The sequence below is a fragment of the Melanotaenia boesemani genome, chromosome 24, assembly GCF_017639745.1.
Source record: "Melanotaenia boesemani isolate fMelBoe1 chromosome 24, fMelBoe1.pri, whole genome shotgun sequence".
NCBI classification, from domain to species: Eukaryota; Metazoa; Chordata; class Actinopteri; order Atheriniformes; family Melanotaeniidae; genus Melanotaenia; species Melanotaenia boesemani.
In genome coordinates this window covers 13,032,516-13,104,604 of record NC_055705.1, presented here as the reverse complement: position 1 = coordinate 13,104,604, position 72,089 = coordinate 13,032,516, and the positions used below count along the sequence as shown (strand labels likewise).

General features: G+C 39.1%; 3 protein-coding genes across 3 annotated transcripts; all 3 read right to left on the bottom strand.

The window, feature by feature from the left end:
* Positions 1–8,732: 8,732 nt before the first annotated feature.
* On the bottom strand, positions 8,733–12,639 carry LOC121635908 (zinc finger BED domain-containing protein 4-like). The gene is made up of 2 exons (XM_041979321.1): positions 12,415–12,639; positions 8,733–11,213 (listed from the first exon to the last, which is right to left on the bottom strand). The coding sequence occupies exon 2, from the start codon at positions 11,207–11,209 to the stop codon at positions 9,356–9,358; it is 1,854 nt and encodes a 617-aa protein (XP_041835255.1). The 5' UTR covers positions 11,210–11,213; positions 12,415–12,639; the 3' UTR covers positions 8,733–9,355.
* Positions 12,640–34,479: 21,840 nt separating this feature from the next.
* On the bottom strand, positions 34,480–54,047 carry LOC121635693 (sodium/potassium-transporting ATPase subunit alpha-1). The gene is made up of 23 exons (XM_041978974.1): positions 53,786–54,047; positions 45,544–45,657; positions 44,945–45,004; positions 43,919–44,020; positions 43,713–43,814; positions 43,516–43,629; positions 42,997–43,131; positions 42,300–42,417; positions 41,940–42,208; positions 41,552–41,860; positions 40,191–40,325; positions 39,733–39,928; positions 39,480–39,655; positions 39,252–39,388; positions 38,964–39,114; positions 37,207–37,375; positions 36,871–37,025; positions 36,595–36,718; positions 35,779–35,924; positions 35,560–35,690; positions 35,221–35,322; positions 35,025–35,116; positions 34,480–34,831 (listed from the first exon to the last, which is right to left on the bottom strand). The coding sequence occupies exons 1-23, from the start codon at positions 53,795–53,797 to the stop codon at positions 34,803–34,805; spliced, it is 3,078 nt and encodes a 1,025-aa protein (XP_041834908.1). The 5' UTR covers positions 53,798–54,047; the 3' UTR covers positions 34,480–34,802.
* Positions 54,048–57,642: 3,595 nt separating this feature from the next.
* Positions 57,643–70,990, bottom strand: LOC121635694 (sodium/potassium-transporting ATPase subunit alpha-1). The gene is made up of 23 exons (XM_041978975.1): positions 70,830–70,990; positions 70,367–70,474; positions 67,005–67,064; positions 65,841–65,942; positions 65,593–65,694; positions 65,389–65,502; positions 65,113–65,247; positions 64,751–64,868; positions 64,107–64,375; positions 63,716–64,024; positions 63,075–63,209; positions 62,705–62,897; positions 62,447–62,622; positions 62,188–62,324; positions 61,818–61,968; positions 61,564–61,732; positions 61,325–61,479; positions 61,102–61,225; positions 60,803–60,948; positions 60,560–60,690; positions 60,267–60,368; positions 58,978–59,069; positions 57,643–57,842 (listed from the first exon to the last, which is right to left on the bottom strand). The coding sequence occupies exons 1-23, from the start codon at positions 70,839–70,841 to the stop codon at positions 57,814–57,816; spliced, it is 3,069 nt and encodes a 1,022-aa protein (XP_041834909.1). The 5' UTR covers positions 70,842–70,990; the 3' UTR covers positions 57,643–57,813.
* Between the last annotated feature and the right edge of the window lie 1,099 nt (positions 70,991–72,089).

Here is a 72,089-nt window from a genome sequence, read left to right as displayed (position 1 = left end):
ATGTTTTGGTGCTTTTAATCACAATGCCTTTTGCATTGTAATCCACTTCCTGTATTTGGTTCACTCAAAGTAAACCAAGAGCTACGCTTGTAGAAGCAAAGATGCATCAAAGTTTCTTTGTGCATCACACCGTCCCAAACAAACATGATTTTGAGCAAACAAAACCACCTATAGAGACCAAAATACTTCCACATGCTAGCTTTAAGAGCAAAGTGTGTTGGTCGGATTTCTCACTTTGTGTCCGTTATGTGCACACCACAGACTGGGTGCTGCACTTCCACAATTAGCCATGTTTAAATACACAGTGGATTTTTGGTGTTTAAAGCCAAATGCCAATAAAAAAAATAAATAAAAAAAAACAACTGAATATCCACCATTCTCATCCTTTGTTTTTGCATCACATTCTTCTTAGTTATAATTCAAGGAAGGCATTGACTACTATGACATCACACTATTATGTTGACATATTTTTCACTAAACACTTATACCCCACCAACTAGGCAAGGGTATGTTTGGCTGTGGAAAAGCAACAGAGATGATCCCAAACCAGCTTTAGAGTTACCGTTTTTGTTTTTCTAAAGGAAGTTACATCAAACTAAGAGACAGTGCATTGCATTCAACAACATGATGGTGGATGGGAATAACTGAAATATTGATGACTGTCAGATGGAGAGCAGACTTCTGTTTTTTTTAGTAGCTGAATACAAACCCAGTGTTGTAGATGATTTTAGATAAAACAGCATTTTCAACAGCTGATCTTAAGTAAATGTAGCCCTGTGATTTTGAGTAATCACAGCATCAGATCTATTCTGTTGTTCCACCAAAAAAAAAAAAAAAAACTACATCACATCTTTGTGGCAGCCTTTTTAAACTAGTAGGCTCAGCTAGGAACAGCTCATAAAACTTGAGATCAACTGCAGTTACTACAACACTAGTTGACTCATGTAAACATCTGTGTGCTTAAGATAACAAACGTTATTAAATCACACTTTGGCCTTAAGCCTTACAAAACTACATATCAGCTCTGTCCATGCATTTAAAGGATTGTGAACAAAGAAAAATTCTTAAATATGGTTCTATCCTTAAAAACAGAAACCCCATGTAAGCAAAACACAACCTCACCCTGAACTTATAATGTTCCCCACGTTCATGCCAGCTTAGTAAGAGCGAGTGACTGTTCGTTTTCTAATAGTGGGTATTTTGCTTTGGAAGGAAACATTAGTGCTCAGTAAATGGATTACATTTGGAAAACAACTTTCCCAACCAGACTGCTCCATTGGCCAGGGCTTCCCAATGCACCAGCACACCCACACATTCACACACACACACCCACACACTGCAGCAACTGAAGAAGCAGCAATCTGGGAGTTTTCCTGCTGATGAAGGAGTTTTCTTCTTTTTCCTCATCAACCAATCCACTCACACTTTGTTTCTCAACCATGCTGTTGCCAGTGACACACCCATATGGTACACACTGCAGCATAATTTTTTTTTATCATCCAGCACCCGCAGATATTCAAATGTGTGTTTAATAACTTCAAATATAACTTAACTTCAAACTATTAAATATTGAATATGGCCTTTTAAACAAGTAATTTAAGCACTCCCATATATCTCTTCACATCTATTGACTTAACTAAGATGATGCATGCCTTCATCAGGCAGGCATCTCACCTGCAATGAATCTGCAGTTTTCCATACAAATCTCAGCACATGCATTTGATTTAGCTTTAGTTGTTCAAACAATATTGCATTGAGGCAAATGTGCAATACATTTTTTAAGATAAACAGATATGTGAGCTCTGCTGCATCAAGTAACACTAGTGTTTATGTTCCCTTTAATTTAGTGAGAATATTGTGCACTTTTAACTTTGTAGAAGCAACACAAAATCCTGGATTTGTATAGAGGTGACTTTAATGTATATATATTAAGTCTGTCATTTATTTAGAGCATATGCAGTCCTACTGCAGCAACCGCCAATGCCTTTATAAAAGTAAAACATCTAAGGAAAAAGAATAATTGTACACTTATTTAGCTATTTATTATTCAAGAAGGAAAAATCTACATAATAAATATAAACTAAATATAAATAAATCTATTAAATTTTAAAGTTTTTTTTGTTTGTTTGTTTTTTCCAGAACTTGTTTGTGTGCCAAATAGGATTACTGAACGCTAAGCTTTTCTGGAACATTTTTGATATAAGTATGAGCATATTGGGAACATTCTTCATTTTAATGCCAATAGAAACTAATGGATCTTTGCCTTCCTGCTACTGCATCGCTTCAGTCTGTCTCAGCATCTGTGAGCCCCACGGGAGGTTTCCTCCACTGCAGACAAACTGAAATGAAGAAAAGACACACCCACACAGCATAAGATCCTGCAGTAAAGGGGGTTTTTGCATTACACACAGTACTCACATGTCATTATATATTTATCTCATTTAATCTGGAAAAAAAAATTATTTTGGAAGTAAAGAAGATCATACTCTTTCAGCTGCTGAGTACTTCTGTTCGACATTTCCTGGTTTAATGCTGTTTTATTGCCTATGATCAGAGTAATAGCTACATTTTGATAATTAGGGCTGTTAAATAATTAAAGTTTTTAAATTAAATAGATTAATCACAGATTACAAATGAATTATGATTAATCAGCATTCGCAACTTTGCCTGAAACTTGCCCATTTTTACTTCAAGAACGAGCCGATGCTACAAACCCTTATTAACTGACCTTCCCTTGGGTAAACGTCAGATGTCCCAGGGTAGGTAAATGCAGCATGTAATGTACTTCTATATGTTGTTCTAAATTATCTCTACCATGTTCTATGTATATGCTGTATCCTTTTCTCAGCAACTGTCTCTATGGTGATAATATCTGTCATAAAACTAGCAAATGTGACGACTGAAGTTAAACAGCCAGCATTGATGAAGAAATTGATAAAAGGGAAAATGTGTCAGTATTATCATTGAAGTGTGAGTGTTTGTGCAGCAGTGAGAAATGTCCTACGGTAGCATCATCCAAAGTAAACAACTGTTGATAATAAATAAATAAATCATTGGCTGTTTGTTTTACAAGTTTTTCTTCACTTTTTTTTTTTTTTTTTTACATTAGATGATCACTTTAGTTGTAATAATCAGTTCAATTTTTAATAATATCTACACCTAAAAAATGGTTTTATTTGTTGTCCCCTTTTCCTGGTCAGTGCTCCTGCTTGGCCCCCCCATCAGAACTTTTTAGATCCACCCCTGCATAGCTGAAGTACAAACCCTGTAGTTCAGTAGTAATCACCAACTACTATGTTCATTACTGATTTTTTCTGACAGCTTGTCTGTCTTTTTAAAGGTGCTTCTGATGGTTGTCAGTTTTGTGTTCTTGAAGATGTTGCAGGTGGTTTTTTGTTTCCTTACAAGTGTATTTTTTGTTTTTATATACATAATTCTCCACAAATATCTACATCCTATAGAAGAAAGTCTGTCTATCCTCTTTTTGCAAAAGTTTTGTGTTTTTCTTTATTTTAAAATTTAGAAATAGAAATAAAAATGTGGTTCTTCAAAAATTACAACAAATTCCCTTTAGTAGATATTCATAAAAAATAAGTTATCCTACCAACTAACAGACTAACCAGCTATGAATGAAGTTAGACCTGTACCAAGTGAAATAATCTACTTTGAGAAAAGGGTCCTAGTTTTCCATTTAAGTGGAAATGTTACACTTTTTTATAATCATACGGCCATGTTTAAAGCTGGTATTAAAATGTTATATCTGAACATGAAACCTGGATAAGAACAAATAAATGTATATACTGTGAAGACAGCTTGCATTGAAATGAAGACACTATAAGAACACCGTCTGCTACATAAACCAAGACATAAAGCTGGTGATCATTTTCCATTAACAGGCATGCCAGCTATATGCATGCTAACATTTGTATATGAGTGTGACAGTTTCAATGGAGGTGTAGTGTTTTTACAATGTGAGCGTGTGCATCTCTGAATGATCTATAAGTGCTTGGAGCTGCAGGGGCAGGTGATTTATCTGTCAGAAAATCAATCAACAGCATATCGATCAGTGCTAAGAATTCACATTCATAACCAAGCACACACACACAATCACTCCACAGGGTTCTTCTGGGCCAATAATTTTGCACACATCCTGTACGGTGTGGCACACATGGAGCCAGGCTTTCAGCATATGCAGTACTTGTAAATGAGTTGTTTTTAGATTGATTTGGTCTGGATGCATGCATTTGGGCAAAAAATATGCCACTGTTTGTCCAACCATGTGCAATGTGTAAGCACATGGGTTGTGTGTGCGCTTGTCTCAGCTGCATCCTTCACTTGTCATTAGATTTTTCATGCATCTATAATGCAGCCCACATGCGTCCAGATACTTCCTCAGCTGGGGGAGGGAAGCTTCTTGGCTCGTTCAGCTCTGCCAGTCTAACAGCAGGAATACAGATGAATGTGGAGGTACATAAACTAAATTGACATTTAGACTAAATTGTCTCTAATATGGCTTTATGTAGGTGTCAGGGAAAACTCTTGGCACATGTACCACTTAAACTGTTTAGTTTCTAGTGTGTAATCACATGCACCAAACAGTCCTGGCACATCAGAAAACACTTCTTATGCACTTTTACTGCAAAGGCTTTTTTCCACAGCAATTTTATTTATTTGTTTTTTTTTGTTGTTTTTTTTTTTATGTGTACCCGAGACTAAACAAACTGCTTTAGCACATGACCTGCTGACTCAAGGTGCGGCAAATATCTACCAGCCTCACCTTACAACTTTTCTCCACAGTTTATTGCCCAATTAGTGATAATTATGTCACACACTACCATTAAATTAACAAATTCAGCAAAATGTTAAAAATGATTAGAGTCATACAGAAAATATATTCAAAAACAGGTCAATGGACACATTAAAATTATATTATATTTTTTGTGTGTGTGTGCATGCTCTGCCTCACCTGCCTCCCCTGAACGCATGTCACTGTCACCGCCTTATGCTTCATTTCGGTCTGAGGAGGCTTGACACGCCTCTCTTCCAGATCCAGCATGCACAGTTACATGGAAGTACTCCCTTGTGATTGTTTGGTTTGTGATTACATGTTTCCGGATTTCTGGAGCTGGAATTTGTGCGGTAACCATGAAACAGAAACTGTTTTTGTCTGGTTGTTTTTGTATGCGACGATATATTGCTGCTGGTTAGGGATCCCTCCCATTCAATTCCAAAATTTCCTTCCACAATAGAGACTTTTTCAAATATCTCAGGCTATAAAATAAACTGGCAGAAATCAGAGGCTATGCTTGTGTCAAAGGGGTGTTTTCAGACTCTCATTTCTCCATTTCAATTCAGGTGGATCCCTGTTGGGATGAAATATTTGGGTATTAGGTTATGCTCTGATTTAGCAAACATTATTTCTATAAATTTAAACCCATTGTTACAAAAACTCAAGGTAAAACTAGATCAGTGGAAGGTGCTCAATCTCACATTGTGGGGGAAAATTAACACCATTAAGATGCTTGTTGTTTCGCAATTTAACTATATATCTATGATGGAATCTGCCCTTATAAACAAATCTATTCCTCAATCTGGAATAATCCGGCAATTCATGTAGGAAAATCTCCCTTCTTGTGGCGTAAATGGCTTGAGAAAGGTGTACAAAAAATAGAGAATCTATACAAGGATGATGTATTTTTGCCATTTAGTCTTTTAAAAGAAGCTTTTACTATGACAGATAAAGGGGATTTTTGGAAGTATTTACAACTCAGGACACCTAAAACTGGTGCAGAAAGAAAATATTATCAAGGACTGGTTAAACTCGCCTAATAATTTACATTCTGCTTCAGCATTTTATAAAAAACTTTTAGGACAACAAGAAGGGCTTTGTAACAGTCTGAGATTAATATGGCAGAGGGACCTGAATATAGTGATTAGTGAAGATGTATGGAGTGATATAATTTCAAACATAGGCTGGGCTACAAGAGATACCAGAAGTAAATTTATTCATTACAAGATTGGACACTGGTATTATTACACACCATCAAAAATTTTTAAAATGGGTCTACTGCAAGATAATAACTGTTGGAAATGCTGCAACAATGTTGGTACGTATCTTCATGTTTTCTGGGAATGTCCTTTGGTGTTTCCTTTTTGGACTGAAGTCATTATAAATTTGGAGAAGTGGACTGGGTTATCCATACCTAGTTCACCTCAACTGTGTCTGCTGGGAGATAGCTCTCTCATGCCCCCTGGATTTACAAAAGAAAAGTTAGGACTTGTGGTGGCTGGATTTATTGTGGCTGCAAGACTGGAAGTCTGCAAGTCCCCACAGGCCTCAGACTGAGGACTGGATTAAACTGATGACAGAGACTGCTTCATTTGAATCTCTAATTGCAAAGGTAAATAATGTCCAGGTTAAAACAAGCCAAATATGGTGTCGTTTTTTGTCATTTATCAGATCTCATGACAGTCTTTCCACTACCAAATGATTATATGCCAAAAGTATTTCACTTCCTGCTAGAGGCGGCACTGCATCAAAAATTACCCAAGGATAAGACGAGAAACACAACAAAAGAAAACTGGATCATCTATTGATTAAAGACAACATAAGAGAAAAATATGGAGCTGCATCAGATCTTAGGGGTCTTGGATTGACCATATTTCCATCAGAACTTTTACCACATTCTTCCACGTCTAACCGGGAGTCATTTCTCCCAGCCAGAGCCACTTATCATTCCACATGCATGTTTTGGTTCCGTTTACCCCTAATGTCCTGTCTTTGTAGTTCGCTTCCTGTATTTGGGTCACTTGAAGCAGGTAGAGACCTGCATTTGTAGGCAGGCTAGAGTTTGGTTCTTTGGTCTGAATCAGAGTTAATTTACAATTCTCCAAATGAAGCAGACTTTCCAAGCAAACAGATTCGAATCAGAAGGGCTCAGAGTAATTCTTGGTTTACTGTAATTACATATTTTTAATGAAAGAGACAAGCAAGAGGGCAGTAGCAACCCAATGAAACAATCAAAGAAGAAATTCAAGTAATCCTTGACTGAAGTTTGGCCGAAGTTAGCCCACCAGCTATGAAAAAAAAAGGTCCTTCTGACACATCACATGCTGAGCTGGTGGTGTTAAGTGAAATGATTCAAATATAAGAATGCAAATCATGTGAACGTGAGGAATTTAATTTTTTAGGGGTTTTAATTCAAGAGATTACAGTCTTGTCATAGACTTTCAATGGATGTATTAAGCTTGTTTGGTGTCGACACTTTGGCACATTTTGATGTTATCAAGGCAGGACTAATTACCACGGTAAAATCAAAAAGGTACTACACAACAGAAGAGTGTTTTCATTTTATTTTCATACTGTGGGGGAAAAAATATACCTTTATATAAGTATCAGCCACCCTTTCTTCTTAATTTCCTTGTTTAATTATGTTTTTCACCCTTTCTTATACAAAAATCTTCATTTCAGTGTATGAATATTAAAGGAATCCCATTAACTACCTTAAGTGTTAAAGGGACTTTGTCATTTAATGTTCCTTTTCCCTTTTCTTTATAGTAGATATGACATAAAGGGAATGAGGGTAAAAGCAGCTGAGAAATTTAAATAAAAGATCAATTTTTCAGCAGCTTTTCTTTTTCTATGTGAGGGTGATTATGAAGCCAAAATATGCTTTTCGTCAGGTCACTATTTCAGTCAAAAACCAGCCACCAGCTGACTGACTGCTCATTTCTACCGGCTTCCTGGCTCAGAAGTAGAGCTCAGTGATGCATCTTCTTCTCCTCCCCCTTTCCCCATTTTTCCCCTCCATCTCCCTGTCCACCTCCACTCCTCCAATGCACTCATTTCTCTTACTCCGCCACACTCCTTTGCTTTTCTCAAGCATATATTGGTGTTGTTTCCACAACCCACTACCTCTTCCTTTACTTTCAGCTTTATCTTAATTGTACCATCTTCTCTTTCCCAAGTGGTCCAGTTTTCCATAGTGCCACTGACAGCCTTATTCTCCATCTTGTTCTGTCCTCCTTTTTTCCCTGTGAACCCTCTTTCATCCTCTCTCTCTCTCTCTCTTCAGATCACATGCTATTTTTCCAACTCTCATCCATTGTCATTTATTATTCATGAATCCTTTTCACAGAGGAAAAAAGAATAAAGATGCATATCCAGCATCAAGAGGACCCTTTTTCAGTGTGTGTGTGTGTGTGTTTGGCTACCATCAGCTCTGTAATGGCGCAGTGAAGCTTTGGATTGATTTCACTGCTGTATACTTGGCTTGATTTTTCACTGCTCAAGCAAAAAAGTATGAGTCGGATGAAAATGTTCAGCTAATCTTGTGCTACAAAGATATGGAAATAGATTTCTAAAACAGAAAAGGTACGACTACTTGCAGAAAATCTGTTAAACTGTTAAACAGAATGATACAAAAGGAAGAAAAGCACAAAATGTTCCTACATAGCATAAAAATAAGTATTAAGCAACTCTGTTAATCTTTTTTCTCTCTATCTGACCAAACTGGTTGTGTTTCTGGTGGGTCTGGATTAGAGATCGACCGATATTGGTTTTTCTATAGCCGATGCCGATGCCGATGTTTAGAAGTTAGGGTCAGCCGATGGCCGATATGTGCTGCCGATTTTTTTGGCCGATTTTTAGTGCCGATATCTTGAAGTTTTACCCTTTATTTGCATGCTAAAATGTCACACTAATAAGTGGATGCACATTCCAAAACTTAACATTATCATTTATTGAACACAATTTCTTGAAAATGTATTTTGTGCACTGCAAGTATTAAAATAAAATATGTATCCAAACAAATCAATAAACTGACCAAATATAACATAAATAAAACAGATAACATAAAAAATGTATATGATTTACATATAAGTTTAAGGGCATTTATCAAAAAGAATTTTTAAAATTTGTTGGAACATAAATGTATACTTAAATATACATTTAAATTAAATCAAAATGACTTTCTATACAAAAATCAATTAAACAGAAAAATATAAATAAATAAAATATATAAAAAATAAATAATAGCAGTGCGGCAAACACACCCAGCCAACAATATTTGTGTTTGGTATAAATGACAGAACATCTAAAGTGCATTCTAATTTTCAGCTTTTTTGTAACTTTCAGCATTTTTATATGAAACAGTGAATAAACTTAAAGGTTTTTGTGCACTTGACTTAGCAGCGTCATACATTTTTTGTGCAAATAACAGCAGCAAACCCTTCATTTTTTAGTAAAGGAAATTATGTAAACATTGCAGAACAATATGAAAGGAATGTGCTTTAATTTTAACTCAGCTGCAGACCCCGAGTCTTCCTTACTCTACCCATCTTTCACTGAAAGTTCTCAGTACTCCCAGTTTAAGAACGACAGGTTGTCATGCAGGAAACACAAATGTTCTGCATGTTCTCCTGTGAGCCGGCTCCTCTTGTTGTCATAAATATTCCCAATCTCACTAAATACTCGCTCACTGGGAACAGAGGAGGGGGGTGGACAGAGAAATTTCCTTGCCAGTGGTGCAAGAAGGTGTAGGCGGGATGCATTCTGTTTCCACCATTCCAGTGGCTGACCACTCTGTCTGTCAATCAGTGGCTCACGGAGGTACTGATGCAGCTGCTCAGAGATGTGATGCTCTTCGTCACTTTCCTGAGTAGGAGATCCATGAGGCCTCAAGATGTTGGCATACATTTGTTGAAGAACACTGGGGGGACCGGGTAATTCTTCATTTTCGACCCTTATTTGTTTCGGATCTGGTCCTTGGTCTTCTGTTGTAGCAATTTTCAGTTGTTCAGACACAATGGCATGCTCCTCTTTTATCCATTGTTTTGCCTTGGTCAGTGTGTCCACTGCAAAAAAGACATGATCCTTGTAACGAGGGTCCAGTAGTGTTGCTACCACCAAACATTTTGTCTCCTCCATCCTTGCAAATCTTTTCTGCAAGCTTTGCAGCATGGTTTCTCTTAGTGTTTTAATCCCCCTCGTGTTAGGACCCTCTGCCTGAAGCATCATCTTCAGCACCACAATGCTTGGGATAACACTGGAGATGGAAGCCTCAGACCTGCTGATCTCAAGGGTGACTTCCTCAACAGGTTCCAATGAGTCAATCAAATTGGAAACTATGTCCCATTGCTCTGCCGCAGGCGTAGCAATTTTTCCATATTCCCCAGCATACACATTGAGTGCTCGTTTCTGCTCCAGCATCCTCTTCATCATGTGAAGTGTGGAGTTCCAGCGAGTGGGTTCGGACTGTATGATACTGTGCTGGGGGAGGCCAAGATCTTTTTGAATTTTTTTCAGATTCTGTTTTGCAAGAACAGAGTGGTTGAAATGTTTAGCTATATTCTTTAGCTTGGCATTAACGTCCTGCACCACACGCTGACTGTTGAGGCCATCGTTCACCACAAGCTGTATGGTGTGTGCGCTGCAGCTGAGATCAGGCATTTCTGCCAGTCTGAGTCCCTTAACCATATTAGCACCACTGTCACGGAGCACAAGTACAACCCTGTCGTGGCTGATGTCCCAGTACTTCAGCAGGCTAATGAACATGTTACTGATGTACTCCCCGGTGTGTGAGCCAGACATGGCCTTGGCATTTAGGACAACTTGTTTCCTTTTCCAGTTGTCGTCAATAAAATGACATGTTAGACTCATCAGGGCTTCAGTGTCCCCAGACCAACAGTCTGTTGTGAAAGACAGAAAAGGACCAGCATCCTCTGCAATCAGTACTTTTATTTTCTTCTCAACTTTGGCAACTATACCATCTAGGATGTCTGTGCGGTAGTGCTTCTCAGTTTTTATGTTGTATCTGGGCTCCATTGCAGCCACCAGCCTACGAAACCCAATACCCGAGACAAATGTAAATGGCTGATTGTCTGTAGCAATCATTTCAGTAACTAAAGTGTCAAGTTGTTTTGACCTTGGATCCGAATTCTGCCACTTGCGTTTGGCATCAAACATTTCTGTGAGAGTTGGCTGAGATACATTAGCTTTAGAGAAAGCTGCTTGTTCTTTTTCTTTTTGTGCCTCTTTGTAAGCCTGGAGGTGGTGACACTTCAGGTGACTCCACAAATTTGTTGTGTTTTTCTTGTTGGCTTTTTCAGCTCCCAGGCTCACAAGTCCATCACAGATGTTGCACCTGGCTTTCCCTTGAGTAGGCTCGGTAAAATGCTGCCACACTGGATTCGTTTTTTGTTCAGCCATAAGTCTAAACAGAAGAAATATTCATGGTTAGCATTTTAGTAGTATGTTCATATTCAGTTCAGTATATAATTCCAATATTTGATACACATTAAAACAATTACACTCTAATTGCATAAAAAGAAAAATCTACTAATGTGTTGTTTTTGTTCTTAACAGATTGCTTACAAGTTGCACCCCAAATTACCATCTAGTAATAACCAAAAAATAAATAAACTTGTTGCACAGCCTTGCATAAGGATAATAACTGTAGATAGATAGATAGATAGATAGGTCCTCATACAAGGCTGTGCAACATGATAAAGTTTATTTATTTTTTTGGTGATTACTAAATTGTAATTTGGTTTGCAACTTGTAACTACATATATGTAGTCATTGGTTGGAACACGTCACTTTATTATTATTATTATTAATAATGGATTAATTAATGAATTTATTTATTTATGTATTTATTACTTTACACATCACATTCTGATCAGACAGAAGTCATTTAAGGTTACATTTCCGATAGAACAGGTCTTTACCTCGTTCTTTTATTAAACAAACTAAATAGCCTTATGTTATTTGTCCTATTTGAACAACGGCATGTCATTTCTGTCTCTACATTCACATCTGCTGTCGGCGCACAGCAGCCCGATGCCAGTACACACACACAGACACGTGCGCACACAAACAGGTCCGCACACTAACACACACACAGATGCACATACAAGTGAGCACACGCTAACCAGCGGATAGAGAGAGCCTGTTGTTTTGCTCGCTGTTGCTGTTAATATCTGTGGCTTTTGCTCATGACATGCTAGTTCGATAGACTTAACTTCACTGCTAAGCTAGGCTAACGGTAGAGAATGCCTTTATGTTATGATACAAATAGTCCGCTTCCCAGAAACTCCCTCCTACACGAACGCATTTTAAAGCCACACGTTTTAAACATGAAAAATAGCAGGGTGTGGCTCGTAAATGTGCTTGTTTACAGAATTACCGTTAACATAGCTTAAAAAGCGAATGATGTGTGGGAGACATCGGCTTTAATAGAATTTGTTCGTGTAGGGGGACTTTGTGGCAAGCGGACGATTTGTGGCATAACACCATTTCTTTGCTACTCGTTCTTTCTTTCACAAAGTGAAGCAACACTTCATATAGTTCACTAGTAACATATACTGGTGTATATGTACATAGGACTTGAAATATCTGAATTTAAGCCTTACCTTTATCTCCGAGGAGTGTTGTTAACAGTAAGCAAAAGTTTTGTCTTGGGGTCCTTCACATGCTGCAGCAGCCCAATGGCAGCGCACGCCACTAGTTACACGGGGCTGCCCGCGGATGTGCCTGACTTTAAATCGGCGCTGGTAAACACGGATATCGGCCGATGCCGATACCTTAAAAAAGGGCAAATATCGGCCCGATATATCGGTAGACCGATAAATCGGTCGACCTCTAGTCTGGATGACAAACTGAAGCAAAACCACCACAATTCTCACAAAATGCATGTAGTTCAGTCCGTGTTTCCAGCAACCCACCTCAGCTTCACATGAAGGGAGACTCACAAGTCTGCTAGCAAAGATAAACCAAGATGACTTTGACTTCTGTGCTGTTGTGATAGTGACCAATTTCATGCAAATCCATATGAACCATATATGGAAGTTCTAAAATGAGATAAGCAATCATGTAAAACACTGAACGATGCCCAGCAAATAAGCAGAAAGTATATAAATCTTCTTTAATGTGTGTGTTGTAGCGTTCAGAAAATAACAATTTTATAAGAATAAACTGTAAAATTAGACACAAAAATACACTAGCACTGTTGTCATACTAAACCAGTTAAATGTACTTAAACACCACAGACTAGATTTAATGACTAAAAGAGCTACTTTTAATTGTTTAACATGTTTATTTTTCAGTATTAACCTTAGCTACAACATACCTATATATATAACTCATTGTACCAACATTTAACAATTGCTGTGCCTAAGGCTGTTCCTGTCCTCTGTAATCCAAGCTGAAGTCTACCCACGCATGCAAACTCACAAGTTCAGTGACTTTAAATTTACTCGCTATCATTCATCAAACAACTAGCTATTTTCCCATATGGCTGCCAGTTTAATCAATATGGTACAGAACTGCTGCATCTGCAGATTAAGCACAGCTAAAATGAATTAAACACTTAGAAGCTTTTCTTAAAAAAAAAAAAAAAGATAAAATCTTCTGATATTTATACTAGGCAGATTATTGGCACTTTATGACAAGGTATTATTAGAGGACCTAATGGTAAATATTTAACACCAGTTATATGAGACTTCATTGCTGTTAGATGGATACTTCTGTTTGCAGCCTCTCTGAACAAACACGTGGGGGTATCTGTTGCTCAGCGTACACCGTCAAACGCAATTGAAACTCCAGATCTTTCCATGAAATAAAAACCTAGTTATTACAAATGATAACAGAGGTTTACAAAGCAGGAGAGCAGCACAGTGAAGCAGCCAATTCCTATTAGAGCTAGCCCTGAATCACATTTTACAGCCTAATTGTTTGTAGAGCAGAAGTAACCATTGAATTATCTAAATAAAATATCAAAAAATCACCATCGAAACAAAAACACAAAGAGCCAATTAACAATGGACCTGCAGATAACCATCATATCGGTCCAATGCTGTTGATTTTACAAGAGGAGCACCTGTTTTATCTTTGCTTTTAAGTATTGTGTCCGCTCTTGCAGCTGTTTGAAGCAGCTTCAAAGAGTCATCGCTCATTATCAATTCAGTTCATTCAAAGATGCATTAAACCGCTTTTCAATAGCCAAAACCTACTAAAAATACATTTTCAGTGGGTGTTGGTCATGACACCAGCATGACTGAAGCTCTGAAACAAGAGACCACAATCTCCACACTATTGGTGCATTTCCTTAATCCAGTCCAATTTAGCTAAATTACAGTTTGGTTAAGTCATGGCTTAATTATTTGACTGGAGCATTAATTGGGAGGAAAAATAAAAACAAAAGTCATACCTATTTTGCATCATTCTCAAATGAAAAATGTCTGTCAAAATCATGAGAAACACTGCCACAAGCTAGTGGCTGTGGTACTCACAAATAAAGCCTCCATAAATCCGTAAGTTGATCCCAGTTCCCCTTCAACATTTTTGAGGTCACGTTATCGTCTTGGTGCCTAGGCTCAGTGACTTCATAGGTCCGATTTTGTGGGCAAAGCATGATATTAATTTAAAGGTATTTATTTAAAATCACTGAATTATGCTAAAAATCAAAACATTTTTATTATCGCTTTCTTGATTTTTTTTTTCCATAAGTATTGTTAATATGCTTATTTCAAGCTGTTCATAATTTTTTTTTTTTCTTTATTTGCTTTTTTTTTTTTTTACTCAGTTTAAAGTGTCCAGGTAGGTGGGAAGCTGTGTGTTTTTTGTTTTTTTTTTGCCATCTTGTGTCTTCTGGAGCAAACAAACAGATTTTTCTTTGGCTTTTTTCCAAGCCTGTGAATATGACTGTTTTAAAATATTGAAATAATACTTGGTTGGAGTGTTTGTCCACTATGGGGGTGAAGTAAATGATTAATTATTTAAGCAAGTATTCTATTATTGCACCGATTCTGTTATCCAATAATACTTCTAATTAAAAGGAGAATAACTTTTCAAAAGAGAAAAAAAGTGGCCTCTTAAAATTAGTTTTTCAGAAAATGCAACCAATTTAAAAACTGAACTATATGTCAAAATATAAAAAAATGCATTTTATTATAAACAGTTCAAAGAAAATATTCAATACAGCAACGGAAAATTACTTCAAGGACTACAGTTTAAAACTAAGGCATAACTACCCTTTACAGTCAATTTGAATTAACTACCCTTTACATCAAGCAACAGGATATGGCAAAAAAAATAAAAATAAAAAAAAATAAAAAAAAAAGATTATATTGATAAAAGCTTTACAGAACACCAGCAAAAAGCCTTCTTCCCATCAAGTAGTTGTCAGCAGTGGTCAAACCCTCTCATTTACTTTATTAGAAACTGAAACATCATTTAAAACTACCTTTTATCAGTTACTGACTATACAAGTGCTGATAAAAGCACATTGAGCAATGTCTGCATTTCAATTTTCATTGAATGTTAAAGTAAAATGACTGAAAATATCAGTTCCCATTAACAGCTTACAGACCGAAGCTGCTCTGACAGCTGAGATCAGGATAATACACACAGTTGCTCTAGTGAGGACAGTCTAGTATCATTACAATAGATTTTTCTCTATTTTTCCAATACAATAAACACAAGCTGCTTAGAAAAATGAATCAATTCTAAAACTAAAATTTGCAATACTTCCCAGGTAAAGCCATAACTAGCATATATTCTTAGCTTATATGACAGCTAAGCACTGATTTACACTGAAATGCTAACGAGAAATGCTACCTTGCGTTTTGTCTGCTGTGGACTGCTTTCTGTTAAGATGCTGTAGCATTGATGTTGAGCTATAGTGGCAAACTAAATTCAGTTTTTCAGTGTTTTCACCTTTTTGTTCGGAATGCTGCACAACTTTTACAGTTTCTTTGTCACTTTCTGTAATTTTGCTCATATTTTCCAGTTTTTTTTGCAACTTGCCATTAAAGCACACTATAGACATAACAGCACATAAGCACGTCATGTGACAGTGACAACTGCTGGTTTGAAATATGGTTGACCACTGAGAAAAACATCTGTGAATTAAGTGAAGCAAATACAGTAATTTTTTTTTTTTTTTAAATATTGGATCATACCAAATAGTATTAAAGACACCAAAAACATAAAAAATTGAATTATGAGAAAAAAAGTCTGAATTCTGACTTATATCTATTTTGTTTTTTCCTCAGTGGCCCTAATACTCTTCTGTATGATCACAAACATCCTTAGTAAAGTAAAGAAATATGTCCATCTCTGCCTCCACCCACAAATCTTCAACATCTTTGTTTTGTTGTCACAGCTCGTTTGAAAATGTATTTAACAAAGTGGGTTTTTTTAAAGAGATAATTGAACTTGAAATTGAAGCCTTTTCAGAGTAAATTCTTCTCGTGCTGAGGAGGAGCTGAGGATGTCAGCTGGAGAGAGGTGGGGTGAGTTGTGACATAACACTGTGTGGCACAGCGACGTCTGCTGGGACTTCCATGCTGCCTCTTGCTTCCTGGTAAAAACATGGCTTACAGCTAGGTGAGGCAGTTGCTATAAATAGCACTTCTTGTAACCACCACACTCACACACAATCTTGCATGAGTGTATGCAGTGACATGCATGCAAGCAGCCATACTCAAAACACAAGGAGATAAGCACACACCCACAGTGACACACTATTCCCCCCTTTCAGTTTATCCTAGTTACTTTTCACTCTATGTCTTTCCATTCTGCTCCCTCCATTTCCTTTTGGCAGCACTGATCCTACTTATCATACTTTCTAACAGATGGTGGACATGATAATTACCAAGCAGACTAAACAGTAAAGGAATAAGCCACCACCCTTCATATCAAACATATGCTCCTCTCACTTCTGAAATATGCTTTTCAGGAGTGAAGATGATATCTTAGCCATGTTTTCCACAGAAGTCATATCGGGGATGATGGGATCATTCTGGCACACATATTTTCCACCAAATACAAATTAGAGATATGCTGTATCCCTCTCATCATCACTGTGCAAATGTAACTCCTTTTTCGAGTGCAGATAGCTTTAAATGAATCATCACAAATGAAGCATCCTGATCAAAATGCAGTTTTAATACTTAATCCTGCACCTTATTACAAACCAGAATAAAACATTCTCTCATGCCCTCTTTTTCTGTCCTTCTCCCCTCCCCTCTTTTCCACCCTCAGGTGCTTGTCCTCTTTCCCTTCATTTTTTACACTGTGATAAGCATCCTATTTTTTAAATTATTTTACAGTAATATTTAAAAAAAGGGTTACAGATTACTTTATTGTTGCACAGGTGTGGTGCACTTCTGGTCAATTTATAATAAGAGTTCCTTTATCACTTTTAAAATTGTAAATATGTCAGGCTGAATATATTAAAATATGTTATGCAACACTATGTACAAGACATTCAACAATGCAAGAAGCCATCAGCCATGGTTTAATTATTACGGATATTTCTGGCTTTGTGCATAGCAGGCAAATATCCAAATGACAGATTATGGACATCCAGGCTACAACCTCCCTTTCTATGTGCCAGTCGTTTGAAGACAGATGATGGGTTTAAGACTGCATTATAACAAATGCCACCCACATGATAGTTTATCTGCATGTAACCAACGCCTGCTGAAATTTTATTAGTCGAAACCACAAAGAGATTTCAAACAAAAACCACAAAGCTTGCAGCACCAAAAATCTCACCAAGTCCTGAAATAGAAAATGCAAACATCTCTTTTTAACACATCTTATAATCTCAATAAGCTCATATTAGTCTCTGGCCTTTTAGATGATAAACATGCTACATCATAATTGTGACATAAATAATGTCTCCTGTCAGCTTCAAGGTGCATCCCTGCTTCAAATATTATTCACACCTGCTCCCATTTTCATTGCCTTCCTTCCTCCTCTGTAGCTTAAGCATCTTCCACTTCTTTGCACTCATGCTTTCTACCTTTTTAAATCTTCCTCTGAAGCTGTATAACAATTAATAAGACTATATTTCATAATTAAGATAAAAATAATGTCTTGTCTTCTCTGTTCTGTCTTCTGCTCTCAGATTCTAATGAAGCTGTCACAGAGCGAAACGCACAATCCCAGAAGAAAAGATTATTTTTTAATTGCTTCTATGAGCACAACTCCACAAATTTGAAGAGACAGCTGTGTTTTTAGTTGAATAGATTTGTCACAGATTTGCTCTTGGCCCTTCCAAATAGTCAAGATTCATCTCCAAAGAGCCGCAAAGGTCATTTTTTTGTCTTTCTAGCTCATCGTGTTTTTGTTGTTTTTCCATTCGCTTCCAATTCCATTCCATCTTTTCCTCCTGCTGCACGTCATAACATAAAATAGTCATGACTGTAAATCCAAAAGGTGTCACATTACCCCCTACAAAACATGCAAAACACGACTTTGAATAAAAGCGAAAAGGCAGCAGTTAGATTTTGAGCGTGTGTGGTCCCTTGGTGCTCGTTTTGCCAAGAGCTGACCAGCCAATAAATCCTGTGCTTTAACACTTTCCATTCAAAGCTCATCAATCTTAATAAACAGACAAACGCTTCATGTACACACTGCAGCACCTGACAAACATCACATGAGACCATAAGATCCAAACACACACCCACACAACAATCTTTCCGAGCATTTATTTGTGTGAAGACGCACCATTACCACCCGAAACAGCAGCGAAAAGATAAAATCAATTTGCTCACTACAGTAAATAAGCCACATCAATATATTTAACATTCATTTACATGATTAATGTGTGTGCTTGTTAAATGGGAAAATTATGGCAAAAATGGGACTTTAAACAGATAATTTCTTAGAGTTAATGCCTACTAAAAAGAAAAGCTCCTAAAAGAAAACATTTTATGTTAAATATTCTATAATGAGAATTAATCAGCATATTCACTTAATATCCCTTCATATATGTGAATTCATAGTCACATATGAATAACATATGTCATTCATTGCACTCAGATGGGTTTGGCAGGGTAAAATGTTTAAATTATGTGCAAAGAACAATACAGAAATGTAACTTTGATTTATATCGAAGTTATTAACCGAAGTGTTAGTATGTCTTTTACCAATCAGGAATGGATTATGATCCCACAGCATATTAAAAACAATGTCTAGGGCTCTTAACAAGACTCACTCATTTCTAATAACTACACAGAATATACTGGTCACCACACAGATTATAAAGAGCAAACCTTATACAGACCCCCAAATGCTGGAGATGTGACAGGGATAGACACACATAATTTCGAGCCATCCTAAAATGTAGTTATGTTGGATTGTGATTCATGAATTCATCAAATTGGTTACACAGGGAGATATTCTTATTTTGCTAAGATTATTCATTCATGGGGATCCATCAAGATTTCCCACCAAATACTGCTGAATGGGTACAGAGTGCTGGGGCGTAAACTCATTTCCCAGTGGAGCGCCCTCTCCACACCGTCTGTTACTTTTTGGTATAATCAGCCAGGAAGACTGGCCACACTAGTGGAGCTGAAGCTGGATCCTTACCTTACCTTTCATACATAAAAGGATCAACCTAAAAGTCAGAGTGGGATGAGCCCTGGGATCCAAGGGAGTTCTAGCCGACGTCCCTGAGTGAGGAATACTTTAAGGGGGCATTCACGCCAGGATAATCCGCTAGGCCAGCGGTGGGGAACCCTGGTCCCCAAGCCCACAGTCCTGAACGTTTGCCATGTGTTCTTGCTCTAACACAACTGATATGAATCAGGTGGCGATATGAACTGAGATTGCATTCATGCTGCAAACGAATCAGACCTTTTTACATATGTTCCACTTTCTGCCAGAGGCAGCGCTGCACCAAGAATTACAGAAGATAAGACACACTACAAAGAAGAAAACTGGTTCGTCCGTTGGTTATTGCACAATGACTTCACTCTCTATCACATAACAGCAAAACATGGAGCTGCATCAGACCCTAGCTGTCTTGGGTTGATCTGAATTCTATACGAACTTTGTCACAGTTCTTCCACATCTGGTGGTGATATATGTGTTTTGGAAAAATTCAATAAAATGTTAATCAGGAAAAAAAAAAAAAGAAAGAGAAATCCAAGCAAAATACAATATAACCTGTTTTTCTGGGGTTTTGTGGATTTTGTGTTCTGCTCCTGCCTTCCTCGGGTGTGGCTTTGCTGACGTGATGGCCGATGCAGCTCACCTGGGTCTACAGATCGTTGCCTCCATTAAAGCTCTTCCACCAGTGCCAGTTTGTCTGCTTTCCAGTTGTAGCGTGGACAAGGAGCCAAATGCAGGCTTGACGGGTGCAGGAGTTAAGGTTTTAATGATGACGACAAACTGGGAAACACAGCAACAGGTACATGACATGAAGAGTACAATGAGGAACTGAAACCAACAGGCTTAAATACGTACTGATGAGGAACAGGTGAAGTGAATGAGCAAATCAAACCAGGTGTACTAATGAACAGGAAGCAGAACAGAATACGGATAAACTATAAAACAAAAACAGGAAACCAGACAAGAAGAATCATGACAGTCTGACCAAGTTAGTTATTTTTAAACATCTGAAAGAAGTTTTTGTTGTTTATTTTGTCCACCTTTGCCTGTTCCAGACATTCAGTCAGGAATTCTTTGTTTGGATTTTTACGTCTTCAAGCTGTGGGAAGTCAGGCCTAAAGGTTCATCCACGATCAGGTCACACAACCTCACATCTCTGTCCTGCTTCCCCCTCCTTCATGTGAGAGCATCCATCTCAGAAATTTCAGTTCTGTCTTATCAATAAATTCTTCATAAATTACAATTTGAATTTTTATTTGTCTCTATTGTGGGTCCTACCGCTTTCACTGAACCCCAAGGGTTCATATAGTTCATCAACATTTGGAAAGCAGAAAACTAATTTTTCATTAAAACATTTTTAGGATTTGTTAAATTTCTTTGCTCAAAATAAAATGTTTCCCAGGAAAAGTATAAGTGAAAATGTTTGTGGCTTTTAGTTGATGGTTTTAAACCTTGATTTGACCTTTCACCAGAGAATTAACTGAAAGAACAGCAAACAGCAGTTTATATGGAGGTAAAACTGTAGCCATCAACATATTGAATTTATGAAGACACAAGTATAATCTCATCTGACACAAGGCTGGCTGTCAGGAATAGCCATGTTTAGCTGCCATGTGTTCAATGAAAGGTGGAAGATCCCACTCCAAGAAGAACACAGCTTTACTTAGACAAGAACCCACAGACTGCATGTGATGACGCAGCGGGCTGCAGCCTATGAATGCCATTGAGGGGACCAGATGATCCTTATTGGTCCTCTCATCATCATCTTAAAAAAATTAACGTTTGTGATCTTTGATATGTTATCTACTTTGGCTTTAGGGTTGATAAGAAGAGGACACTCAAATCTTATTTCATCTGGGCTCACCCTGACTCAAATGGCCATTAAATCTTATTTTCTCAATCCCTGGTGGCCTCTAAGCAAGTTAACCATCTTACTACCAGGAACAAGAAGGCTTTCCAAAAAAAACATAACCCCTAAAGCCAGCTGTACAATAGCTGCAAAAAAACATTGATAACAGATTCTATCATAGATTATAATAGAATCACAAATTGTGTACATGTTGGTTGGAGCATTATTTTTATTTCAGCAGCAACAGCAAGTCACTCATGTGAAACTAATATTCTTATATGTGCCTAAATTAATTGCAATATCAATTATATTTTCCTAAATGCAATGGCTTCTTCCTTTTTGCTACATCAGAAACTTTGGTAATTTTGAATTTGGGTGAAGGGAAACTAAAGATCCACAGTTCCTGACCTTCTAGGTTGATGGGTTATCATTGGTTGGCACAGTGGGTTTGCCCCACTGGCTATTTTTAGAAATGCCTTTTAAATCTTATTTCACCCACACTAGAGATGATAAGTGGGTTTATGCCTTCCAGGAACACACTGTTCCTGGAAAGACATAATAGTTGTACAATCATTGCAACAGGGCCCTGATATTTTTGCTTTTGTTTATTTGTTCTTATATTCGATTATTACTGCACACCAAGTTGGAAAACATGTCTTAATGAAAAAAGCTCTTAGCTTAAAAACATTGCATCCAAGTTCAGTCTTTTAACTATAACTGTAAGGATTCAGGTAAATGTTTGGGAGAGATGACACCCAGTTGCACCATTTCCACAATTTGTAAACACTAATAAAAATGGTCAGAAGGAAGTAAATGTTTGATTAAACAGAGTTGTCTTTGTCTGCCACTGAGCAGAAAGGTTAGCTCCCTGCTCTGGCATGCAGCCACAGTAAAATGTTGTTGGGGCCATTCAGCACAGTAATTACTGGGAGAACCCCAGAGCACAAAAGCACAAGAATAGGACAGAGACAAAGTGCAGGGAGTGAATCCAGGATGACACTGTTTCCCGTAGATGCTGAACCCAGTCACCCTCATAGAAATACACTGCTAAGAATACACCCTTATCATACCTGTTCTTAAAAGGCACATTTATAAGATTTTCTTTAACTTTTTGTCCCAAATATTGGAAAAAAAACATATTTTTAATATTTAAATATCCCTCTCATGCTTTCAAAATATAATGTTTATAGCGCAAAACTGTCAGAATGTGCTCATTGGTCCACAGCTACAACTACTACATTTTTGATGCTCTATTTCTTACATAATTTAATGCACCAGAAGTTTCAGTTCTTCAGCTAAACAACTTGCTATGTTTCTCCATGGTCCTGAGTGATGGCATCTACTTTCTAAGTATTATTAGCATTCAATTAGCTGCAAATACTTGAAGAGGCAGTAGGGGATGACAAAGTGCTAATCCACAGACCTGTCCACAAAGGACTGCTTGAGATTCTTCCTGCACATCTTGCATGGTTAACGCACTTCGGCTTTTCACTTCCATTTGCAATTCCTTTCTTTTCTACTGCACTCTCATCAACTGATGGTCACAGTGAGCAGTTAAAGGTCACTGTGGTCAGAGTTATATCATTAGGCCTGAAAGATATGCGTTTAGATAAAAATTGACTGGTTCATCGCGCAGTCTTTCTTTTCTTTTTTTCTCACTTTATGATTCTCACTATGTCATGACATTATAACCTCAAAATAAAAATAAGGGCCCAGAATGCAGAGAATGTGGTTTTATATGTTCATTGAGACATGGCTGGAGAAGCATATCCTATCACTCTCGTTTTTTATACTCTTAAGAGAGCACAAACAGATGGAGACATCAGAGAGAGTGGAAAAAGAGAAGGTGGAAGTATTGTAGTGCTTTTCAACAATAGATGTTGTAATCCTGGACATGTCACTGTAAAGGAGAGGATCTGCACCCAGGACATGACTGTTGACATGTGGTTTATATTTTACCTGCTACAGATGTTACCTGTAACATGATTGGCTCAGTCATTGCTAGGCTACAAATACAACATTGTAGTACAATTTACAAACTGATCTGGAAGGCTGGTTCTGTAGTGGGGAAGATAAAGCCAGAGAAGAATGCTTAACAAGTTCCTGGACATAATGGACAAATTTTCACGCCCTCTACACAACACAGGGAGGAAACAGAGTGTTCGTCAGAGGCTTCTTCACGTACACTGCAAAACAAAAAGGTACAGCTATCATGCTCTGGAACAAGAACTTAAAAAAATTATTTTAACTGATAATGCTTCATATTAAAATTAAAAAATACATTTAATATAAACAATTAAATTACGTTAAATTAAAATTAACAGCCTTGAGAAATAACGTCATCTCTCACTGCAAAACCATGGACAGGTGTACCTGCTATAACTTTCTGGTGAGAGTGGACTGGCTGAAGAGCAGATGATGTCTGTGGTTTCACTGACCAAGAGTCAAGATGAACATTTAAGTGTTTAATTTTCATCTGAAGCAGTGAAGCAGCGAGACATGTTGAACAACGACACTACAATACACAGACATCGAAATCACGTTAACAGTTTTAGGTCAAACAACAGAACAGCACAGCTGTCTACAGTGACTAAACAAAAACAAGGTCTGATTAGGTTAAATAGCAGAGTTCAGTCTAGATATAAAGCACAAATATCTAAATGTTGAACAGACTGGCTGCCAGATACAAGTGTGATACAGAGTTGTAAGAATAAAAGCTGCAATCACAGCTTTTGTATGGGAGTATTCATTCCTGACAAAGACAAGAACAACTATAGTGCATATTCTGTGAGTTCTATTTCTATGTTCTGTCTTTGTGTCAAGTCCAATAACAACCACATTGTTTTGGTGCCACCAGCGTCACCAGTGGCTAAACGCTTGGCTTACACACACACAGGGAAACAAAACAGAGCGTCTGATTGAATCCAAGAGCAGGTTTGCAACTCTTGTGTGTGTGTGTGTGTGTGTGTGTGTGTGTGTGTGTGTGTGTTTAAAACAGTTGAGTGAGAGTGTTGTCTCATATGCACAGCTAGTTTGTTGGTTGTGAAACCCTGCATGTTTGTTGATATGTGCTGATGTGTGTTACTGTGGCCAGTCTGTTGAACGCATTTGTGCGCTTGTGAGAGGCAGAGAGAAAGTTGGCAACGACAGTGGAAAATGTGCAGGCCAGAGACGATGACGTTGGCTGAGTAGAGAACAAACTACTTCCTGAAAGTCTATTCAACACTTTAACTAAACATTCTGAGTGTGCTTCCAGCTCTTCCTTGGCTTTCATTAGCCAGGTGGGACCTCTTGATTTTACTTATTGTGCTGTATCTGGCAAACCTATGAGAAATTTTTTTTTATTTCCAAAAGCTGCACAAAAGACATCATAAACATTTTAAAAACAGTGTTTTTTTCATTTAAAAGTACAGTTTCATGTCTATTTCAGCAGGTTTATTATTCTACTTTTTCTACTAATCCTGTGACTGCATTACTTATTTCTGCTCTCAGTTTATTTGCAAGACAATGCATAAAAACACCATATAATTATTGTTTTTTGTTTCTATATTTTCCCTTTTAAAAAACTATTTCAATGCAAATGAAGAATCTAATATGACTCAGCAAAATTTCATCCCATATCCTCCATGACAGATTTTGCATTCAGTGTTGCTAAAAATTGTCGGTACAAGTTTAAAATTCTCTGATCAGTTTTATAAATGCAATCTAATGAAAAATAAACCTCATAGTGTTCTGTTTGTTTTATATAAGTTCATGGAAAAGCTTTTATAAATCTTCAGTTTAAGGAGAAAAAAAAAGCTCAGTCAATTGTCATCTATAGCTAAAGCTATAGCTAACCAAAGTCCAAAGTAACCGGTGAAGTGTTCATTGGTGGACCTAGGATAAAGATTTGGAAATAAAAGATCTGAGTCTACACCTCATGTCATAACTGGGTCTGTAATATGGGCTAAGCATTTCTTTTTTGAAAGAAAACAAGCACTAAACATCAGAATAAAACACAGAAGCTCCACTTTCTGGTTATGAGGTATCACGAAATGGTCGTAATCATGGAAACACAAATACGTCCTCCTTCCAAACTTCCGCAGTGAGACTCAAACCATCCTTTTCAAACCAGATGCTTCCCTTTCAGGACTGTAATTCTGTTCAGCAAACATCACACACTGTAAACACACACTTATCAGGTGAGGTAATTAGCTGTCTGTAGATCTAAGCTAGCTTTAATCTGATCAAACCGCTCAGTCTCAATTTCCTTTGTACAACGTTTTATCTTTTTCCATTCATTTTTTTTCTCCCCTTCATCTGTTCCACTCCTACAACCTTAAACTAAAACATCTGGAATGGTTGTGAATTAAAGTGCAAAATTGTTATTACTCATCAGACTGGAAACAGTTACAAAACCAACTGAAGATTTTGGACGCCACCAATTTACAACCAGACTGTCTACAAAACCTCAAACACTGACAACAATTTAGTCTGGAGTTGGCTTTATCCATTTTTATGATGAGTGATGTTTTAGGTGATATCTCTGAAAAAAATGATGGTAAAATAAAATTCTGAAAGCACTGTCTTGCATTATTTAATCAGTTTGTTAGGCGAGTGGGTTTACATTTTTGCAGATAAATCACTGTATTAGCATGTTTAAATTCATTTGGACACATCAGAGCAGCAGAGGGTGTGCCCAAATCATCTTTATATTAATTAGTTGGTGATGAGCTTTACTTATCATATGTGTGTGAGACTGTGTGTTGCTCTGGGAGACAGCTGCAGCTGCAGAAATAACTTCAGCCTGCAGCCTGCCTCCTGCCTCTTAGAGAGCACTATTGATCGAGGGAGGGTGAGAGTGCAAATGGATGCAAAGAGGAAAAACATTTCTGCAACTTGGTTTAGCCATGAAGAGACCAGGCTGAACAACACACAATGCCATCCACTTAAAAACGCACATACTATGTCATACACAAAGAATGACACAGGGGAAAGTGGCTGCTTTTTGCTCGTGGACAAATTTTATGGCTCATTGGGTCCTTTTAGAGATGGCGGGCATTAGCAGTTACAAGGGTCTCCCTTCAGCTAGAACGACAATGAGACACATAAACTTATAAAACTCTGTTTATTGCCACATTTCCTTTGGTTCATGTCCATTTGTGCTTCACACAAGCTGCTGACTGTGCCCCTGAGCAGTCTCTTAAGTCTATTTTATGCAGGTTCATTTTCCAGAAGCTGATTTTCTCAGTAACGCTCTTATTTCTATTAATTTATTTAATTTTGACATGTTGGAACATCATAAGCCATTTTCACAGTATCGGTTGCATCAAATCAACCCAGAAAAAAAAAAAAGATCATCATTATCGCTGCTGTATAAGCTTCACACATATGACCTAAAGTCAGGCATCTTAAAATAGATGCAAATATAACTGGAGGTTTCATAGTAACAAAATGCAAGAAAGGCACTTACATAGGTTAATTTATGACTGCTTTCCTCTGCATCATTAATGCTTTAAGCAGGATAGGCAACTACCTTGCTGTCTCAGCTAATTCAACTGACCAGTTTATTGCTTTATGGCTTTGTCAATCTTTCCCTCAAGGAGACACATAAGCATATTACTCCGGTTCTAGCCTGCAGAAGACTTCCTCCAGTTCCAGGCAAGAGGAATGTGACAATAAACAGGGCAACTACTCATCTTGTAAACCCTCTAGACCAGTGTGTTCCCTACTGAAAAAAATCTATTTGTTCTGTTAAGGGGCATCCGGCTCAGCATAATGGCAAAAAAAGAGCAAATAAAATATCTGATTTATTAAAGTGTTAAATTGGAAGAGGTTAGATTGACAAGCCTTAACATTCTTCAGTCATATTTGCCTTGTTGGTTATATAACTACTAGTAAGAGAGCCTTTTGCAGGGATTTTATGGGATTTTTCTGCTTATTGTAAAATGCTCGGAATTGCTTTTCTGTATATTCTACATAAATAAGGTTGTCTTCCCCATAAGGGGATATTAAATAGAGAAAAACACCAGGAGAAGGTTGTCTTTGCCTATTATGGGTATGCAAAAATGGACCTCCCACACTGGAAAACAGATGCTGTGATGATACAGAAGCTATCATTGCAGCCATGATGCAGCTATAAATACACACACACACACACACACACATATATATATCTATATATATATAGATATATATATAAACTCTAAAGATGAATAATGCAAAATGCTATTACATATGCATAACTTGCAGAAATGTTTGGTATAAATCATACATGGTGTGCATGAAAAAGACAAAGGTAAAGAGAAAAGACACTGAACAATAACTTTACAGTTTAGTACTTTTATCCTTAATCATACACACACTTAAGCATGGATGAATAATAGGAGACAATGTCGGAAACTGGTTAAAATTTAACTGTGTTTTGTTTACCCTGCAGTTCAGTTTTGTTTGAGCTGATGTAAGATCTGTCAATATGGAGTACATGCATCTAGTATCTGAGAGCAGAGACCACTTCTTATTATCTTATGATTTTAAGCCCCAACTTTATTTAACAGATTTATTTTGTTCATTTATATTTGGCTAGTTTGTTAAAAACACATTTTACTGTGGTGTGACAAACACAGAATGTATATTTATTCATGCAGAGCTATTAAAATATCATAATATTGCCTTCCAAGACTATAAAAACTCAGCTCAAAGACTCTACCTTTAAGGCAGGATGAGAGGAATGACATACCAAACAGAGAGAAGACTGATCAGTACAGACTGATGCAAAAAAAAAAAAACAGCAGTTTGACAAGGCACAACTAAAGTCAAGATCTCATGAAAGGACAAAGATAGCAATAACAGATACAATATAGATCAGGAAAGCTAAATCACTGGCTTAATGAATATTAACAGACACACAGATCGATCACTGCAGCAGCTACCTCTAATTACACCATTTTTCCTCACAGTAGAGACAAAATGTTTAGCTAGAAAGCTAAAAGAATTCTTAACCTGATTAAAATTAGCTTGTTTTGAGAAGCATCCATGAACACCTCGTTCAAAGATTTCTAATGCAGCCATGCCATTCAGTTGTTTTCACAGGTTTTTAGAAAGTGAGAACAAGCCAAACTAAATACTACATCCAGGCTTCAGAGTCAGGCTGACATAATCCCAACAGATACTAAACTCTTCTCATTATCTCGTCTCTTGGTTGGGAAGCTGTCCTTACATATACAGACAAAGCCACCACATCTCCATCAAGAAACCACATCAGAGAATCAGATCAACCAGCTTGAAATGGAGCAGAAATTTAGCTGGGAATATCCTTTTAAAACAGTTTCTGCTTCATAAAATGGAACATCACTTTTGTACGTGGTGAACTGCAAACTTTATAAAGCTCAACTCAAAATAGATGCAGAGAAAATTCCCCAGGCTTGACTGGGGTTAGCACTTGGCTGATGAAGTTCAACTCCACACATCTTATTAGATCCTTACTAAATGCAAAATGTTCATATCACTCATCTACAACAAATACTGTAGTCTTTTCGTATCAAAAACACATTATTTGACCAACGTCATCCATTAGCCTTCATTGTATTAATTTATTGTTAGCACATTAAAGAGGACTTAAGTCAATTACAGATAGTTAAATAATAAACTGCCCCTCTTTGTCTCTGATGAGAGAAACCACAAAATTAGTAGGGAAAGGCTTTAGTGTTTAAAATGGAAGAAGAAGAAAAAAACACCCACAACAAACAAAATGCTGTGCAAACAAAAGTACTGCAATACTCTATTTTTACAAGCTCAGAACCAACTGAACAAAATAGCATGGCTATAAAATGAGGGTTACTTACTAAAATCATTTGAACTGAAGCCCTTGGACATCAAACGATAGCTGAGTTTTCTCCCTTGCCAGGCTTTTTTTTTTTTTTTACTCTAGTGAGTTTTTGGCTTTAAAAAGAAAAAAAGCATGCTTCGTTGGGTCAAGGTCAGCTAACGGGGCTCTTAAATTGCCTTAAGAGGTTCTTTGAGTTGCTCTCAGAAGGTTTTGGGAACATTCGTTCAATCTGTGAAGCCTTACCCAGTTAGTTTGGCAAAACTTTATCTGCACTGACCAGAAAGTATAATTTTATAAATAGCCGTTATATATAAAACATCAGTAAAAACCCCAGTGAATCAGTACAATTGACACCCACTAAAGCTTACCACTTGTTTATAAAGTGGCCTTTCTTGTGCATGTGTGTGGATTCAGTTGCACCACCGGTGTTAGGAAGACCAGCAATAGAATTAAATCCCCTCTTCACTGCGACGTCTTCTCCAGCTGCATATTAGAAACCTTATGTTTTGTGTGTCTGCTTGATTTACTGCATCTACAACTTGTGGAATAGCCCAACTGATGGGTGGCTAGATATGACCAGCCCCTCTCTGAACTCATGCTGAAATATTCCAGTGGCCCAAAAAATCCCAAGTTTTTAAAGAACCTTCACATGTGGTGCAACAGGGTTGGACGGCTGTGTATGGCTCCACAGTGCTGGCTTCAAATGATAGCAAAGGTCCACAAGAACAGCTTTTGAAGTCTACAAAGTACTCATCACTCTCTGCAAAAAAAATAAATAAAAATTTTCACGTTCATGAAAGATTTGTTTCCTTTAATGCGCATGACCGGCAGCAACAATAATATGACATTTTGTGAAGAGGCCTGGGATGAAGTAAGACTAGGGTGAAAACACTGTCGCCACATTTTCCAGATAATGTAAATTAAAGTGTTTGCATATTTTATTTAATCCCAAATAACAAAATGCTTTGTAAAATACCAAAAGTTAGTTCTAAAAAAAATCTGACAAAAATGCTAATATAATTTTATTTTTGTATATTAATGAACTGAACAACACAAACTTATTTTTTTTAAATATGTCAACACTCAACTGTGTTCTTACCCAAGAATGAACCCTGGGTGAGAAAACATTAACAAATGCCACAATCTTTGTAAAACAAAGTGCAAAAGTAGGACTTAAGAACACATTTGTTATTTAGAGCTGTTGGTGAATGAGGCTCAATGTTCTCAACATATTTAAAGGATGTGAAGGGTTTCGTTGTTAATTCCCAGGTGTTTATCTTAGCTGACTTCTGTCTTATGATCCAGTCATGTCATATTTGACGTTTTTTTCCTTCCCGTCTCAGGTGGCTCCATCATGTAATGCTGTGTGTTTTTCTGGTCTCGTCTTTTAGGAGATTTTGGTTGGTGACTGGACACTGATGACACAAACTTCAAACTGGCTCCTGTGGATGCAGCCGTTTGGCTCCACCTCCTTACAGAAAATGCCCAGTTGAACTGTATTATGTGTAATAATATGGCGAGGCTGTCTATGTGTGCTTTTATAGCAACGTGTTATCAAAGAAAGCAGTCCAGGCAGTGGTAGGTGTGAGAAGCCTTTTAAGGAATTAGGGTAAAATCCCTGAATCTTATTTTTCTTAAACTTCAGATTCTTTGTTTGTCATTTTGGTCATGCTCAACCTGGCTTTGAACTCTGCTATTACGTGTAATAAATCTTCTTATTAAGGACTGCTTAAAACGATGTGGTGTCGGTCCTTCAGCCACAACCCATGCATTTTAATTCAGTCAGAGGATTTCATCTTTCCTGATTATTAAGTTGTGGATCCTTAAATTTCTGCCTTCTCTTTATTAGGTGCATTTAGCTTTTTTTTAGCCTAAAGATTACCTTCATTTGCATCACCAAGCAACTAAAAACTTTGGATTTAACACCATACCTTTAAAGATACACTGCAGAATTTTTCTCAGTAATGCACCCCCTATCGACGGCTAATTCAGTATCCATCTTGCTTCCTACCTGTACTGCGAGCTCTTTCCAGCCAGTAAAAGATCTTGACTCTTGTATTATCTTTCTTTCTTTTCCTCGCTTCCTCCAGTAATGTTTTCATGTGTTTATTTGCTGAATCAGCCACGTTGCACGTTCAAATTGACTGGTGAGTTTGTATCAACTTGCTAGCTTGTGATGCGGTGTATAAAGCAAAACTTTATACACTTTTTTCCAGAAAAAAAGTTTTGTTTGTATTGTTTAGTTTTCAGCCTGAGGACACCGCTGGACAGCGACGTCTCCAGAAATGCACAATTGATGTTACTGTGCCACCAAACTAGTCCGGAGTGTTAAGGTTACAAGGTTGCGTAATAAAACTACTTACCCTTTTAAGTCACATCTTTAATGCTTCATGACTCAGCACCTATAATGAATCAAAAACTGATTTACCAAAGTTCTCTGGATGATTTTTTAATCAAATCCTAATGTCTGATCTATCAAAAACTCTAAATTGTATTCCTAAAACGTCTGTGTGTTTGTCAGATCCTGTTTTCATTTTCTGCTTCCTTGCCAGCTTGTATGGCATCTGTCATCAAGCTCTAACCCTCTCTTAACAAAGACCATCCACTGAGACACAAAGGAGTCATGGGAGCTGAGTTAACTGCATAGTCAGCATGCAAACACATTCTGTGTGTGCGTGCACACACTCAGACGCACACACCTTAGGGATCTGAGTGGCAGAGCTGTCACTGGGGTCAGTCGAGAGATGTGCAGTATCTTGACAGAGCTGAAGTGTTCACTGACACAGAAACTTGCTTCAGAAACTCAAAGTTTGTGCTTGTTCCTTCATAAAATCAACAGTATGTGTGTGTGTGTGTGTGTGTTTGTAGTAAGGCCAGTGCGTGATTTGTTTGCATAAATTAAAAATTTTCTAAATAAGATTAGTTAAATATTTCAGCTCATGTATGCTAAATTAACTAAACATCAATGACATATTCTTGTATTTTTTTCCCAACAAGTGACACAGAAACACTGAAAAGACTTCAGGACTAAAACACAAAATCTAAGAACATATACAGTGTAGCTGTAAAACACACACAAATTACAATTTGACAGCTGTAATCTGCCACTTTACTCTGTTTCTGTGTTATGAGGAGGATGTCAGTGGTGGAAAAAGTATTTTAAGTAAAAATCAAAAAAAAAAAAAGAGGTTTTAATTAGCAAATTCATTAAAAATGTGCCATAATTAAAAGATAAGTGCTAATTAAAACATGGCTTTCCAGATTTGGGCTTTTTCCAACATACTTTTATGGGGGAATGTTCTTTCCTTCCTCCCTTCTACACTGACTATCTCTTCAGTCATTTATCTGGGGTCACTGCACACAGATTAAGTGGGTCCATGTCATCCCACCAAAAGGACTCAAAAAAAGCTTTTTTTTTCTATTAATCACTTTCCAATTACAAGATCAATCTTAATTTACCCATTAGCATACACAGGATCAATCCTATCCTATGTGTGCTAATGGGTAAATTACAAATACACAACCTACCAGACATTAACAGATTAATTACTGTGTTCATACTTTGACTTTGACTCATACAATATTATCAGTAGGATACTTTGTATGTATATATATATACATATATATATATATATATATATATATAAATTTGTTAACACCAAATTATTTTTATGTAACTCTGTAATGTGCAGAATCTGTATTGGACCTTTCTAAAGTGGGACAGTAGCTGCCTGAAACCTGGTTTAAAAAATTAATACTGGATTGGAAAAGCAGTTCTTTTTCACGCCCACCATGGTCTTAAACAACTTTAAGGCAAGAGCTTTTTTGGAAAAGTCCTATGATATTAGACAGCCAAAACTACATAAGGTCCAGAAGTACTTAGACATGGACAGTTTTTGTAATTTTGGCTTTGTATAGAATCGCAATCAAGATGTTTTGTCAAACCTTTGGACACACCTGCAGTCGTTGCTTTATCAAGGGTCTTTCTCCTTTCAGCTGTGGCTTCAGTAGGTGCAAAGCATGCTTAGTTGAGTTGACTTGTCCCTTCAGGAAAAGCTAAATTCTCCCTGCAGCAGCTATTAGGTTGCTTTTACAGAACAAAATCTGGGCAAAACGTGCACCCCATTATTCATCTTCCTTCACTTGCATTGATGAAGAAATATAAGTACCTTATAGCTGCATCATCTGGAGCTGATGACATGCTGTGCAGTTAATAACAGAATTACATAAAGGCTGATATGAGCTTTGTTTTAATTAGTGTGCATTACTAATGTACTTTGAGTTTTTAACCTGAAAACAGAAGAAAGGACTCACAAATTTTTAGCAGAGTTACAACAAAAAGAGGACTCATTAAGCTCAAAAACTGCTTTAACACCGAACAGAACTTGATCACGAGTGAGTGCCCAGTTCAAACAGTGTGACAGTAAAACCAACCCTGAAATGTCAACAGATGGTAGTTCTCAGCTCGAAAGCAGCCGTCTGATAAGACTCTCCACTGTTGTGCTGATAAAAATGACTGGATGCATGGATCAGCTTTATTATAATAGCAGTAGAGGTTTTAGATATAAAATAAAACCCCCAAAAAATCAGAGTCTGTTGTTTAGGCTGTTTTAAGACAACTTGCTGCATAAATAGATTAGTAAAGTAGGATAAGTTATTCATATTGGCTATTATAATACAAGAAAATGCTGCATGGGGTGGGTCAAGTGTCTCTCCTAGAAGAATGGATGCACCCTGGGTCCTGCTCTTGACTTGCTCTTGGGGCCCGTGCTCCCATTGGTTCCATGCATTGTGCTGGTGACCCAGTGCTTGGCACTCTCTTTGCTTCATGATCACTTAACACCTCATTCCTCTTTTCTTGCACCTACCCACACACACGGTTTTCACACTTCCTACAGGTGCTCTTGATGATTGTCTGCTGGTTTTTTCTGTTCGGGTTTGAGCAGTGGCCTTTTTGTGTGGAATTTGCAGGTTTTCTCTGGGTACTCCGGCCTTCTCCCACTGTCCAAAGACATTCATGTTGGGTTAATTGGTCACTCCCTGTGAGTGTGAATGGTTGTCTTTCTTTCTGACTGGTGACCTGTCCAGGGTATACCCCGCCTATCACCTGGTAAAAATGCTGGTCGCCCGCGACCCTTATTGAAGCGGTACAGACAATGAATGAGTTGTGCTTGTTTTTTGTTTTTGCTTTGGGATTATCACGTTTACCATTAAGTAATGAAAGATATGTGGTTTATAATTAAAGTGATTCTCCCTCCCCCACCGACTCTCATTAGGGTCAATCTACATGCCAGAAGAAATGTGGGCAAAATAAACATCTGGATATTTTTCCCAGCTGCATTCCAGTGGTTTTTAAAGGCAGCTTTATTCTAAGACAACCGCACATCAGTAAATGAGGACAGGAATCATTAGTGGGACCTGACTCGAGCGCATTTTTATTGAACGTTTATAACTGTTAAAAACATGTATAAAATTGGTCCTGTTTCATAAACAAGGCACGCATAGTCATGTCAATGTTCAGTGTTCATGTCATTACTAGCATTATCATTTATCAACATCATCAGCACGTTCCATCTCAGTATTTTTCTAATAGTAGTATCAAGCATTCCCTAATATAAAAACACGTTCCAATTTATTTTCACAGAGGTTAAAATTTTTATTCCGAGCAGCAAGACAATATTCATGCAAAGATGGGAGTGGAGGAGAAGATGCGAACTGATTGGACTGACGGGTCTTTAATAATAAGTTTCCCGTTCCACCCAGCCTGAAAAAGAAGAGAAAACACAAGGACACCAGATTTAGATGCAACTTTGAGTATACTTGATATATTTTGTTATATATTAAAAAGCAAAAAAGACAGAAGAAAACTTAATTTTCTCCACCTCCAGACTTAAAAACTATGTACTTGTCATAGAGAGAGGGGGAAAGAACAATAAAAGCATGAATTCCGAACTCACCTCCTGGGCTGCGTCTGAGGATCAGTTTACGGATTTCATCATAGATAAAGATAAGCAGGGAGTATGGGAAGGCGCAGAACCACCAGTTGGGCCTGGAAAACACACAAGAAGAGACGGGATGAGATAAAGAGCCTCTCCAGATGAGCAGCATGTGACAGGTGGAGTACTGAGGATGTGAGCAGGGTGATCGACTCACTTGAGAGGGTACATTCTGAGAGCGATGTCCATGCCTGGGCAGTAGGAGAGGAAGGCAGCCAGGGCGGTCTCTTCAAACAACCCAAAGATCAGAATCTTGTTCCTAAAATAAACAAAAAAAAAAAAAAAGTTTAATAAACCTGAGATCTAAATACAATGAAGCTATACATCAGTGTGAGTTATAATAGCTGTAGTTCTAACAACAAACTTTTTTAGCCGAACCTTAGAGCGATTTTTAAGTTCATCTTGCTAAAAGCTCACATTAAACATGGTTCAGCATGGGCAGGTCAGAATGGGGAGAAGATACTACAGCACAGCAACTTTTGTGTATTGTATTTACTTCATGCCCTGCTGGAATACAGAGTTCCTCCTGGTCTTGCAGATGATCAGATCAGCCCACTGCACAATGACGATGCTGACGAAGAATGCTGTGTGGCAGGTGAACTCCACAATCTTTCTCTGCTCGTAAGTCTGCAAACAACAAGTATTTCACAGGAGTTTAACCCTTCTGTTGATGGCAAAACTTAACTAAAGAGCCTCTCCAGTAAATGTGACTGACCCACTGCTGTCCATAACTGTCCTCCAGGTCATTAAGATATTTATTATCCCAGTCCACTCTGATTCCAACCAGGGTGGAAGGCAGGAAGCCGTTTTCAGCCAAGATCACAAAGTATGTGAAGAAGCCTGCCAGCGCCTGGATCATTCCTGCAGGAGCGACACATGATGTACTAAGTTTAGAAATCAGCACCAAAGGGCATCAGTCTGATTCTATAATCGTTTTAATGAATGTTCACAGACAGACAGAATGAGCAAATGTGTTTAATTAATCCCCGACGTGAGGAAAATATCCTGAATAAGTCAGGAAATCTGATTAAAGCAAATCTTTTGTAGAAATTACAGGACAAAACCTTCCATCGCTGGATGAGAAAGTGAGTAAATAAATAAATTAGTTAAGACTTTTTTGGCATTAATCAAAATTGATTTTGGTTGGTCAAGATTATGACCATTTCATATAAGATCTTTTGTGAATCTAAAACTACAAGTGCAAACCTTAGACTAAAAAAAGCCAACATCTTTCCATTCACATTCTGCTCTTATATGGTAGACAAAGAGGGCTAACCTATTCCTGGATTTATCGCCAAAGATGGGGAAGAAAAACATCAAAGGGCAGCAGCGCCGCTCTATCATCACTCAAACACACAACAAGCCAACACTCCCGTTCTCTATCAGCTCAGGTCTATTTATGGTCCATGCTACTCTTCTTGTTATCTTGGACCCCCCAGATACGAGCTGTCTTTTAAGAAAACCCACATCAGGTTCCACGCTTTCTGAGTCTACTTTCAATTTGAACATTAAAATCTTAGGTGTGAATTACCGATTTGTCCATATGCAATACTGATGAGCCTCTCGTTCACTAGTTTATCTGTTTTGGGGTTTCGGGGCTGTCGCTTCATGATGTCGCTCTCAGCTGCTTCATAAGCCAGAGAGATGGCAGGCACCTGGTGGACACAGCAGAATTAAAAAAAAAAAAGGTTTAGGAACAATGTTGGCAATTCTGACTAAGTTAAAACTAGATGTGTTGCACAAAACACGAACAGTTAACTGCTGTACTACTTGACAAATAGGAAACTTTTACATCTCACAGTCTCACCATGTCAGTTCCCAGGTCAATACAGAGGATGGTGACTGTTCCGAGAGGCAGAGGAATGCTGGCAATGATGAAGAAGAGGAAGGGCGTGATCTCAGGGATATTACTAGTCAGAGTGTAGGCGATGGACTTCTTCAGGTTATCAAAGATCAGACGACCTGATGAGAAAGTGCACAAAGTCAGCAGTTTTATGGCTTTATTGATTTAAAAACCTCCAACTTAACAAGTGCAAAGTCTTAAACATATTTACATTCGGCTAACTTGTGCAATTATTTGCTCTATTAAACTTGAAACGAGTCAAGACCGGTTTCAAGCATCACATAAGGCACAGTCTGGTACCTTCTTCCACTCCAGTGACGATGGAGGCAAAGTTGTCGTCCAGCAGGATCATGTCAGCAGCCTGCTTGGAGACATCGGATCCGGCAATACCCATGGCAACGCCGATGTCGGCTTTCTTTAGAGCAGGAGAGTCGTTCACACCGTCACCTGTCACGGCCACGATTGCACCCTGCAGAAAGAGGAAGGGTAAAGCGTTAAGCCAAGTAAAATCTGGAGACATTATTCTCCCTTATTTTTTTTTTTGCTGAGACAAGCAGTCAAACTGATGTAAAGGTCTGTGTCTAGATGAAGAGGGAAACACTTTATTAACAGTTGCTACTGCACCGTTCAAGAAAAGTCACCAATTATTCCCATTGAGTGACATTTTCCATTTTCTTAAGTTACACTGCAGCACTGATTTCCTGTTGTGTGTGAGAAAAGTCTCAGTTTTCTAAAAGCGGCAGCTTTATTTGACAGCACTGACAGCTGTGATAAAAGAGAACAGGTAGCGGAGGTGGGATTGGGAGACAAACCGTCCTGTTTGGGGTACAGAGATATATGGTGCAAGGCTCAAAGCTTCAAAGCTTAAAGGATGTTCTTTAAAGAAAAAAGGTGTTTTAAAGTACTTGTCTTCCCATTACTAGATAACAATATGGGATTCCGACAAAGTATATTGTCCTCCTAATCAAGTAAACAACTCGACAAGTACAGTATAGGAAGTGAATGGAGACATTTGATATGCAACAGTCAGCTAACGCCCTGCATAACAGCTCAGCCCAGCCTATGTGGAGAGAAGGTGAATTGAAATCACTGAGCTTATAAGATGAAGTGAGCTTGGTCATCAATAATCCCCTGCCTACTACTCCTCCAGGAAGCAATTGGGATGCATGGGAATACATTATGTCAATTAGATCTGAAACTTTCGAGTTTTAGCAGGGTGATAGATGACAGCACATCTTCTGTTACTTGTGACTTTGATACTTGCAGCCACAAACTGTAATAAATCTGATTAGGAAAAAGAGATTTTATTGAAGTTAAAGGGGCATCCTTTTTGGATTTTCCTCTTCTCTGCTCCTCTTGCAAATTTACCAAAACCCTAAGACGACAGTCAAAATTTCCTTGAATGCCTCATTTGCTCCTCTGCATCACACACGGTTTGTTTTGCAACCTTTAATCAAAGAATAAGCATCTGTGTTGTACTCTGCCATACAAGAATTTATCATCTGACCAGTCAGAGCAGATGGGTTTTGGGATGGATGGGTATTTAAACAGATGGGAGCTAAAATAGATTGTTAAAAAGAAAGGGGGACAAAACATGTTTTGGCAATGCACAGCATGCGAAAAAATGATGTAATTTGAACAATAAAGTGTCTATAGACCCTCTATATAACCATGAACCTGTAATTAAACATAAAATGGGCTTGTTTTTTTAATCAATTGTTGAGAAGCTGAGATAAAAAGATTATATTTATTTACCAAGAGTTTTAATAAGAAAATAATTAAAATACATTAATTAAATAAATCTATAGTTCTTATTAAAAGGGTTTCTACTGCTTACAGATGAACTAATTAATATTCATGAGTGCTTACAGCTTAACAAATGTTTTGCTTCATTATTCCGCCAAGCAGTAATCATAAATAGGCATTAAAGGGTTAAATTACCAGCTTTTCTTTCATACTTTTAAACAATAAGCTGCAAACACATCCTTTGACAAACCATTCAAAGCAGTAGCATAAACACACAATAATGCACATTTCCACATTGGCTTTGAATTTACTTGTCTCTGGCAGCCCTCCACGATGATCAGTTTCTGCTGCGGGGAGGTTCGGGCAAACACAATCTCAGTGTGATACTTTAAGATGTCATCGAGCTGCTCTGGGGTCAGATCCTTCAGGTTGCCGCCGTGCACGACACAGGCTTTGGCATCTCTGCAGGAAATCAATGTTATGATCGTTTTAACTCATGCAAAGCCATCTGCAAACCTAACTTAAATTATTATTAAAGAGAGATTTATACACTATGCATTAGATGAACTGGAACAAAGCGGGGCCTGCAAAGTCATTACCTTGGATTTACTTCATTGATTGGAATATTCAAACGTGCAGCGATGTCTTCAACAGTCTCGTTGCCTTCAGAGATGATACCCACACCCTTAGCAATGGCCTTAGCTGTGATTGGATGATCACCTGTCACCATGATAACCTAGGAGAAAAGAGATTTGTAAATAATGAGGTTTGTAAAAATGCACATTTCAGGGTTTTTTTTTGGGATACAGAGAAAACACACAACTTACCTTGATTCCAGCACTCCTGCATTTGCCCACAGCATCGGGTACTGCAGCACGAGGAGGGTCGATCATGGACATGAGGCCGATGAAGCACAGGTTCTCAGTGGGGAAGTTCACCTCATCAGTGTCAAAAGCAAAGCCTTCTGGGAACTGATCATCAGGCAGGTTGAAATGGCAGAAACCTGGATAGGGAACAGTGTGGTTGAGCTTCAGCTCAGTTTATGAATAAAAAAAAAAAAATTTAATTCCCCATTCTTACCTAGCACTCTCTCTCCGAGACCTCCCAGTTCTAGGTAGGCGTTCTGGAAAGCATCTTTCATCTCGTCGTCCAGAAGCTGCTCTTTTCCCTGCATCATGATGGTGGCGCAGCGGTCCAAAATCCTCTCTGGGGCTCCTTTCATCACCAGCAGGTGCTTGGATTCATCATCAGACTCAGAATTCTTGTGAATGGAAAGCTGAGGACATAATATTGGAAAATACACAAAGGTTATTCAAACAATTTTACAAAACTCTTCAGTGTTTTGAAAAGGCTAAAGTTTTATTTATCTAGCAGAATGGAATAAATAAGAGCAAAAAAAAAAATCTTTTTTTTATTTACTCTCAACATATCAAATAAGCCGACATTTAGCGTTCTTCTGACCAGAACATTTGGGAACAAACATGTTGGTAGTTGTCTCTGAAAACAACTTAATGAGTGATGAATGAGAGTTTTAATACCTGGTACTTGTTGGTGGAGTTGAAGGGGATCTCAGCAATCTTAGGGGTTTTCCCTCTCATTTCCTGGACTGATCCACAGCAAAGCTCAATACACTTAAGCAGAGCAGACTCTGAGGCGTCACCGGCCACATCTCTCTGAGGAAGATAACAAGTGGATGGCCTCAACCATGGCTACAATAGTCCCTCCACTGGTCTAGTGAAATATTATAATATCCACTTTGAATTTGTAAACCAAAACAATATAAATACTCAATGATTTGGTTACTCAGTCCAGCCGAGTTCGTTGCAGTGGCCTTTAAAATCAACGTACATTTTTGTATTTCCCAAAGCGGAGAAAAACCTCATTTCCGTTAACTGACCTTGATTAAAATCCCCGTGTTTACCCTTCCCACACTCTTGTAACAGTGACAGAGAAATAAACTGTGACTATAAAGTCTGCCACACGTTTGCAGGTGACACACACCAACAGTCTCACACACACAAACATGTTCGTTAACGGTGTACAAAAACAGGGCAGAAACCAGAGGCCAGACTCAGGGGACAGTCTCAGAGCTGAGGGAGAAACATACATCTGTAATGGAGAGCAAGCGGGGGAGGGGTTCAAAGCAGTTGTATAGTTACCGCAAGAGAGTGTGTACACTCAAGGGAGTGTAACATAAGCTGGAAAACAAGACTGTTAGTCTGAGAGGTAAACACTGCAGTGGAAGTCAAACTCAATTTTCTGTTTGTTTGATTTCTGTTATGAAAAATCTCAAATTCTTCTTCATATTATAGTTAAAACATCTGATGTAAGAACTCATGTTTATTAAAAAGGCTTAGGCTCTCTTCACGTTTAACCCTTTCTTTACTTTTTTCAATTTAGACTCAAAAGGTATGAACAACTTGCACAACAGCTGTAGTATCGTTTAGTTTATAATTCCTTCTTATAATAGCTTTGAATAAACAGCATTTATGAAAGACACCTGAGGTAATAGTGTTGTTTCAGGGTAGACTGAAGCCAACATAAGAACAAACATAAAGGGTTGGCAAACTTTAGTTTTACTGTATTTTTCTACATGTTAGTAAAAGGACCATCAAATTGGGAAGAGAGTAAATAAAATAGGACTTTGAACTTAAGGTCGTATTACGAGTACACAAACTAATGCCACTGAATAACAGAGAAAGCCTTTCTTGTTGGAAGGATGAGAAATGGTGCACATCTGTTTTAAGGTTTAACAGCTAATCATTTATTGAATAAAATTACAAAAGGTTCTTGAACTCTGACTAATGTCGTCTTGGAAAGCTCAATTTTGACAGTTTAATCAGAGGATGAGAGAAAGAGAAGCAGTTGTTGTTGGGAAAAGGAGGTTTAAAAAGCCTACCTTCAGGATGGGAACATTGGCCTGCTCAGCCAAGAAGACGGCACGGTTGCAGAGTCCAGCGATTCTGGCCAGAGCGGCCCAGGTGGCCGAGCTCCTGTCGAAGGAGGTGCCGCTCTGGTTCTCTGTTGTATCAGCTTCATGGATCTGGTTGTCAAACCACATGTGGGCCACAGTCATCCTATTCTGGGTAAGAGTGCCAGTTTTGTCTGAACAGATGGTGGAGGTTGAGCCCAGGGTCTCGACAGCTTCCAAGTTCTTCACCAGGCAGTTCTTCTTGGCCATACGCTTGGCAGTCAGGGTCAGACACACCTGGAGAGGGAGTTACTCCAGTCAGCTAACAGCTGGGGCATCTTTGGAAGCTTTAATAGACATGAACGCTCAGACTCACAGTGACAGTGGCCAGGAGACCTTCTGGCACGTTGGCGACAATGATACCGATGAGGAAGATGACGGCTTCCAGCCAGCTGTATCCAAGAATGAGGGACAGAACGAAAAAGGACACACCGAGGAAGACTGCCACGCCAGTGATGATGTGGATGAAGTGTTCGATTTCGATGGAGATGGGGGTGCGTCCAACTTCAAGCCCAGATGCTAGAGTAGCAATACGACCCATTACGGTGCGGTCTCCGGTGCTGATCACAATACCACGGGCAGTTCCTAAAGAAAGGATTAGATTTTGGTTCTTTTAAGGCCAAAGATGACATGCTGCTCTGATTCTGAAAGGCTTAAATGTTTTCTGTCATCATACCTTCAACACAGTTTGTGGAAAAGAAAGCAATGTTCCTGGTTTCCAGTGGGTTCTCATTGGAGAAGTCGGGAGTACGAGTCTGAGGCTCTGATTCACCGGTTAGGGAGGAATTATCCACCTGAGAAATCAGACAACCACTGTGATTGATGGAAAAAAAAAACATGGCTCCATCTGGTTTAAGAAAAACATATTAAACTGGACCAAATCACTGCTAAAATGTTCCCTTCAGACACAGAGACCAACTTTCTCCTGCTGTTTTTAGCTTAACTTACATAACCATGCAACAAAATAAAGCAGAGGCAGATGACGGAGACGATGTAGAAGCCTGGGGTGTGATTTAGTTTAAATGCAACTTGACTTTATTTCAGGACCGTAAATGGGTCACAGGCTTGTCCCCATAATAAGACTGCTGCTGGACACAGTTTGAGGCAACTTCAAAGACAAAGTCTGAGAGGGTAATTTGGTGTTGCAAGCTCTACCTCAGTCACATAGCAGTCTGATCATATAAAAACACCCCCAAAAATGCTTGTAATTGTTCAAATTTACATTTAAAAACAAGAGTTAGCTTAGTTTATAGAAAGAGAGAGCTTTTACAATCTTCCAAGTTCAGACAAAAGCACGCCAGCAGATTAAAATTCAAATTCAAGTCACTCCCTTTAAGGTTTTCAGGACAGAATGACTTCTCGGGATCGCCTACCTTGCAGCCATGGGCAGAGATAATTCTCAGATCAGCGGGAATCCTGTCACCACCTTTCACCTCCACTAAATCACCAACCACCACCTCCTCTGCGTTAATGCTCTTCTTCTCACCATCGCGGACAACCAGGGCTTGCTACGAGACGAGACGTGACAGACACTTATGTGAGACAAAAGGAGAGAGAGCGTCCATTTCAGCAGCAGCTTGCTCTTTCACATGCTTCTCATAAAGCCACTTGTGCTTCCCACCCCCCTCTGTCTTGTTGAAATATGAAAATGAGTTTCATTGTAAGGATCCAAATTATACAGCAGGGCTAATGGGATTCAGATGTCAAGAGCACTTAATTGTTTTAGAACATCAGAAAGGGTAAGACCTTGAATTAACACAGTAACTGACGCAGTAACAATTCTGGTTGCAATGTCATGTTATCTCATGCTCCAAACAGGTTTTTTTCTGATTTTATTTCATTTTCTTTTAGGTGCAAATGGCTGAACATGAAGTAAAGGAACTGAGGGGCACCTGTGGGACCAGGTTCTTGAAAGAATCCATGATTTTGGAGCTCTTGGCCTCTTGATAGTAGGAGAAGCAACCAGTGATGATGACAACAGCAGAGAGCACAACACCTAGGTACAACTGTAAAGACCAAAGAGGTACATTAGGATTTCCACAAGGAATGACTTTAGTTTTCTATTCAGTGTCATCATGACAGGACATACATTATCATTTGCCGGCTCATCCTCCATTGCAGCCTGAATACCATACGCCAGGAAACAGAGGATGGCACCAGTCCACAGCAACATGGAGAAACCACCAAACATCTAAAGGAAAAAGGAAGGCAATCTCTTCAATGACTTAAAATAGTCTCAGTTTAATGAAGGGTTTAAGGCTTAAGTCATCAAACGCCATTAACAGCTGATGTTACCTGTTTGCAGAATTTGACCCACTCAGGGGTGGTTGGAGGAGGAGTAAGAGCATTGGGCCCATCGCGGGCCAGAATCTCAGCAGCTTTTGCGCTAGTCAAACCCTAACATGAAGAGAAAAACAAAACATATTTGATTAAAAAAATAAAACTAAAAAAACTAAACTAAAATAAGAGTTTAATCTGCACTGACACACACAAACTTTGCAGCATTTACTCAAGTCATCAACAGAAACTCTGCCTTTTTCTTCAGCAAACAGGAAGAAGAGGAACAGGAGAAAGCAAACAAAATCTTATGAAATCAGGGCAGAGGGGCTTCTGCGGCGAATAAATTATTCATGTTGCATGCTTGCATGCACATGCAGAGCTCGGAGACCCTAATTAGAAGCACTGATTAACGATTCTCCTTGATCTCTCCTGCATGACCAGGAGCACATTTACAGGGATGGTGGGCTCCTTGGAGCATGTGATTGAATGGGTGGCAGTGTATGTGAGATATTCTTTTCTATGAAACACTAAGCAGCGTAATCAGCCATAAATTATCTAAACTTCCCATTACTGAGACAGTTCATTATTTTAAGGTAAAGAGTGGAAATCTATTTAATTTGTGTAGTAAGGTTTCAGCAATTAACATCAATATAAATTCAACTTTTTACCCAGCTGTTGGCAAAGAGATTAAAGAGTAGCGCAGAACATGTCATGCTAGTCATAGTTTCAGTGCAAGTAAATGGTTGGCAGAGTTAGGCTGGATATATGGTTCCTGCATCCATGTCTGCAATCTGGTTGGGATTCTGCACACCCACGTGTGGTTTTATTGATACTGCGCTGTAGTTTGAGCATGCATAGGCTTGTAATTAATCTGCAGTAGAGTACAGATGTGTGGATATGTCAGTTTTCTGCAATGTTTCTCCTCAAAATGCTGTTTTCCACTCATGTCTGCATACATGTCTGCATCATGGAATCAGCAGAGTGGCAAAAGCATTGTTGTGTTTTGTAGTTTTATAAGATTTTATTGTTTCTCTCACTCACATTGCTGAGGTCTGTTCCATATTTGCGATTGAGCTCATCCAGCGTCAGTTTGTGATCATCCTACAAAAACACAGAGGCAAGCTGGCATCAGTCCAAAGATCAAGTTACACACATGTGTGGGTTCAATATGACAAAAGCCAGATACATTTACAGTCCATTGTGTGCTGACCTTTTAACTTCCAGTAACTACCTGACGTAAAGCAGGAGCTACAACAATTACAGAAACATCCACAGTGTAAGGGGACTGAATGAATGGGATGCTGGGGGGAGGAGGGAAGTAGAAAGGTGGTGAGAGAAAGAAGGTAGGGATGAGATGGGAATATGTAGGAGGAAATATGACAAAGATGTTAAAATAAAGCATGAAATGAAGAAGAGGAGAGGAAATAAGGCAAGTAGGCAGCAACAGGAGGAGGAAAACTCACACAATGAAGGTAGATAACTACAGAGAAACAATGAATTTACAGTACCCATGAGGAGACAATAGTTACTAAAAACCAAAACATAAAGGGTGGAATACTCATCCTGAAGGACGGAGAGTGAAGAATTAGAGGAAAAAGTCTTCAGGAGAGTAGTAAACAAAAGTCAAAAGAGAAACTCACCATATCCACTTCCTTCTTCAGTTCATCCATATCCTTCTCTTTTTTCTTCCCCTTCCCCTTCTTCTTGCCGCCCTGCTCTGAGGTTGCAGCCAGCTCATACTGCTCTCGTCCTTCCTAAAAACACGACAAAGCAGAAAGGACTAAAATGAGGAAGTCAATCTCTGTTATTAGGATGTTGGATGATCAGCAATGCAACGCTGCCTTCACCTGAAAGGAGGCCAAGTGGGATAAAATGCAGACAGTCAGAGTACAAGTTCTTTAAACGGTACAATCTAAAGCATCAGATGTGCACTTCATATCAAGTTTAGCTGGTTTTAGTTACAGGCAATGAGCTGGTTTGCCAATTTTCACATTTTAGATAATTTCTGGCACTATTGTAGCTTTGTACAGGCAGCTCATAAGGTTTTCTGACATAATGTACAGTATAATTGTGGATACGAGTGCAAATCAAGCTCATTTGCTATCAAACATTAACTTAAAAATGAGCATTAAAAAGACTTGGAAACCCAACTTCTGCAACACAGGATACTGACAGGAATAGTTCAAATATTTCTGGCTCTGAGATAAAAACTTAAACATTTCTGTGTGGTAATAAAAGAGTCCAAACACAAGTATTAAGTTCCCTGCTGCTGATGTGTGTGTGTGATGTTTACATACTTATTGACTCAAAGTGCCAAAGGACATTTTGTTATCCTGCATATTTTAAGGACCTCTTGTGGGTCATTGAACCTAGAAAAAGAGTGAAAACAGACCATTCTAAACAGAAAACTGCAGCTAATGCAAAAAAACAGAGAAAGATCTACAAAAATCTTGCCACATAATCCATAATTTGAAATCGTTTTCTGTTAGATAAGCAGCTGTTTCAGACTGACTTTGTGTTTCATTAGCTGACAGTGAAGTGAAACTCATGACGTGTATTTTTTATCTGCACTTTTAAGGTTTAAAAAGTTCATTCAACACACAGTTTAACTGTTTGATTCATAATGAACTGAGGGTGGAGCATCCATTATGTCAATTTCAGTTAGTTTGTAGATAAGGTTTCCTTTGCGCCTGACAGATTATGCTGAAGCAAACAGCCCTTTTGAAATAAAGAACATCAATGTCTAAAGTCTGAACACGCACTCAACAGCTTTTCTAAACATAACCTTGACCGTGGGCCAAATTCAAGAGTGGAACAATGAACCACTGGTAATCACACTTGGGGACATTTTGTTGATTTTAACTCAAACTGTGGCACAAATGCTCCCACTGCAGGCAAGAAAGATTTTAAGTAAACTATCCTTATAATGATTTGAGTACTAAAACAGTTTCCTAAAAAAAGAAAAAAAAAAAAACGCCCCCACACACTTCAGGTTAGTCAGTGTGCCTCGTCTCTCACTTGACATCCCCTATCAGGCCATCAGCTCTTTCGCCGTGACACACAGTGACAGTCGGCCTCTTCTCCAGCCATATCTCCCTGCTGTCCTCTCCACAGACGTCCCCTCTCATTATCAGTGGTCACTATAGCTGACAGAGCAACAAAGACACAGACAAAGATGGTGTCCTCTGGATGGCTTTAAGCCAGAAAGGTGTGCCAGACAGCATGACGGAGAGTAGGTGTGATAGTGAGGAAAGAAGTTTACGTGAAATGCCCAAAAGGTGCTTGAAGTCGGCTAAATGTTGGTTTTTGGTTCAAGATTTGGACCGAGATTCATGTGGTCTGAACTTTATAGGAGTGCAACATGGAATGATGCACCGACATACAGAATGTGTAGGGTAAATAGCATAAGTCATATGTGTTTCCTACATGGCAACATGAAATCACAACACTGGAAGCAAACATCGATAAGCAGTTAAGGTTCATCAATAATTCAACGCTCTACAAGGATCAGGGGTGTTAGCATGTTAGCAGGGAGAAGGGGAGGCCACCGAGATGCCACGTGACTACTAATGAGACTGTATGCAACACTACAGTGTGCTGCTGCAGCCATATTTTTGATACAAAATGACCAAATATGGACATCCTGTTGCACGCAGTCCCCAGTCATGGAAATATGCTAAATAATATTGTTGCTTTGCCGCTTTAGCTCCCAAAGTTTCCCAGAGCAGAGTGTGTGATCACTGCACATGTTATTGTTGCTTGAGCCCCCTGGTTGGCTAAGCTGGGAAAACACTCATTTTGGTTCTGGATCACTGAGGCCTGATCTTTGCCTCTCAACCCCTGAGGGCCCCCAGGGGCCATCTGGCCTCAAGCAAATAAGTCACAAACAGTAATGGGGAGGAACAAAGCTGGAATGCAGATGCACTTCCACGACAGATTAATGTTATTTTAAAGCATTAACCAAACTACAGTAGACAGATGTTAAATCCAGTGATATGCGTAACATTTTCGTCATTACCACTGCATTTATTATTAAAATTTACCAGTAAGAAAACAGCTGTGTTTTATCTGTTACCACTTGATGAATGCTTCAATGCAAATCTGTCCATTTTAATGGTAATGGTCCCTTTAAAACACAGATTGATACATTTTAAGACAAAAAAGACCAAATTATCCAATTCCTACATCTTGAAAGTGGATATTTAAGTTTCTCTTATAAATACATTTTACTTTTATTGTAATTAAAAAAAGAAGACCAATTACTAATGGATCAATTAAGAACATTTACCTAATTATTATATACAATTATTAAATTTTTACCACAAGAGAAACTACAAGAGCACACTTAGAAGGTGTTTAATTGTCTGAAACCTGCATATTTCAGTGCACAGTGTTGCAGAAATGTTATCCCATCACAGAGCACATCCTCCCTCACAACACCCTCAGAAAATGAAAAAGCACCAGAGATCTGCTCCCATATTCAGCCACCATTTACATCTGAAAAGAAACCATCAACCCAAAGCTGCTGTACAGCTCTCAAGTCTGCTCTGGAATTTCTCTTTTTCCTTCAAGAGGAGGAGCAAACTGATCAATCAGGTTACTGAACAGTCTATAATCTACATCTTTTACAATCAAACCACCTTCAGGGGAACAAATAAAAGAACTGACTTAACACCATTTGTGTGGAAAGTTTAAGGGAGAGTACCTTGTGAAGAAGTGGTATCACTTTCTTTCATAACCAGCCCACTTCTTGGTGTCACACTTATCAGCCTTTAGATAACAGCCTTGACTTGTTGTGCCCGACACGTGCTAATAAAGTTTAGATATATTTGTCTGTGCCTCTTGACAAACGCCATCACAGAGGTTTACAACATCCTTTTTGACATGTGCCCTATTTCTTTGTTACTGCAGTGTATTGAAAATGTCTTTTTGATGCAGCAGTTCTGTTCAAACGAAGGACATAGCGTCTCCTACAGGAGACAACCAAGTGAACCTTCATCTTGAAGAGCAACATTCAAAGTTGACGTTATCTTCCTGGCAGCTTTGAGGATGTTAAGATGCCACAAAACTGAACCGACAGACGACAAACACTTAAGATGCAGCTGAACTTGGAAGAATTTTATGAATCACGTGTCTTGAAAAAAGTGGTGCTGATGAAGCATACTGTATACCAAACAATGACTCCTTGATTTCCACAGATTCTGCATTCACACACAAACAAAAGGCTCAGAGATGGTTTCATGTGACTGTTAAGACCACAGGCATGTGGGCCAGTGCATGCAGCAGTAACCAACGCTCCTTTTTTCTTCGGCTTTTATGGAGATTTGCGTAAATTTCATAACGAACTGAGAGCCAATCATTCCTTTGTTTACGTGCGTTTGTCTGCAAAAACAGCTACACTGTCCAGAAACTCTCTACTAAGGTCCAGGCTTTATGAGTCCCATGATATTCTTAGTGGAGATTAAAAACTGAGTGACGTCAAGTTTACTTCTGAACAGAGGGGTAAAAAGAGTTTTAAAGAAATGAATAAATCTAGACCCCTTTTTAAAGCTTGCACTATTTTACAGGCAGAATTCCTGTGAGCTATCCTTCCCGGTTCCAGGGTCTTTTGCCAGAAACACAAGCTACTCATTCAACTATGTCCACACAAACTCCTGGTACTTTGCCCGGTTGCTACCAGCGACTATTGCCACACCTCTCCAGATATGTGAATGGACAGTCACGTGTCTTCTTCCCTTCTTTCTCCCCACGTTACCCTTTCTTCTCCCACCTCTACCCCTCCTTTACTCTCCAATTTCCTCCAACTACCCTTTTCTCTGTCCAAACACTGAAAAGAAAGTGTGTTAATTCACTCAGGGTGGTGTTTAACACTCTTTTCACGTCCTCTGCAACTTCCAGCTTTTTCCAAACGGAACAAAAGTGAATGAATGATTCAATGTTTTCCTTGTTGGAAACTTGTTGAGGGATTCTTTTCCCGCCAAGGTGATGCACAATACAGAGTTATTTACTTTTACAACAATTTGTGAGATGAGGTGAGAACATGTGGGAATCAAAGGAAAAAATCTTCAGACTTGGAAGAAATTTACGTTGTTTCCTCTTAATGCTCATTACTATACAACTCAATGACCGACACAGAAACCGACAGGGAAGGATGTCTGCCGATTTAATGAGTCAATTGATTTGGTTAGGGCATCTGATTAGGATGCCATCTGTGCACCTTCCTTTGGATGTTCTCCAGGCATGCCCATAATGTACACCAAGAATTTACTCAAGCGATTACATACCCAATCTGATCTAGGAATACCACAAAGATAGTCCAAAAGAAGTTGGAAAGTGTTGATGGGAAGATTTACTTCTTGATCTTGATCTGCCTAATTAAATTTAAGCCCTAAAGGAGCATTTCCTACATGTTTAAAAGCTGTAATTCCTAAATCCTTCTTCCAATCTGGACATGAATACCCAAAATTAAAGCACATAAGCCTGTACTGATAATTATAGCATAACTTCCTTGACAGAATCAAGCCTGAGACATCATAGCTGCATGTTGCATCATTTCCTCTAGAGGAGAAAAAGCTGAAACTTCACACACGTTTCCCTCAAATATTCAACTTCCTGTGCTTTCATGTTTCTACCATCACACGAGAAATATGACCTAATGACTCAGGCTACAGGACTTGGACATGTACTGGAGCTCGTCTTGGTGCTGGTTATGGAAAATTTCATACATCTTGGTGCAGCAGACTGTGCTCTGGGGTTCTGTTATTTTTAATGTGAGTGCTCCACATTTTGCTGAGCAACAAGCTTGTGAGGGAAGCTCAGAGAGCTGCAATAGAAAACAAAGAATGCCGCTCGGGCTGCCCGGCTAAACAGAGGCAAAGGCTCAAAGCTGGCATATGAAAGAAAAAAACAATGAGAGAGAGCTGGAAATGAGAAGAGAGGGAAAGACAGCGGAAGATACAGCAAATAGATAGATGAAAGACGGTACAAGAACCAGGCAGTGGGAACTGCAGACCGGAAAAAAAAAAAGGAAAGAGGGAGTACACGGTGTTCCGAAACAAACAAGGGGCAGTGTGTGACAAAAGCCCCCGCTAATACACACTGACTGCCAAGCGGAAAGAATGTTAAACCCTCAGAAAGGGAAGGGGACACAGGGAAGGAAAACAGGTACCAAGAGAACAAGAGGGAAACAGACTGTAAGGAATGGATGTGAAGGTGTAGTCTGGTACCCCTCTGGATGAGATTAAAGGTGACCAGGGGCTCAAATGCTTTGTCAGGTCATAGCGCAAAGAATAGGGAGAAAAGTAGGCCGCAGATGCTTTCATCTTAAACACATTTTTGATTGAGAGTTCCTTTTATGATTACTTATAACATTAACCTTTGTTATTGGGTCAACTATATTCAACTTCTATGGTATTGACCTTGTTTATCGTTGAGAAATGGGAACAGCTGATGGCTCATGTGATCCATCTTGTGTGTAAAATACTATGTTGGAGTTTCCATCCTCACTTATCCGTACATCCTTTATCCCTATGAGAAGTTGCTGTTACAATTCCTCAGAAATAGAGCAGAGGTATGCTATATTTTTCCCCACAAACATCACCAAAGTATACTGGAAAAGAGACTATTTTAGGATGCTTTTTAAGATTTTAAGTCAGACAGAAGACACATTAAAGGTTGTGTCAGGTGAGATGATGAAATATTCAGCTGGATTCGCCCCAACACTTCCCTGAAAGCCCCTGCCCTGCATGACTGCTTTGTTAAACAAGTGAGTACCAAGGCTGCAGCTAGTGTTACCCTGCCCTCATTTGTTTCCGTGCTTTAAATCATATCGGCTTTCCACATGGATCCTTTTTTTTTAAGAGCAGAAAAAGACGACCCATCAACTCATTCAACTGACAACTGGCACTGCGCAGACATGTCTGCCCCCTTTTTCCTCTCCTTCGTTTTGGCAGCCAAGTTGTTCAACAGTGGCAATGCGGTAACTGGTGCCTCTCGGCTCATGCCCCCCCTACTCTTCACACCTCCCCTCTCCGAAGCATTCAACCCCCCCCTGCCTCTCGCTCATCACAGCTCACTTGCTTTTGTCTGTTTATCACACTGTGGATGTGATGAAAAAAGCTTGAAAAGGGCACCAACGGGGTAATCTCATATTTCAAATGAGATGGAGATGCATGTCCAAAACATAAAAAATAATCTTCACAGCCGGACTCTTCTCATACCTGTGCTCCCTTTCACTGCCCCTAGTATTCTCCATTACAGCTAAACAAGTTCTCATCCTTCCTCACTGCCCCCCTTTACCTCTCTTCCTCACACCAGGAAGGCTCTGTAGTGGCGATTACCTCTTCCACATTTGTCTGTGCCAGCACTGAAAGTACTGGGAGGAGAGGGGGACTGGAGGTGGGGGTGGGGGATGAAGGAGGGGAGACGCAGTGGGGAAGAGGAGGGAGGATGGATGGGGGCAGGGCATGGCTCTCATCACATATGGGAGGAAGTTAAAAAAAAAAAAAAAAAGCAGCAGCCAAGAAGCTGAAAGCCAGTGAGCAAAGATTTGCAGAATTGTAAATGGGAACAGTGAAGAGATGAAGGAAGAGCCTGACGGAGTCATTCAACCGCTCATCTCCCGCCAGATCTCTCCCTCCATCTTTCTCCATCTTCATCCACCTCTCCATCCCTCTCTGGCTGAATTTATAATGAGTGTTTCTATTGCGCAGAATGGCAGGGTGTGGCGAGTACTGGCATTTTATACAGTGCGGTTCAATTTCAACCCATGTAGTTTAAGTTCATGGAAAATAACAGCTGAAGAGACAGAACAACAACACTTAAATAGCAAGTTGGATTTTGATTTGGTAAGATGACTTGTGACATTATACAGACAGCTGAAACAATTACATTCAATAAATAGAAATAAACTTCCGAAGCTGAAGACTTCTCAATAAAACCTAACCCTGGAAACAACTTTGAATATTGATTATACCTTATAAAATCTATAAGGGCTAAATTTATGTTTTTACAACAGGATAATCTTATCAGAAAGAGTAAAAAATATGAGTGTCTCACACCATATTCCTGCAGCTAGCACCACTTTAATTACAATATTCTCACAACTGTCACCCTGAAAAGCAACCAGTCTTAGAAATTGTCCCTAGAAGGAAGGTGGATCTGACCTTAGATAATTTTAAAATAATGTGTCACAGGGCTCCAAATCTCCCAGCAGAGAACATGGGGTTGGACTGTGAACACATTCCTCCCACCGCTGAACCAGTACTCCCATAACAAACAAACCGAAATAGCACAAATGTGACAAAAACAGCCAAAGAAGCAAATATTTCTTCCTACAAGGAGAAATCGCTTCACTAGTAGCATTACTTCTGGTTTTCTAGATAGGGCATCGAGAATAAAGTCGTTTTCTACTGCTTTGTGCACCGTTATTTTCTCAGTTAAATGGGGTTCACTTCCACAGCTGTAACGTCGCAGCTAACGTTGTAAAAACTTTGACAGCACAGGCGTTTGAGAACATCCCGTTATGTAACCGGTCATTGAACTGTTAGAAGCATCATTTTGAGCGACGGAAACAAACTTCTGAGCAGTCATTTTCTCCTTTGACAGCCTTAAAAGTGCTAAAAAGGGGGTCTTTTTTGCCGTTGGGGCTGAAACACGGAAGTGACTCAAAGTGCTGACAGGCAACACGCATCTTGAGAGAAATGTGGCTTATCTCAAACTCATGTGAGCGTTCATCTCCCGGTCCAACTCAGCGGCAGTGTCGACATCGATTTAGCGAGCCACTTGTTTGAATGGCGAAGTTTTAAGTCCATCACACACCTTAACTGACCTGGATATGAGCAATAAAAACCGTTATGAAGACAAAGAAAGAGTTATACTCACTCCTCTTCCCATGGTTGCCAAGAAGTGGGTTAAATTCTTCCCAGTTCAAGTAAAATTAGAAAACAAAACTCCTTCTTAAAAATATTTACAATAAAAAACTAAAAATTAAACTCCCGGATGTGCGCGTTATTATTTTATTTATTGTAATTTTATTTGTTTTCTTTTTGTTTGTTTCTTTGTTTTGTTTTTGGTTTTTTTTTTTCTTTTTCTTTTTTTTTCTTCTTCTTCTTCTTCTTCAGCACGTGTCACTCCTCCTGAGCACACATCCGAGCTCTCGAGCCGCCGCGGCAGAACCTCCTGTACTTATAGACGGCGTTCTTCCATTGTGACGTCGACGCCGTTTGCCATGGTAACCCCACGGACGAAGGCGGGGCGTCCTCCATTATTGGCCTTTTTTCTTCTTCTTCTTCTTCTTCTTCTTCTTCTTCTTGTTCTTCTTGTTCTTCTTCTTGTTCTTCTTCTTCTTCTTGTTCTTCTTCCCTTTTTTTTAGCTTGCCATGCAACACAGAACACAAAACTTACTATGAATGAACACAAATAGTGGCTAAATACATATTAATATTACAGTTAATTATCAATAATGTGTCATTATTACAGGAGAACGTCAATGGAAATGTATAATACAATCTCAACATATTCTTATATATATATATATATATAGCAAAGCCATAGCTAAAATGAGTCCAATATACATTCAGGATGACTTCTAAAACTAAAATATTATCAAGTTAATATGCTTGTTTAATAAAAAAGAAAACAAAAAAATATTTATGTAGAGCTGAATATATGTTCCACTCCACAAATTTCCAAATCTGACAAAATAGAGGGAACAATTTGCCACCAGTGTGGTAACATTGTCCCCCTATAATTGGGTTAAGGATACAGACCAACCCCCCTTCCCATTTAAGGTTACAACAAATGTGGTATAGTCAGCTTCAGAGTCCATTATGAGCCCAAACTGACCAAAATCAATAACCAAAGATCTGACATTTTTAAGCCAGAGCTAGCTTACTTTTGTGTTTGCTGATACTCAACTGACCCACTTCGGATGTCAGCAAAACAAGAAGACATTATTTCACATGTAAAATATAAATGCAACAGGTTAAATTAATAGGTGATCGAGAAATGTCTTTTTAACTTGAAGCTCAGGCTTAAAAAAACAAAAAGAAAATAAGGAAAGAAAAAAAAAAATAAACATCCACCACCATCATACTGCAACAACCCAGAGACATAAACACACGCACATACACACTCTAGATTTATCTACACTTCTTCCGGCTTCACAGCTGGGTTCGCAGACACCTCCCTTCCCCTGCTGCTTTGACAAGGTTGTTGCGTGCCGATAGCGGGCAGCCAACTTCTGAACCCTTTCTGCTTCTAAATCCAGAGCTGCAAAAGCAGATTTATCCATTTGACACTGGATCGCTAGCTATACACCACTTGTACACACTTATATCGCCAGACTAAATTAAACTATCAAAAGTGCTGCTTTGGATTCCACAGCACGTATGGGCCATTATTAACTTTGAGGGCCCCATGAAAATATTTGCCCTCTCCCCTTCACAAGCCCTTTGTTGCTGCTGACATATTTCTCCATCTCCACTGAAACTGGGCTACAAATATCACCATCTCTAACTAAGTGTGACCTCCAGAAGGCTGCCTAATTTTAAACCCCCCCCCCCACATCCCAACCCGCAGGGATGCTAGGATCCACGTTGATGCCACACTGATTATCACAATGCAGCCATCCTGGCAGGTTTTGCTATATAGTATGCTGCAGCAGCAGCACCCTTGTGGCCATTTGCATCTGTTCCAGTAGCTCTTAAACCCTTTCATCCCACAATACAAATGAGAGATTTAGTCCTTCATCCCTGGATCTACAGTAAGCCTGAAACCAGAGGCATTCAGCCACTTCTTGTTGAACGTATGGACAGAGGTTTCCATCTTATATGTATTATCTAAAGCACTATAAAAGCTTTGCATATTATAAATTGCTGCTTTCGCCAAAAGCTCCATTACCTGCACTGCACCTCAGCCAGCAGCTTTTAAGCATCTATGTCAGAAGACTGCAAATGATTTTGAAAACAACTTCCACAAGTATTAAGTAGACCCAGGGTAGGCAGCACGAGCCCACCTTTGGAGTGCAATTGTATCCAAATTCACTATCTGGCTCTCTGGATCCTGACAGACTTTATCAGCGGGCCTGAGGAGCACTCAGCAGCAACAGTTGAGATAAACCTGAGATAGATCAAACAGCATTGGGAAAATTTCACTGCAGAGCTTTTGCACATTTTCATAAACACACACACACACACACACATATACATATGCAAATCTAGCCATTTCTACTTCTATTTAAAGCTATAATCCCTTTTAGAAATATGATGCAAAAAGCCGAAGTAAACAAACAAAACCATAGGTGGACTTAATTCACAGATGGACACAGTAGCGAGCTCTGGCATTGCGAGAAGTGTGTGTGCAGAGAATCTAATGTGTGTAGTCGCACATACAGTATGTACAGTGTATAAACTGCATCTCTGTTTTGCTACATGCACACACATCAGTGACACATCAAAGCACGTGTGAAAAAAATGGAGCTCGCGTGTCATCGGCATTGCTCTATAAATAGCATAGATTTTATTTAGATGTTGGAGAGACACCGAGGAAAAAGAGAGAGGGCTCACAAATGAGTTGCCATAGCAACAGGCACGTTCAGGGGGCCCTGCTTGTGAAGGAGGGCAGGACAGAAGGGGGGGGGGGGGGGGGGGGGGGGGGGTGAAGGCATGATAATGTTAGTCTCTGTCTGCAGCCTCTTTCTCTCCCCCTTCCTCAAAAGCAGTGAAAAAATAAGTTTGCGCCTTCAAAACACATTAAGGTGATTAATTGTGCATTGTGGAATTTACAAAAGCCAATATCTTTTGGCTTCCTCCTCTGACTACTTCCCTTCCTCTTTATCATATCGACTTGCTTGTCTCATCATCCATCAGCCTCATTCTTTCTATCCTTCTGTTTGCTGTGCATCCTTCCATCCTATTGTCTGCAGATTCTTACACCATCGCCCTCTGCTGTAAACAAAATCACCTGTAAGACAGGAGGAGAGAAATCTGATTGGTTGGCTGAGGCATTCATTAAAAGGTCTGAAAGCTTAGTTTTCACCAACGGCGGTCCATACTTTCGGGTGTTATTCCGTGTAATGGCTCAAGCATTACCAAGTGTGTGTGAAGCCGGCCATCTGTTACCAGGTTGGCATGATAATGAGATACTAGGCACACACACACACACACATAAAAGCAAGAGAAGGAGGCGTTCATAATGACCAGGGTAAACACAAAGTAGATAGCAATAGAGTGTTCTCAGTTAATTTTCACTCAGGGCCTCTTTGCATTAGCGGTCAACAGAGCAATCCATTGCAAACACTATTGTAGGCCCACTGCCTCTTGAGATAATGGACATACATGCACACGCGCACACACACACACACACACTGCTGACAAGCTTGTTCTTAATATCTTGTGAATAAAATCCAGAGAAGATACTAATTGAAAAAGGTACAAATCAAAGGAAAATGGCAGATAAAAGATGAGTAAATCAATCAAAATATGCTGATTTCTGTTCTGATACTTTTTTTTAAAAAAAGAAGCACATCTATTTCTTAAAGTGTAAACATGAAATATGTTTTATTTCGTTTGTTTCCTACCAAATTCCTCATATTTAACCCATGCACTGAAGTTTAGGAACTGTTGAGGAAGTTAATCCCCTCTTAGGGGTCACTGGAAATGACTTACTGGTCCAGATCAACCTTATATACAAAATGTAGGAAAATGTGTGCAAAATGGAAAAACAGGCAAGCTTCAGTGTACAATGGTACAGACATGTTTTTATTGTGAATGACACATACATTAAGACATACTTATACTTCTGTTTTGTATTTTTTTTTTGTTGTTTTGTTGGGCGGGTGTAGCATCTTCAACAAATATGTAACATGGCAACAAATAATGATGAAACAAGCTCCCTCCGTCTGTGTTGCTTTAGTAGTATGTCTCCAGTTCCACCCAACCTAGAAACCAGAGTAGACACAATTAGGGGATGTATGTTTTTAAGTAATATTGCACCTCACATTTGGGCTTTAAATTCTTTTTGTGTTTTAATGACGGACAGCTTGGCAGATCTAAAGAAGGACCTCACTTTTGAACTATATGGTGGTGTCATTGCTCAAGTTGGCTGACAGTGATTTAAAGTATTTTAATCTGACTGGAGGAGCAAAATGCGTCCGTATTTAGCAACAATGCAACCATGACTTTCATGATGATGTGTCCTGAAGGGACAGCAGTGACCGTGGCATTTCAGTTTCATGGTTGCTCATGAGATGATATCATGAATGTGAATATATATTACCTCCCTGAAGGGAAGTGACTAATAGGATCAGATGTCACTGACCTAAAAAAAAGTAGACATTGTACAAAGGAGTTGCTATATCATTAGCAGTATGTATAATCTAATAACCTTGAATTGTGTGTTATAGGTTTTTTGTAAGGCCACAATATCTGCAACAATGCAGCTGTTTCAGGTGTAAAAGGAGGAAAATCTCCTGAGTGAAATTTGACACACAAGCCAGCTTCATGACAATAAATGTGTATTTTTCCTTCATAGATGCCAGAAATTTTTGGAAAGTGTGTCACTCTGACTTTTTATTTTTTTCTAACACATTATTCACTGTGGATGGGCAGTGGCATGCTCACTGATCTGTGCTGTGGGGCTCAGATGCAGCGGACGCACACTCGCGCACAGACACACAACACAGCTGCAACAGAGCCAACCCTGTGTACAGGTTATGCTCAGCATCAGGGCATTACCAATGGCAGAGTTGAGGGTGCAACTCCCGCTGGGCAATGCCATCTGCAACAGTTCACTGGTCTGTGCAGAAATGCAGTTGCAGCAGCGATTACAGACACAAATAGAAAGCCAAAATGGACAGCGAACACACCTTCACACCTGCGATTCTCCTCTACACTGTATATTTACTCTCTGTGTTAATGTTCATACAGTTTACTTCCATTTTTTACTCCATTTCTCCCAAGAGTTATACAAAATTTCCATCTAACTGGGAGGAAATTACAATAAAATACTGTACTGGCCCTATATTTCCTTTAAAATACAGAGAACATACACAAAAATAAAATTAAAAGTCTTACCGCCTGGGTTGCGTCTGAGGATGTATCTCCTGACTTCATCATAAACGAAGATGAGGAGGGAGTAGGGGAAGGCACAGAACCACCAACATGGCCTAAGGTATTGATGGATGGACAAAAATAGTGAATTAAAACTGGAATGTGACCCCCTCTAAAAAAAGAAAGAAAGACAACAGCATTCTGTCCCACCCTGCTAAAGAGGATGAGTTGAAGTAAGTGAGACCAGAACATAGAGTTTTATGCTATTATAGTTGGTTGAAAGTTCTCTAAAAGCACATGAAAGCTTTAGGGGAGAACATTACGCTTTTGAAAAGCAGCTATTCGAATGAATTCAGAAGCTGTGTGAGGAAAACAAAGCAGGAAAAAAATGGCGGATTTGGCAGCTCTGGATTCATTTTGAGTTTTCTCCTGCTAATGCACTGCCCTAAATACAAATATAAACTCCAGAGGGATGCAAATCACGCTTGTATTTGCTGACCAGTGTACCGGAGGGCTGCATCTCATCTTTACAGAGGAAAACATAACATAATGGACATAATTTCATGTCAGTCAGGTAAGAGCTCTTTGATGATACCGCTGTCGAAGAAGGAAAATAACTAGAGCTCAAGACAGAAATGAAAAGGAGAGAAGAAAACAACAAAAATGAAGTAGACAAGACAGAAATAGGGACAGGAAGCAAACGCCTGGAGGGAGACAGCCAACCAGACACAGAACGAGAAAGCAAGGTTAGTTAAACATCAGCTGACACCCACAGGGAAAGGTGAGTGGGTGAGGATGGGGAGAGAGAAGAGAGAAGAGCAAAGGGAAGCAATGAAACGGTAGCAAAGAAGAGAAGAGGAACAAAAAAATAAAGGGAAGATGCAGAATAATAAAGAGTTGCAAGTGGAACTCTTGAGCTAATGAGTGTGACGTATCCTCACTGCTTTCTATTTTTCTCAGCTGGATCAAGAATCTCATTAGTACAGTTGCTCTTGTGCTTCAATCTGCCTCTGAAGTGGAAATTATTTGTGGCAACTGATAAAAGCCTCCTTTTTCTAATAAAATAATTGAGGAAAAACAGCACTGACTTAAATTTCAACCCTGGAAAACAACCAGATCAGCTGTCTGAAAGCTCTGGCTGCACTGGTTAATGGACAGGAGTCTTCCACTGGCTAAACATGCTAAATAACACAATAATAATAATAATTATTATTATTATTAAATAACATAGACTGCAAATAGAAAGTTTTTTCACAATTTAAAATCTTTAGATGCAAAACCATAGCATGTGTCTGCATGTGTGCTTTACTCACTTGAGAGGGTACATTCTGAGGGCAACATCCATGCCTGGGCAGTATGACAGAAAAGCAGCAAGAGCTGTCTCCTCAAAGAGCCCAAAGATGAGGATGCGGTTCCTGATAGAGGAAAAAGTCAGAATAATAACTGAATAAAGGAATAAAAAGATCATTAAATTACATGAAAATAACACTGTCATCTTATAGCTGCACAATAGGTGCAAACTTGTCACTTTTTCGTTACAAATATTTAGTTTGATGTTAATTGGCTTATATTATAAAGGCCAATAAGTGGCTAACTGAGTACGCACTTCATTCCCTGCTGCAGGATGGAGTTCCTCCTGGTCTTACAGATGATCAGATCGGCCCACTGGACGATCACAATGCTGGTAAAGAAAGCTGTGTGGCAGGTGAACTCAACGATCTTTCGGCGGTCGTATGTCTAAATTGGAAAGATCAGAACAGGGTCCTTTAATTGTTCAGAAATTTGGAGTTTATAGCTAAAAAAAAAAACAAAAAAACAAAGCTTTACAAGAAACACAAATGTGACTGACCCACTGCTGTCCGTAGCTGTCTTCCAAGTCATTTACGAATTTGTCATCCCACATTACTCGGATTCCCACCAGGTCCATGGGGAGGAAACCATTTTCAGCCAGGATCACAAAATATGAGAAGAACCCAGCTACGGCCTGCATCACACCTAATGAGTGCAAAAGAAAGGTGGATCTTCAGGGAGTCTTCAATGACTAACGACTGGTAGAAGAAATGTGTCTTAAGGTTCTGCAGAATCAAGTAGTGCACAGCTGAGATGGCTAATGGGCATAAAACTGTTAATGAGGGCATAGTTAGTTACCAATTTGTCCATAGGCCATACTGATGAGCCTCTCGTTCACAAGTTTGTCTGTTATGGGATTTCGGGGCTGTCTCTTCATGATGTCGCTTTCAGCTGCTTCATAAGCCAGAGAGATGGCAGGAACCTGAGAGATGGCAAGTAAATGAAAAAGAAAAGAATAAACTTGTTGTAGGTTTCATCTCATTGAGCCTGTTATTAAAAACCACAGCATGCTTTCTCTCACCATGTCAGTTCCCAGGTCAATACAGAGGATTGTGACTGTTCCCAGAGGCAGAGGGATGTTGGCAATGATGAAGAGGAGGAAGGGTGAGATCTCAGGGATGTTACTAGTCAGAGTGTAGGCAATGGACTTCTTTAAGTTGTCGAAGATGAGACGGCCTACCAAGAAAACATTTTAGTTAATATTTAGCAGAGTCAACAAGCAGTTATATGCAAGATTTTCCTCATTCCTGCTTGTTTCACCTTCTTCCACTCCAGTAACGATGGAAGCAAAGTTGTCATCCAGCAGGATCATGTCCGCGGCCTGCTTAGAGACATCAGATCCGGCAATACCCATGGCAACACCGATGTCGGCTTTCTTTAAAGCAGGGGAGTCGTTCACACCGTCACCTGTCACAGCCACAATAGCTCCCTGCGAAGAAATGAAAGCAGCATTGGGATGTATGCAAAAAAAATCTAAGGTAGTATTTATGTAATTTTTCCCCTCTGATGCTCACCTGTCTCTGGCAACCCTCCACGATAATCAGCTTCTGCTGAGGGGAAGTTCTGGCAAATACAATTTCAGCGTGGTGCTTCAGCACTTCGTCAAGTTGATCTGTGGTCATCGTTTTCAGCTCACCACCATGGACGACGCAGGCCTTGGCATCCCTGTGGAAGAATTTCACTGTGGTGTTAGGAGAGGGTCTGATCTGAACCTACAAACAAAACTTGCTGATAAAGAAACAGCAACGCCTCAAGTTCAGAGAAGCATTTAGAATCATTTGTTTGCAGTGATTTGATGGTAAAAGCCTTTCTGGCTGAGAAGATTGCAGGGTCCTTGTTGTTATAAATGGCCCCAAAGAATGAAAACTCATTAACAAGACTCGCCTTGGGTTGACCTCTGAAACTGGAACATTCAGGCGGGCAGCAATGTCTTCAACTGTCTCGTTGCCTTCAGAAATGATGCCGACACCTTTAGCAATAGCCTTGGCAGTGATTGGATGGTCACCTGTGACCATGATAACCTGAGAAGAAAGAGAGAAAACAGAACACGATTTTATGAAACTACCAAATATGTTTAAGATTTTAGACAATTGAACAGTTTGCAATCACAGCAAAATAAATGGGAAAACACCAACTTCCGCACCTTGATTCCAGCGCTCCTGCATTTGCCCACAGCATCAGGCACGGCGGCACGAGGAGGGTCGATCATGGCCATGAGACCGACGAAGCACAGGTTCTCAGTGGGGAAGTTCACCTCCTCAGTATCAAAAGCAAAGCCCTCTGGGAACTGATCATCGGGCAGGTTGAAATGGCAGAAACCTGAATAAGAGAGATACGAAGCACTCATCACACTCAATTTTCGCCTTTGTAAAATATAAAAGAATACTGTGTGTTGATTTACCAAGTACTCTCTCTCCAAGTCCTCCCAGTTCAACGTAGGCATTCTGAAAAGCATCTTTCATCTCATCATCCAGAGGCTGCTCTTTGCCCTGGAGCACAATGGTGGAGCAACGGTCCAAAATCCTCTCTGGGGCTCCTTTCATCACCAACAGGTGCTTGGATTCTCCTGGAGTTGCGTTCTGATGGATGGAGAGCTGTGAGAAAAGAGAAATGGTGGATTTATAACAAAAAACAGAAGATTTATATGAAGTAAAACTCAATGAAATGCTAGTCGAAAACAAGCTGATGTTGACTGGAATAAACCCGACCACTAGTGGGCAAAAGTGAGCAATCTGCATTATGTTGTTTAAACTCCAGTGTGGATTGATTACCTGATATTTGTTGGTTGAATTGAACGGGATCTCAGCAATCTTCGGATATTTTTCTCTCATGCCGGCAACAGATCCACAGCACAGCTCGATACACTTGAGCAAGGCAGCTTCTGAGGCATCGCCAGCCACATCCCTCTGTGGAGTTAGTTTGACCCGAATCATGATCACATCTCACTGTATCTTTTATATCAGGCCATGTATAGCAATGATCTAAATAGCACAATGTTCTGTAACAAAGAGTCCATCCAGCCACATTTAATTCCACAGAACATAATGAGAATATGATATCTACCACAATATATATATATAATAGCTTTTAATTATGGTAAGTGCTCTCAATAAGTTTTTGTTGTGCATCTTGGCTGTTTTGTTGGGTCCAAAAAGTCCCTTGCCAAGTCATGATGGTGCAACACTTCCCACACGGCTGCTATGTCTGAATGTTCATTAGAATATACTGTAGTATCAGGTTAAACAAATAAACAAATAAAAAGTGTAATAATAACAATAAAAATGATGCTTTAAGGGAGAAAAAGCTGTTTGTGGTATTAGGGATTTCTTGTTCACAAGCAAGACTGAGTGATGTCACAGTAATTTAGATTTCTGTGTGCTAATGAGAAGACGTAAACTAGAACTGTTTTTACCTTCAAAATGGGAATGTTGGACTGATCTGCAAGGAAGACGGCACGGTTGCAGAGTCCAGCGACTCTGGCCAGAGAACTCCAGGTGGCCGAGCTCCTGTCAAAGGAAGTGCCGCTCTGGTTCTCCGTGGTGTCAGCTTCGTGGATCTGATTGTCAAACCACATGTGGGCCACGGTCATCCTGTTCTGTGTCAGGGTTCCGGTCTTGTCGGAGCAAATAGTGGAGGTTGAGCCAAGGGTCTCAACAGCTTCCAGGTTCTTCACCAGGCAGTTTTTCTTGGCCATTCGCTTGGCAGTCAGGGTCAGACACACCTGGAGATAAAAGTCGACTGTTAACAACAGTTTCTACTCCATTTTTTAAAATTATTTTTAAATAAATGAGGCTGCAACTCACAGTGACAGTGGCCAGGAGACCCTCTGGCACATTGGCAACAATGATACCGATGAGGAAGATGACAGCCTCTAGCCATCCATAGCCAAGGATGAGGGAGAGGATAAAGAAGGTTACACCTAGGAAGACAGCCACACCAGTGATGATGTGGATAAAATGCTCGATCTCGATGGCAATGGGAGTTTTTCCGCCCTCCAGGCTGGAAGCCAGAGTAGCAATCCGACCCATAACAGTACGATCTCCAGTATTGATGACGATTCCTCTGGCAGTTCCTGAACAGAAAGAAGATTTTTGCAAATGATGGATATGAAAATGAAAGAATTATCTAATTATCTGTGTACTTCTCTCCAGCTTTTACCCTCATTACCATCAAATATAACATTAAAGTATGAAATAATACAGATGTTTTTAAAAATGCAGACTTAATATTGGTCTCAGTTATTTGTAGCATAGTTCAAATGTGGCCATGCTCAGTGTTATTGTTAAACATTTATGGGCTTTTATTCATTTTTAATTATGTTTTTAAAACATGGTCTAAACTTGGCTCTTGTGCAGACCAGAAAATGCCCCAATTCACATCAGAGCTAAGGCACAGACACAATGAAATGTTAAAATGAGGGTTATATGTTTAGTTGCTTGCTCTGTACCTTCAACACAGTTAGTGGAGAAGAAAGCAATATTCCTTGTTTCTAGGGGGTTGTCATTAGAAAAGTCTGGGGTACGGGTCTGAGGCTCAGATTCTCCAGTCAGGGAAGAGTTATCCACCTGAAAGAGGAAAAAAATACATACAAATAAGACTGACATGGTGTCTTTGGGACAATGTGAAACTAGCACTGATAGTCTTGGTTTTTAAAGATTTAGATATTTGAGTGAAAATAATTCTATTCAGATACTAAACTGGTGTTTAATACACATCTGATCCCATACTGTGACTTCCCACCAAGCTTAACTGTGAAACACAGTAAAATCTGACTAAATTCATGTTTTATAACTTCGTAATAATGCTGACCTTGCAGCCAAAAGCAGAGATGATTCTCAGATCAGCGGGAATCCTGTCTCCACCTTTTACTTCCACTAAATCACCGACCACCACCTCCTCCGCATTGATACTCTTCTTCTCACCATCACGCACAACCAGGGCTTGCTATGAAATAATAAGACATAATATATGTTTTTAAAGCATACTTTTAACATAATTAAACAAATTGAAAGGTTTAGTTTGTTTTCAAAGCAACAAAAGGTCAGTGAGCAACGTTTCAAGCTAGAGGAAACTAGAAAGTCTCACCTGTGGGACCAGATTCTTAAAGGACTCCATGATCTTGGAGCTCTTGGCTTCTTGGTAGTAGGAGAAACATCCAGTAATGATGACGACAGCCGACAGCACAATGCCCAAATACAACTAAAGGAAGACATAAAAGACTTTTAAGCTAATTTTTGGAGGTTTAAAAAGATAATAACTTGTATTGTAAAATAACACGGTCCTTCTTACGTTATCATTTGCAGGCTCGTCTTCTGAGGCAGCTTGAATGCTATAAGCCAGGAAGCAGAGGATTGCACCAATCCACAGCAACATGGAGAAACCACCAAACAACTGAAAACAAGTTAAAACAACAGTAAAACCTTTGTTTTGTTTTTCTTTTTTACTGGCTGCAGTAGGTCACCCTGAATTTGCATTTCCCCAATTTGAATATTAAAATGGCTTCATTCACCACAGAGAATTATACATTTGACTTTTACCTGTTTACAGAATTTAACCCATTCAGGAGTAGTGGGAGGAGGTGTGAGGGCATTTGGGCCATCTCGGGCCAGGATCTCTTTTACTCTGGAGGAGGATAGACCCTACAAAAACACAAAAAAACAAGAAAAATGGTTGGCAGCCCCTGGAAATACCTTGATAGGAACAGAAAGTAGGGTAGAGTTGATCATTTTTTACTTTGCCTGATACATTTGCTCTGTTGGGACTGCGGACGCTCAAAAGAAAAACCTGAAAGTCCAGTTTTTGTCATCAGTTCTGACTGCGTACATGCAGTGGAGGGAAACCTGATGAGGGACATGAATGTCACCTTTCCTGCTTAGCAGTTTAATTTGGTAAACAGATACACTCCCTTTGCTTCGAAAGAAGCTTGAGATTAAAAAGAAAAGAAACCAAAACCAAAAGAAGACAACGTTAAATCTTTCAGTAGTAGTTTCCTCCTTTTACAATTTTACTGTAAATAATGCAGCTCTATTATCAATGAGCAGTGTGTGCTCTGACTAAGACACGGTCACGTTTTCTTACACTTATAATTCTCCTCCGTTTTAATACTTGTAATCTCTGTAAAGGGATACAAGGAGTAAAATAGAGCTTTTTTTTCTTGTTAGTAGTATCAATAAGACCGGTGTTCCAGCGTGAATCAGGTCTTTGTTTTGGGAGAAACTCAGACAGATCAGATTTCAGCAGCTTATCAGCATCGGTCAATTATTCGGCCTCTGTGGGGCTGTGTTGGGGTGTGTACTGTAGGGAGAGTTCTGTGTGTGTTAGATGAAGACCACAAAACATTAAAAGGTTTTAAAAACAGTTGTGTGGAAGATTGACAATTTAAAATGAGCTGTTTTCAGAGCTGTGGGTTCTGGTCTGCTTCCTACCAGGACACCGGTAAAAAACACCTGAGGCTCGAAAGATACTTGAAAATGTTTCTGCAACATTTTATTTCTGTATATTTTATACTGTTTACTAAATTGCAGGGTTGAAGTGTAGAAAAAATACATAAAAACTGGTTACTGCAAAGCATGTCTCTACATGCTTTTGACCTCAGCTTGAACTGCGAGATATTCGCTGTCCTTATCTAACTCTATTAAACACGATAAGTCCTGTGAGTTTGTGTCACTCTGAAAGGCTCACACACTTTGTGGATGACTCACCCTGGTAAGGTCGGTCCCATATTTCCTATGAAGTTCATCCACTGTCAGCTTGTGATCATCCTATAGAGAGAGACAAGCCGAGAATCAGATTGAGAGACATTGCGTAAAACATGCCAAAATCCCTGTCATTTTAAAACCGCAGATTCTCCTTTGAGGATTAAGGAATGTGTTTGTGTGTCCTCCAGGGAGCATAAAGATGGCAATGCAAAATCACTCATCTGATCAGGATTATGGCCGAATGCAGCCCCGTACAGTGTGATTTTACGATTACTAAAAGCAGCCATTTGAGTTACAGAAAACTTAAAGCCAAACATGGAGACTGAGCAGCCATAACTTCAGTTATGTATGGACTCATCCCAGCTTCCAGTTTGCTGTGAGCAAACACCCCATCCAGCCAAATCACTGACACCCAACTGATACACTGATGCTTGTTCCCAAGAGCACTACTCGTGTATTTGACATATAGCTAAAGTTCAACCATAAGTCTTCTCTTTCAGTTTCATAGTCTTAAAAAAAAAAAATAAAAAACCTCCTCCAAACATAGCCACTTTATTTGTAAATTAAACAACAATGGAGAAAAATCCAAACAAAAGTGTTTCTGCAAATGAACAACCAGAGAGGCTGACACATTTGTGTGCCTACGCTGTCATATAACGCCTACAAGGAGTGAATGAAGAGGGATTTTTCGAACGTAGTTTGGATGGTGTGCAACAACATGACTCCCACCTTTAATTTTTGTTGTATTGTGAAACAACAAAGTACTGTTATTCTCATGAAACATCTCAAGCACACAAGCCAATTGTAGCATGCTAGTTGATACTGTAAAATAGGGTAAAAACTGAGGCTATATTGCATATCTAAAGAGATGTTGCTGTATCGCTGTAATGCTTTCATGGCGTGCTTTTAGCACCCAGAGGAAAACTGATCACTCTTCTCTGTAGAGTAATATTGACACAAGTATGTCAAATTTTCTATGAGAGTGCAATTTCTGCATAGTTCTGTTAGTTAAATAGGTGGTTTGAAACTGTAAGATCATAAAAACCAACTCACTAAAGCTATTTTTAGTGATGGAAGTGGGTGTAATTTGCTACATAGATCCTCTTAAACACTGTCATCCATTATAATGTACAATGGATGCACTATGAATGTCAGTAATATGTTGGAGCCTGTGCTGACACATTCTTATAATAGTGTAATATGTTAGTAAACTAACAAATTGCAGCTGTGATCTCAAATTCTGGTTGAATGGATGAAATGAACGAATGAATTAGTGATAGTATCACTGCACACCACTCAGGGAAAGTATCTTAATGGATTGTCTTTGTAAGAATCTACTTTGGCCATTTCATGTTCAGTGATTTAATCTTCCACTGATTGGTGGGTATAGAAAAATGTCATCAAATAATACAGTTTCATAGTATTAACATTAACTCAGCCAGTGAATATTTAAAGTCTTTTCTTTCTAAATGACTCAAGTCCTGTTACATTTACACATCCTCCTTACAGTCAGAGGGCAAAATGTGTATAAATTGCACGGTTCTGCCCGGCCCCGCCATCGTTTAGCATTATAATAAGCCAGCATACCAAATGTGCCGTGGATAATATGTTATCACATGCCCCGAACTGCTGCTGCTTTTTTAAACTGGCAGCTCCTTTGAAGCCTGCTGAGGAAATTTCTTCCCTTGCTTTTGTATTCTGGCCACATTTTGAGCATGTCTGGATGGACGAACACACTCCTGCTCAGTATAACTGAATGTGTATCATCTATATTTTTAGCATTTTCTGTTAGACTTTGACACATATCAAGTCACTGGCTGCTTTATGTTGCTATGGAAATAGCACTTATTGTCTTCCGGTGGACTTTGACACCTCATTCAATTGTGTGACGGGACAATAATCATTAACATGTCAGCTACATTTTTTTTCTCCAGAGATCTACCTTCACTTTTAATTATTGTTATACCAGCAGCCGACATGTCATCACTATTTAACCACAGCTTAAATCTAAAGCTTTTAGATAAACAATGCATGGGAATAAATCACTTTTACCCACAAGTTACCAAACTTTTCTGGCAACTTGAAGATTTCCTGCAGATTAAAGGCAGCGCCTGCTGTTAATTGCAGTAAGTTGCGAAGGTCACAGCAGGTTGGCGATAAGGTTGCTATGGCATTGAGATGCCCTTCATCGTCGGCAGGACTTTGATTTCTAGTTAGGATGTTTGGAGAACAATAATTACTAATATGTCACCAATATGCAAGTTTTATTACCTGATAACTTGCGGCGCTCCATTAGTTGCTGAGTGACTTGATTAGGAATTGGTGCTGGATTCTTAAGGAAAATGCTTTTAAAAAGCTACGAAAAAGCCATATCAGGTTAATTATTTTATATCCATGCATAAAAACTGCAACAAAATACCAGCACAAGGCCTCTTGACTTGGTGACCTTGTGAGAATTATTAAACCTATTTAAAGTTAATCGTTTTTCAAAATAACTACAAATTATGCAACAGAAATCAATGTTGAATATTTCTTTATGGCTTATTCACTAACTTTATTGGTGCCTACATAAAGGTGAGACCTGACTCTTCCTCCTTGTGAACTGACCTTGTGAAGGACACTGGCCTATGGGAGCTGAGACGCTGTACAGAGAGTTTTGCAGAATGTCGAGTATTTCAGAGAAATTTTCAAGAAAAATGTCAAACGTTTAAGAAATGTCTCCTTTTCTGTAAAAATCCCAGTGTTGTGCAATTGAACATAGTCATTGCGATGAAATCATTCATCCCTTTTCCATTTCATCATGAACTTAGAGAAAGTTCCTCTCTGACCTTGGGGAAATGACTTCACTCTGAGAAAAAGCTGACACCAGTAGAATTGAACCAACTATTCTGATCCACACACACTCAAAACTTAACATACACAAATCCATTGATAAAGAAAGAGAATGCGTGACTAAAGCTAAAGTAAAAAAACAATATTATAGCAGTAAAAGGAAATAAGGTGATACATTACTGTCTTGTTTGTGGTGGAAAGACTACACCTCCTGACTCTCACCTATCCACATAAGCTTGACTTAGAAGATAATTATAACTGTGAAGTCCTTAATAACATAAAACAGCACATGCTGCAGTATAAGCAGCAATTTTATGAAATGTGGGGCAGACAGCTACATCTCATGTGACCATCCATGAGGTTAGTCTCAGCAGTGGCTGTATCATCGCTGTCACTGATGGTAGTGACAGAGGTTTCACAGTGCCTCAATGAAACTTGCATTAATCAATCCATGTTTATCAAATTGCTTTATAAGAAATCAGCACAATTAAGTATTCAAGTATTAGGAAAAAAAAGGCTTTTTGTCTACTCACTAGGTCAACTTCTTTTTTCAGTTCGTCCATATCCTTCGACTTTTTTGCCTTTTTGCTTTTCTTGGTCTCGCCATCTGAGGTTGCCGCAGGCTTGTAATCCTTCCCTTTCTGGATTGAAGAAAGTGAAAGAAAATGAGCCTCTAAATAAGACTGAACACATGAGAGAAGATTACTCTGACGCTTCTTTTGTTGCCGGAGTAAGTGCAGACAACAGTATCTACTTAACTGTTCAAACATGCTGAAAAAGTTGTGTTAATCATTGTTGGAAGGACTGAGATTTACTGCTGAAAAAAAGGCTTGAGATCTCATATTTTCTGGAGCTGAAAAAAGTGTCATGGTAGAGTTGTTATGCAATTTTTGACTGTCCAGCTTAACCAATAGCGTGACTGAAACTTAGAAGCATGTAGACCCTAAACACTCTCTGAAATCAGACTAAAACTTGTGACAAAGGTCCAGTACTTACCCCTAGCCCCATGGTTGCAGTGCAAGTCTGAGAGCAATCAATCCAATTGTCTTTTTAAATTGAAACTTCCCTACTCCGCCTCTCGCTCTCACACTCACACACACACACGCTTCACACAGCCCTGTTGTCTTCCTCACTCCCAGAGCAGAGAAGATAGTTTGCTTGTGATTAGCATACCTTTATACCTACGTCTATCTACCTGCCCTGAGGGGGAGGTGCTTGGGAGATGGGAGCTAATACTTGACAGGTGAGTTACAGAGTTGAGAGGGGGAAGGTTACTCAAGACAGAAGTAATGTAAGAGGAGGAGTAAAGAAGAAAGGGGAGGGCGAATATCACTAAATGTTCTGTTCTCACTGCTTCCTCTTATTGTTCCGTCTCTTTCACCTTTCTGTTGCCTTGAATGAACAACAATTTCTTTGATTTTTTTGGGCTGATTTGCCGTTTCTTCCCCTCCAGAATTTGTGTGGACAGATCTGAAGACACTTGTGTGAATCTCTGTGTGTGCTATCTCAGTCTGTGTGTGTTTTGTTTACAGTACAAACAGGGACAATAAGACAAAAAAGGCAAGATTGTGTGGTAGTGAATGCCAGACACATGGAGATAAAGACGCAGCCACAAATGTGAAAGTCCACTTTTGGAGGTGACTGATTGCCCTGACTGAGCAGTAAATTTGAAAAACAAAAAGAAAAAAAAAAGTGAGAAGCTGTTTAAAACAGCCAATTTTCAACTATGAGAGTAAAGGAGAAGTGGAGTGGACAAAACTGTTTCTCATAGCAAAGATAGCATGTGGAATGCAAAGGGAGGAATCTACTGAGCTCTTTAGCTTTGCCTCGCTGTCGAAGGTCAGTGTGTCCTGTACAAGAAGAATCCTCAGAATTGATTTTGAAGTTCTTTTACTTCAGTAAATGACAAAACACAAGCTGAGGAATTTCTTTCACAATGCTTTACCATTCATACTGCTGCCTGCCTGCTGCTCTTTGCCCTGACTGAAGGATTAACATGAGTTCAGGTGAATTTCTGAGAATACGGCTGGTTCTGAAACTTGAAACAGAAGGCGCAGCTTAGCATTTTGGTGGTTAGAAGAAATGTAAAGCAGAACCATAAAGTTTAACTGCGAGTGATTTAATAAATGATTAAGCAATATAACATCCCCTGGAGCACACTGTGCCCTTGAACAGGCTAAATTTCTGGGTAGGCTGTTCCAGAAATGCAGGTACATGGGAGAAATTCAATAAATACGTTCTGCTTTATCTTTATGA

Coding starts and splice junctions, on each gene's coding strand:
- LOC121635694 (XM_041978975.1), bottom strand. Junction 65,503..65,592: donor ACGAGCCTGCAAATGATAAC/GTAAGAAGGACC, acceptor GTCTTCCTTTAG/TTGTATTTGGGCATTGTGCT. Junction 59,070..60,266: donor CTCAGAATGTACCCTCTCAA/GTGAGTAAAGCA, acceptor TCAATACCTTAG/GCCATGTTGGTGGTTCTGTG.
- LOC121635693 (XM_041978974.1), bottom strand. Junction 44,021..44,944: donor ATGGAACAGACCTCAGCAAT/GTGAGTGAGAGA, acceptor TCTTCATGTTAG/GGTTTGACTAGCGCAAAAGC. Junction 41,861..41,939: donor GTCTCCTGGCCACTGTCACT/GTGAGTCTGAGC, acceptor CTCCCTCTCCAG/GTGTGTCTGACCCTGACTGC.
- LOC121635908 (XM_041979321.1), bottom strand. CDS start 11,209: ATGGCTGAACAAAAAACGAATCCAGTGTGGCAGCATTTTACCGAGCCT.